We start from the raw sequence: 57,075 nt of genomic DNA, 5'->3' as shown, positions 1-57,075 counted from the left end.
ACTGTGCTGCCGCCGGCCCATGTAGCAGCCGTGGTGCACCCACACGGGCTGCTGGCACCTGCCTGCAGCACTCCTGGGGCCCTCCGTGCAGGGATGAGCTGCCCCAGCTGCTCACGGGCTGAGAAATAGTGCCCTGGCAGTTTGTAGGTCATATATTTTCCTGGAAGTCTTTGGGAAACGACAGCTTTCGGGGTTTAGCTGCTTGCAAAGGAAAACATTGCAGGGAACTGCTTGGAGGAGATGTTCCCCGTCTTCTCCTCCACCAGCTGGGGTCAGCCCAGGGCTCCTGCGCTGTCCCCTAGCATGCAGGGGGGCACCAAGCACGTGCTGTCCCTGCAGCCACCAGCTCAGCTGGAGCGAGAGGCGTCCACGAGCCTGCTGCGTGCACGGCAAGGCTGCACACCAGGCGCACGCTGCGGGTGAGCTGTTCGAGCGCCAAGTCCTAGGGGCTGGCGTGGGGGCGGAAAAAGCAACCGAGGAGCGAAAGCAGGGGGCTAGGCGAAGCCACGTTCTGCTTTCACAGCTAACCACGAGGACTCATCCTCCCCGGCACCCACCACTGACCATCTGCTCCTCTCCAGAGCCGAGCGAACAGCTCTGCCTTACCCAGAGCTGCAGCAGCAGGAGGGGCTGCTCCCTGGGCCCCCGCCTGGCAGCCCCAGTTCACCTCTACAAGCCACGAGGGAAGAAGTGAGGAATCAACCACCTTTTATTCCGTCAGCGCTGTCACCCAGCCCGCAGAGACCGGCTCAGGTTCGTCCAGCTCGTGCCCAGACCACGGGAACAGCAGAGCCCGTGGCCCTCCGGCAGCTGAAGTACGGGCTGGGCCCGTCGGGGCCGGTGGGGGGGCTGGTTGTGGCCCCCGCTTCGCACCGCCAAACACTCTGCTCGGCCCGCAGCTGCTAATCCTCAACCCACAACATTGCACTTGGAAGCAAAAGCACCTGACCCAAAGCCTGCAGATAGCAGGGGGACAGGGGGACTCGCGTCCCCTGTGGGGTCACCAGAGCTGTCCCCAACGTCGTACTGTGCCCCATGCCCTCTGCATGCTTTTTTTTTTTTTTTTTGCTGGGTTCTAGTATTATTACACCAAAAAAAAAAAAAAAAATATCTCCACGTTCACAGACAGCCCCAAAACAAGGGGAGTAACAATCCTTCCGCCCCACGGCTCACCAACCAGCACGACAAACCAGCGGTGCTCTGTGAGCCAGGCCGGCCCCGCCGCGAGGCAGGGGGCTCTCGCCTGCGTGCCTCTGGTCCCTCAGAAGGTCCGGTAGGTGAGGAACTCCTTCAGCTTCCTGGGAATGGGGAGTGCAAGGACCTGGTACGTCGTCAGGAAGGTGCGCAGGGCTTTGCGGCACAAGTGCTTGAGCGATGAGAGGACTCTTGGAGCCGTCCAGAACTGGACATGGCCATCTCTGGTCCTGCAACGAGACCCAAAGAGGCCCTGAGCGAGCATCCATCACCCCAGCATGGTGCAGAGAGAGAGTTACCCCCAAATATCCCGAGCAAACATCACATTCACTCCCCAAACTGGAAAACCAGCCTGCACCCTCAGGCTGGTTTCTCCTGGAGCTCCCCGCAGCAGATATACGCACCCTGTGGCAATGAAGCCACCGTGGGGAAAGTACATGCAGCACAGCCCATTGGTCATGGGAGCAAACGCCACCGGGGATCGCAGCTCCAGCGCCCAGATCCTCAGGAGCCTAAGGAGAAAGGGAGGTGACACAACGTCAGGCAGTGCCTGCAGCTGAAACGAAGCCTCCGGGGCCACCTGAACGCACACAAGTTAGGAGCGGGGCTTCATCCCATGGACTCAGAGCCTCCCAGGGCAGGAGCATTGTGCCCTGCAGAGCTGAGCCAGATGGGGACAGAGCAGGTGACAGTACTGAGGAGCACTGCGAGGGGACACAGGCCCTGGTTCATTGCTCAGGGAGGTGACAGCGCCTTGACCTTGCCAACTCCTCGCACAATCAGGGCTCTGAATGCGTTGGTGTCTTTGCCATGCAATGTCTGCACCCTGCTGGGACGCCCTGAACTTCCGAAACGTCCTCTTAGGACCCTCCTTCCCTCCGGAAAGACCCCGAGGAGGGGTATTAACTCACCTGTCGTCCGCCACCGTGGCCAGGTAGAGGCCCTCTGGGGAGAAGCAGACCGACCGCAGGGAGCTGGTGTGGACGTCGCTGCTGTAATCCAGCGCCGAGTGCAGGGGGACGTGGCTGCGGGGGGAAAAACACGCTCAGCCCGAGCCCCAGGCCTTGTTCAGCCCCACCAAACCCCCCCTGACACCTCTCTACCCCGTTCCTGTGGCCCCCCTCACCCCCCCAGCTCCGTACCGCAGCGTCCTCAGCTGCTCCCCCGTGTAGGGGTCCCACATGATGACGCAGGTGTCGTAGGAGGCGGTGACGAGGAGCGCTGAGTCCGGTGAGAAGTCACAGGACACCACGCTGCTCTGGTGCCCCTCCAGCCTCCGGATGAGCGTGTAGGACCGCATGCTCCACAGCAGCGCCTGCGGGGCACGGGGGGGATGAGGCTGAGGCTCCCCGCACTGTCACACAGACCCAGGACAGCACAGAGAGCCCAGCAGAGGAGACGAAGCCAGCAAGGGTGGCTGAAGCAGCTGTGATCACAGAAAGCACCCAAATACCTTCCCAGTCACCTCTCCCCACCACACCCCAACGCCTCGGTGGTCAACAACATTCCTGTGCCCACCCCGGATCCTCACCCAGCACGGGGGGGGCACGTTGGTGCTGGGAAGTCCAAGGAACGAGGCTGGCTCTCACCTGCCCCTTCCCACACGGGGACTTCTCACGTAAAGGGGGCAGAGGGAGCGTGGCGCTCCGTGGGACCGGCTCCCACCCACCCTGGGGGACTCACCGACTTCTCTCCGGCCGCCGAGCAGAGCATGCTGCAGTCAGGAGAGATGGAGCAGCAATAAACCCACTGCATGTGGCCCGTCAGCACCTGGACCTGCCGCCCTGGGGACAACAGACACGGGAGTCATCAGAGACACAGCTGAGTCACCGGGGACAGGCACTGCCCCGCCTGCTGTCTCAGCCCCAGTCCTAAGGAGGAAAACGCATTTGGGGTGGGGGAATTTCCCTGTGCCCATCCCAAACTCTCTATCTGCAACACCTTCCTGCAGTCCCCAGGTCCCATCTGGGAGGGGATGGCTCTGCTCTGTCCCAGAACCCCCCCGTTTCTGCCTCAAACACCGTCCCCACAGATCCCCTCCCACCATCTCCCCTTCCAAGGTGTGCTCCTGCCCTCTCCTCGCCCACAGCAAAGCACAGCCTGGGGAAGGGCTGACCTAGCACTGGGGGCACCCCCTCTTGCTCCTACCATCTTTGCTGAGGTCCCAGACACGCAAAGTCCTGTCCCGCGACGCCGACACCAGGATGAGGCTTCCATTGGGAGCGAAGCTCAGGTCCCTGACGACGTCCTGGTGCCCCAGGAGGCTGAAGAGAAGGTGTCCTGCGGGGAGCAGCCATATCAGCCCTGTCAGCGCCTGTCCCGTGCAGGAGCAGGCAGCAGCTCCCGCTCACCCTCGGGAAATATTTAGGGAAGGACGGAGCCGGGGAGCAGAAAGAGCAAAGAGAGCAGCCTGAACTCGTTGCTGCCACATCCCTGGTGCCATAAAGCACCGCTCACCTGTCTGCACCTCCCAGACTTTGATCTGCCCGTCGTTGAGCCCCGTGGCCAGCACCAGGCAGGACAACCCCGCGGCAGCGTCGGGGCCCCCCGCCGCCGGCCAGGCGCTGAAGGCCAGGCCCCAGACGATCTGGCCGCACTCCAGCGTCTTCTCCTTGGCTCCCCCTCGGCTCCGCGCCTCCGCCTTGCCGTGGCCTTTGCGCTCCGAGGCTCTGCAGCTGTGGGGAGAAGAGAAAAGGGGGAGCAGAGCGGGCTGGCACCGCGGCCTCGCCTCCACCAGTGGTGTTGTTACCCCCAGAGCCCCGTTACTCACAGCTCGGCCTCCTCCAGCGGCCAGGGGATCAGCTTGACCAGGCAGTGGCCCTGCGACCAGGCGAACCAGGCGCCGTCAGGGGAGAAGGCCACGCTCCACGTCTCGCAGCTCGACTTCCAGTCCGACTGCTGCGGCCGCCCCGGCTTCAGCTCGGCCAGCAGCACGGGCTCCTCTGGGCAACGGGGACAGCACCAGCACCGTCACAACCCGGTTCCCGGCTCCCTGTTCCCCTCCCTTCACCCTCAGCCCTCCCCCGAGCTCCAGGCTCCGGGCTCCATCCCCCGGGAGCCCCCAGCCCCCTGCCCGGCCCTGCCCTCACCTGCGCTCGGCTTCATAGCGGCGGCGCCCGCCCCGGGGAGGCCCCGCAGGCCCCAACCGGGCTCGGGCGCGGCCTCCCCGGCCTCTACGGAGAGAAGCGGGCCGCTGGCAGCCCCCGGCCGGCCTCCTCCTCCCTCCGCCCGGCTGCTGGAGGAGGGCCCGGACCGCCCCGTGCGGGGCGGGGGCTGCGGGGCAGGGCCGCGGCTGGAGGCCGGGCCCCGAGGCCTGCGCTGAGGGGGGGGGCGACGGGGATGGGGTCGGGGATGGGGTTGGGATGGGGTCGGGGCCGGCCCTTCCTCCCTCCCGGAACGGGTCTGACGGTAAACACGGCCCCGGGACAGCGCCAAGCTAAACACGGCCCCGGCTGCTGGCACCGGGACAGGGCCAGGAAGAGGCGGCCAAGGGTGGTGGAGCCCCGGGGCACAGCGTGTGACAAGGGGACAGCCCCTGGTAGTGGCACCCCGGGGACACAGCACCCACAAAGTGACAAGGTGACACCCCCATAGTGGCACCCCAGGTATACAGTACCCAGAAAGTGACACCCCTGGGACACAGCACCCAGAAAGTGACAAGGTGACACTGTCCATATGGGGACACCCCCTGGCAGTGCCACCCCCCCACAAAGTGACACCCCCCAACAGTGGCACCTCAGGGACACAGCACCCACAAAGTGACAAGGTGACACCCCCATAGTGGCACCCCAGGTATACAGTACCCAGAAAGTGACACCCCTGGGACACAGCACCCAGAAAGTGACAAGGTGACACTGTCCATATGGGGACACCCCCTGGCAGTGCCACCCTGGGGGCATAGCACCCACAAAGTGACAAAGTGACACCCTGGTAGTGGCACCCCAGGAACACAGCACCCAGAAAGTGACACCCCCTGGTAGTGGCACCCCAGGAACACAGCACCCACAAAGCAACAAGGTGACACTGTCCATATGGGGACACCCCCTGGCAGTGCCACCCCCCCAAAAAGTGACACCCCCCAATAGTGGCACCTCAGGGACACAGCACCCACAAAACGACAAGGTGACACTGTCCATATGGGGACACCCCCTGGCGGGGACACCCACCCACAAAGTGACACCCCCTCGTACTGACACCCTGGGGACACAGCACCCACAATGTCACAAGGTGACAGTGTCCATATGGGGACACTCCCTGGCAGTGCCACCCCAGGGACATAGCACCCACAAAGTGACAAAGTGACACCCCCTGGCAGTGCCACCCCCACACAAAGTGACACCCCCCAGTAGTGGCACCTCAGGGACACAGCACCCACAAAGTGACACCCCCCAGCAGTGCCACCCTGGGGACACAGCACCCACAAAGTGACAAGGTGACACCCCCTGGTAGTGGCACACCAGGAACACAACACCCACAAAGTGACACCCCCCTGGCAGTGCCACCCAGGGGTCACAGCACCCACAAAGTGACCCCCCCTGACTCCTGGGCATGGCACGCAGCCCCCCCGGTGCCCCCCAGGGACCACCCCCCCACACCCAGCTGCTGCCCGGGGACACGGGGCGGGGGGGGGACACCCACCACATACAGGGACAGCCCCCCAAAAACCTGGGGACAGTCCCTGACGGCTCCCAGCTGTGACAGGACCGAAATTACCCCCCTGAAGGGGGGGGGCACCTGAAAGGTCCGTGTGGGGGTCACCGGGAACAGGGGACGTGCCTCAGTTTCCCCGCTGCTAGCAGAGCGGGGTGGGGGGCTTAGGATGGCTTTGGCCATGCGGGTGACACGGGTGGGTGGGTGTGGGGAGAGGGGGGGGTCCCCGGTGAGCCCCCCCCACCCCCTCCCCAGGCTGTGCCGCCGTGTCCGTGGGCACGGGGCCAGCCCACCCGAGCTCGCCCGCGCGCTCCGGCTCGCTGCCTCCTGCTCGCTCCGGAACAAACCGAGGAAGGACGCAGCGAGGAGGAGGAGGAGGAGGAGGAGGAGGAGGAGGAGGAGGAGGAGGAGGAGGAGGAGGAGGAAGCAGGGCCTTGCTGCCCCCCCCCTAAACCTTGCAGCCCCCCCCCATGGACCCCTAGGTGCCATGCCAGCATGGCCAAGAGCACCTCGCTGCGCTGCCGGGTGCTGGAGGGGAAGGATCTGCCCGCCAAGGACGTGTGAGTGCTGCCGGGGGGAGGGGGGTCTCTGCCCCCTCACCCCATGGGGGACATGGAATGGGGTGGGCTCTGCTCTCCCCCCGGTTTTGGGGCTCCCCGCTCGCCCCCCTTTGCTGCCAGGGATCCGTTTCCCTCATGGGGGGGTCTGCTGAAGGCTCAGCCCCCCACCCCTTTTGCTGCCCCCCCCCAGCAAGGGGGGCTCGGGGCGTTCCCCCAGGGCTGGGGCAGCGCTCTTGGGGTGCGCAGCCCCCCCAGGGACCTTTTGGGGTGCCCCGATCTCAGGGCATGCAGCCAGGGGGTCCCCACCGGGACCGTCCTGTCTTTGGGGCTGGGGGCACCTCCTTTGGGGTCCGGCTCCTGGCTGAGCATTGCCCCGGGGTGGGGGGCTCGGGAGAGGGGGGCTCGGGAATTGGGGGGGCCCTGGCATTGCCCCACACCCCAGCACCCAGCCGGGAGGGTGTGGGGCACCCACCGGGGAGGAAGAGGCAGGATCCGTCCCTCGTCCCCTGGTCCTGGGGCACGGGGGCTGCTTTTCCGCCCCGCTGGAAAAGGGTTAAGGCCGGGAGGGCCCTGGGCCAGGGGAAAGCGGGTGTCACCGTGTCACCGTGTCACCGTGTCACCCTGACACCGCCCCAGCCCCGAGCCCAGGTTGCTACAGAAACTCAGGGCTGGGTGCCACCACCAGGCACCGACACCTGGGGACGTGGGGACAAGCGGCTCGGGGTGGCCCCGGGGTCCCCAAGCTCACAGTGCCGACCCCGTGGAGGGTGCCAGCTGTGGGGTCCGGCTGAGGAGCCCCCCCCCAGCAGCACCCTGGGGTGCTGACCCCCGTCCCCTTTCCCACCCCCAGCTCCGGCTCCAGCGATCCCTACTGCGTGGTCAAGGTGGACAACGAGGTGGTGGCCAGGTAGGGGAGCGTGCCCCGCTCGGAGAGGGGACACGGGGACTTTGTGGGGGGGTGGGCGCACCCCCTCCTTCCCCTCCATGTGCCCACGGGGGTCCCGCGCCCACAGGACGGCCACGGTGTGGAAGAGCCTGAACCCTTTTTGGGGTGAGGAGTACACCCTGCGCCTGCCCCGCGGCTTCCGCAGCCTCGCCATCTACGTGCTGGACGAAGACACCATCGGGTAGGGGGGGTAACGGGGTCGTGGGGGGGGTCCAGGGGGTGGCATTGAGGCTCTGCCACCCGAGGGTGGCTGTCCCCATCGGTGTCCCCCCCGCAGGCACGACGATGTGATCGGCAAGGTGTCGCTCAGCCACCAGCAGATCTCGGCTGAGCCGCGGGGTGAGCCAGGGGGTTTCGGGGATTTTTTGGGGGGGGCCCAAAGGGGTCATCCCCATGCTGCTGGTGCCCACCCTGTCCCCCTCGGCAGGCATCGACGGCTGGCTCAGCCTGGCGCCCGTGGACCCCGACGAGGAGGTGCAGGGCGAGATCCAGCTGGAGGTGCAGGTGCCTGAGCAGGGCCACCCGCGGGTGCTGCGCTGTCACCTCATCAGGGCCAGGTAGCGGCACCCAGGGGTGCTGAGGGGGGGGGCTGCACCCACACCGGGGTCTCATTTTGGGCTGGTGGGGGTCAGCGGAGCCGTGAACGTGGTGAGGATGGTGGTGGCACATCCCGTGGGACACACCAGGGGACGCACCGCGTCTGTCCCCGCTGGCTGTAAGCTGGGGGGAAACTGAGGCACACCCCGAAGGCTGTGGGTGGCGTTAGGGTGGGCTGGGAGGGGGCTGCTGGTTTTGGGGTGGCAGTGTGCGTGTGCACACGTGTGTGTGTGTTTTTTCACACGTGTGTGTGTGTGTTCACACGCGTGTGCACACGTGTGCCTGTGCGTGCCCGTGCGCCCGCAGGCAGCTGGCAGAGGCAGGAGCAGCATCCCGCTGCCATGGCTACCAAAGCGGCTACCAAGGCAACGAGATGGCCACGGGGACAGCCAGGAGGGACAGCAGCGTCCCCCGCTGGGCCACCTGCCCCCCCCTCACCCAGGGACAGGGTGCCAGAACCCCCCCCGGTGCCATCGTGCCACCTCACCACACCCCCACCCTCCCGCAGGGACCTGGCGCCCCGGGACCCCTCGGGCACCTCGGACCCCTTCGCCCGGGTGTCGTGCTGCGGGCACACGCAGGAGACGGCCGTGAGTCTGGGTGGTGACACCGGGGGGGATGTCCCCAAAGGCTGGGGGGTCCCATGGGGACCTCGTCCCCTGCTTCCACCGGCCCTGTCCCCACAGGTGATTAAGAAAACCCGCTTCCCGCGCTGGGACGAGGTGCTGGAGTTCGAGCTGGCCGAGGGCGAGCTGGGGGACGCCGTGCTGAGCGTGGAGGTGTGGGACTGGGACATGGTGGGCAAGAACGACTTCCTGGGACGGGTGAGGGCCTCGGGGGGCGCGGGGGGCACCGGTGCCACGGTGTGCGCCCCCCCCGCCCTTTGGCTCAGCTTTCCTCCCAAAAACCCAGGTCGAGCTCCCCGTGGGCACCCCGGGTGCCACCAAGGGCTGGTTCCAGCTCTTGCCCTTCGCCAGCAGCGCCGAGGAGCCGGGGTGAGCACGAGAGGCATGAGGGTGCCGGGGGGGGGGGGCGGGGGGGGCGTGTCAGGATCCGTCCCAGCCTCTCCCTTCGTGGTGTCGTTGCAGGGGGCGCCTGGGGTCCCTGCGGCTGGCGGTGCGGCTGGTGGAGGAGCAGGTGCTGCCCCCACACTGCTACCAGCCCCTCATCCAGCTCCTCGCCGAGCCCATCTGCTGCCCGGGCCAGGTGGGTGCCACCCTTGTCCCCCCCCCAAGCCTTGTGGCAGCCCCCTGCCCACCCTGCCCTCCCCGCAGCCCCCAGCCGGCACAGCCCTGGCCATCCTGGAGGAGGTGAGCTCGGGGGAGAGCCGGCAGGACGTGGCCACCAAGCTGGTGAAGATCTTCCTGGCGCAGGGGCTGGCCGTGCCCTTCCTGGACTACCTCATCGCCCGCGAGCTGGCCAGGACCAGTAAGTGCTGGGGGGCTGGCTGCCCCCTCCCCAAAACCCCCCTTTGGGAGGCAGAGCGGGGCCACCAAGGAGGACACGGGAATGTCCTGCTGCCTCCCAGCGGACCCCAACACCCTGTTCCGCTCCAACTCGCTGGCCTCCAAGTCCGTGGAGATGTTCATGAAGGTGAGCAAGGGAGGGGGACATGGGGACACATGGCACGGCGCCAGGGACAGCTCGGGGACAAGGAGGGTGGCTCGTGTCCCACCAGGTGGTGGGGCTGCCCTACCTGCACGAGGTCCTGAAGCCCGTGGTGAACCGCGTCTTCGAGGAGAAGAAGTACGTGGAGCTGGACCCCTGCAAGATGGAGCTGAGCCGCGGCAGGCGAGTGTGGGGACACATCCCCGTCCCGGTGTCCCCCTGTAGGATGGGGACCACCCCCTGCAGCGGGCATCCCGGTGGCGAGCCGGCGGTGTCCCCGCAGGAGGATTTCCTTCAAGGGGTCCCTGTCGGAGGCGCAGGTGCGGGAGAGCAGCCTGGGGCTGCTGCAGGGCTACCTGGGGGACACGGTCGATGCCATCGTGGGCTCGGTGGACAAGTGTCCCCCGCTCATGAGGGCGGCCTTCAAGCAGCTCCGCAGGCGGGTGGAGGAGCAGTTCCCCTCGGAGCAGCACGAGGTGGGGGCCACGGCGGGGCCAGGGGGGGGCCACAAAGTGCCAGGAGGTGGCCGAGCCCCGAGCTCTGTCCCCCTGCCCCAGCAGGAGGTGCGCTACTTCTCCATCAGCGGCTTCCTCTTCCTCCGCTTCTTCGCCCCCGCTGTGCTCACCCCCAAACTCTTCGGCCTGCGGGAGCAGCACGCCGACCCGCGCACCGGCCGCACACTCCTGCTGCTCGCCAAGGTGTGGGGAGCCCGGGGACGGGGACATCGGGGAGGGACAGGGACACCTGGGAGGGATGGGGACACCCAGGAGGGACAGGGACACCCAGGAGGGATGGGGAGCCCAGAAGGGACAGGGACCCCGGAGGCAACGGGGATGCCACTGAGGGAAGGGGACCCCAGAGAGGCAGGGAGACCCAGGGGAGGGAAAGGTTTCCCATAAGGGAGCAGGGACCCCAGGGAGGGACAGGGACCGCAGGGAGGGCAGAGCCATTCCTGTCCCCATGCCACATGCCGTGACCCACCCCACTTGTCACCATGCACCGAGCACGGGGCAGCGCTGCCTGCTTGGGTCCCACCACCCCGTGCCACCTCCCTTTCCCATTTTCCTCCCCCAATTCCCACTCCCACGGGGGACAGGACATAGTGGGGGGGACAAGCACCGGGTGTTGGGGACGGGACCCGTCAGCGTGAGCCCTTCCCGCGCGGGGCAGGCGCTGCAGAGCATCGGCAACCTGGGGCTGCAGCTGGGCAAGGAGCCCTGGATGGCCCCGCTGCACGCCGTGCTGCTGCCCAGCATCACCCGCGTCAAAGCCTTCCTGGACAGCCTGGTGGAGGTGGACAGCACCCACGGTGAGCACCCAGGGCACGCCGGGCACCCCCTGCGTGGTACTGGGGGGTGAGGGTGGCACCAAACCCTACAAAATCCCCCAGGACCCCGAGGGGTGCTTCCCCATTTAAGGGGGGAATTCAAGCTCCGGTTTTGGGGCATCCTCGGGCTGGGCGAGGCGGTGGCACCCCGAGGTGATGCCCCCACCTCAATGCCACGGCCGCAGCGGGCGAGGAGCCGGTGCTGGCGGCACCTCTGTGCCCCACGGCCACCATCAAGGAGGGCTTCCTGCACGTGCGCGAGGCCGAGGAGCCCTCCTCGCTGCTGCCCCGCTCCGCCTTCAAGAAGAGGTACTTCTGGCTCAGCGCCGAGGCTCTGTCCTACTCCAAGACCCCCGAGGGGCAGGTGGGTGCTGCCCACGACCCCCTCCACGACCCCGCCGGTGGGTGTCAGGGCTGTGGGCACAGTGACCTGTTCCATTTCAGGGTCCCCAGGCGCGTTGCCGCATCCCCGTGCCGCAGATGCGGGCGGTGGAGCGCGTGGACGAGGGCACCTTCCCGCAGCCCCACGTCATGCAGGTGGTGGCACAGGACGGCGCCGGGCAGCTCCGCACCACCTACATCCAGTGCAAGGTGGGGGCACCCACCCCGCACCCTTGGGACACTGGGGACACCCCCCTCCAAGCCCAGCACCCTCCAGTGCCCCCGCCCAGGACACCAGCAACCAGCCCAGGGGGAAGCGAGCAGTGCCTGGGGGCGGTGGGAATAGTCCCAGTCCCAAATGCAGCTCTACTGGTTGTACTGGGAACAGTGGGGTGCCAGCCCTGGTTGTATGGGAACACTGGGGTATCCTACTCAGGTTGTACTGGGGTCACTGGGGTGCCTGCCCAACCTGTGCTGGGATCAGTAGGGTATCCAGCTGTATCCGTACTGGGGTCACTGGGCTATCAGCTCCAGGTGTACTGGGATCACTGGGGTATCCAGCTATATCTGCACTGGGGTCACTCCAGGTATACTGGGGTCACCAGGGTATCCAGCTATATTTATACTGGGGTCACTGGGCTATCAACTCTTATTGTACTGGGGTCACTGGGGTATCCAGCTATATCCCTACTGGCATCACTCCAGTTGTACTGGGGTCACTGGGGTATCCAACTCTATCCATACTGGGGTCACTGGGATTCCACCTCTAACTATATTAGGGCCATGGGGAAACCAGCCCTGTCTATACTGGGATCACTGGGGTACCAACCCTGTCTGTACTGGGTGTACTGGGGAACCATCCCTGTCCATACTGGGACCACTGGGGAACCATCCCCGCCCCCATAGTGCCACCTCCCCCCCATCTCCAACCCGGACCCCTCTGCCATCAAACCGCCGCTTGCTGTCCCCGCGGTGCCACCCCTTTGGGGATGCTGTGGGGTGGAACCGTGACCTCTGGCACCTCGGGGGGGGACACCCGCTGGGTGCCACCCCCACCCCGTGTCCCCACAGGGCGCGCAGGAGCTGTGGCAGTGGCTGTGGGCGCTGCGGCAGGCCAGCAGCACCAACCAGACCATGCTGCCCACTTGCCACCCCGGCGCCTTCCGTGCCACCCGCTGGTCCTGCTGCCTGCAGCCTGCCCGCACCGGTATGTCCAGGGACCTATGGGTGGGGTGTGTGGGTGTGGGGGGGGTCCCCAGCAGGACCCCCCCACCCACCCAGATCCTCCTGGGCAGCACCCGGCTGCAGCAGGACCCACGGTGCCGTGGCTCTGGATGAGTGGAGCGACCCCCTGGACCCCGCGGCGGCGGCGCAGAGCCTCTACGGGCACCTCCGGGCAGCGGGGGCACGGCTGCGGTGAGGCGGGGAGGGGGGGGGGCTGCGGGGTGCCCAGCACCCATGGGTGCCCCCCCGGCATGGCTCAGGGTCCTTGCCTTGCAGGGAGGCAGCAGAGGGGGGGCCCGAGGGCAGCGCGGCGATGGAGCCCCCCCAGGCGGGGCAGGGAGGTAGGGGCGCACGGGGGGCGCGCGGGGACCCCCACCCCGGCAAGGCGCGCGTAATTACGCACGGACGCGCGTGCACACCCACGCGTGTGCGCACCCACGGGTGTCTCCTCCACTAGGGGACAGCAAACACCCGCGGGCACACGCACGCGGGGCCGCGCCTGGCAGGGTGCGCGCTCACAGCCAGCAGCCGGACACGCGCACGGGGGGGTGCGTGGGGCAGACACGCGCCCACGCGCGCATCCCCACGCACACGGGTGCCCCACGCTCGCCACGCGGCGCTTTTGGCCACGCCGGGGGGGTGCGGGAGGGGGTGCGTGGGGCGCAGCGGGACGGGACGCGGCGACCCGTGGGGGACGCGGGGGTCGCGAGTGGGGGCCGGGGGTCGCGGGTGGGCGCTGACGCTGCCGGTGCCGCAGGAGGAGCCGCGTGGGGGCGGCTGCAGGAGGTGCTGCGGGACCTGGACATCGCCCACGAGGCTTTCGCTCGCCGCCACGGCGCCGCGAGCTCGCCCACGGACACGGACACGGACACGGACACGGACGCGGTCCCCCCACCCGCCACTTGAAGGGTGGTGGCACCGCGGCGCCGGCTGGGACTACAGCCCCCAGCATGCCCTGCGCCGCCGGGGGCCCGGCCGGCCCTGCCCTGCGCCGCAAGGCACGCTGGGAGTTGTAGTCCTCGCCGCCTTCCTCCGTTCCGCTGCCCCCGTGGACGCGGGGACAGCGCAGCGGGGGCGTCCCACGGACACGCAGGAGGCCGCGGGGTGCACGGCTGGGTGTGCAAGGGCTGCAGGGGCCACGCGTGGGCTGCGGTGCATGGGACACGAGTGGCAGCGCTGCTGTGATTTGGGGGGGGGTGGGGGGGTGAGATCTCCACGGGGGTGCAGGCACGCGTGGAAGAGCGCGTGTGCACGTTGGTGTGGCTGTGAGCGCACGGCTGTGCACACACACGCAGCACACGTGTGCACGCACACGGCATGCACGAACACGAGTGTGCACACACACACACTCAGCCACCCCCTAAGGCTCCCCACAGCCCCATGTCCCCACGGCGTGTCCCCGAGCCTCACCCCCCTGGGTGATGGACACCCCCCTGCGGCGGTGCCACCCAGCACCCCGTCCCCAGCACGGCACGGGCGCGAGGGCGCGCGGTGCGGGGACGCAGCGGGACACGGCGTGGCGTGTATTGAGTAACACCGAGACGTACACATGGCACCGGCTTGGACGCGGCTCCGTGGGGCGGCGGCGGGTGGCACAGGCGGCACGCGGCGGCTCACGCGCGAAGGGGCCACGGGTGGACACGGCGCAAAGCACCAGCCCGCCGCGCTGGTGGCCAGCCGGGATGGGGACGGGGACGCGCGGCGGGTGGCACCGGAGGGGGGTGAGCCCACCCGGCAGGGCTGCGGCGTCGGCGGCGAAGCGGCGCGGGCGGTGGGGACGGCGGCGTGGGGCCATGGGGGCGGCGGGGAGCCCCTCGCCCCGGCCTCAGTCCTTCAGGGTGGCCTCGGAGACGCCCTGGGCCAGCAGCTCGGCCAGGACGTTGTCCAGGTAGTTGGGGTCGGGGTAGCCGTGACCCGTCAGGTTGGAGCCGAACTCGGTCTTGTGGTGGATCTCGTTCCACACCACTGTGTCCGACTCGCCCGTGGTGTTGGAGGTGCCGATGGTGAAGATGAGCCGCCGGTCCCAGGCCACGATCAGCAGCTTCAGCACCTGCGGCACGGCCACCGCTGCGTCCCTCCCCTCCGGCACGGGCACCCCAAGGACGCGCGGGGCCGACCCCTGGGACCATACCCACGCGGGCACATCCCCACCCCGGCACCCACGCCACCCCTGGGGATTTGGGGACGCTCACCTTCCTGCCCTTCTCGTTGTCGGGCAGGTAGCAGTGCCGCGGGAAGCCGCGCGCCGTGAACTTCTTGCCAGGGTTGGGGTGCTCCGGACCCTGGTGGGACAGCAGAGGGGTGAGTGGGAGGCACGGGGACACCAGGATGGGGGTCCTGGGGGACGTGGGCAGCTCACCTGGATGCCGGTGGGGATGTCGTAGACGATCCGGATGGTTTTGGAGTCGGTGTAACCCGGGAGGGAATGGGGGATGAGGTGAAACTCCATCTTCCCGGGGGGCTGCGTGCCCGTCTTCTCCCCGTAGATGGCCTTGCAGGTGGGGCACTGCAAGCTGCCGTCCTGCGGGGACACACGGGGTGGGCATGGGGACCCATGGGTGCCCAGCCCTGTGCCACCCACCCAGAGCGGGTGACACGGCCCCCACGGTGTCCCCAGGCGGGTCTCACCTTGTTGCCGTTGTTGTACATGGCCACGAGGCACAGCAGGTGGTACATGTGCCCGCACTTGCCCAGCTTGCCCACCAGCTCCGGCTTGATGCCGCGGTGGCTCAGGACGCCCTCGTAGCCCGAGGAGGTGACGAGACGCTCCATGCAGATGGTGCAGTCCTGGGACGGGGTGGGGGGCACGGCTGTCACCCTCCCTACCCATCCCTTGCCCTCCCGACGTGCCAACCCGACCCTGCTCACCTCATCCGGGGGGGTCTTCACCTTCTGGATGTAGCGCCGCACCACATCCTCCGGGTTCTTGCCTGCCATGGGTGGGGAGATGCCGGTCAGAGCCTGCCCACCTTGCCCCCTCTCCCCATTTAGGGGAACGCCGGCAGCTCCTTACTCTTTTTGAGGTGCTTCTTCTTGGTTTTCCTGCAGATGCCGCTGACCCCGGGCACGGGCTTGATGTCGCTCTTGCTGACGGGCGGCGGGTGCAGGATGGGTTTGGGCGCACGGGTCAGGCAGACGGGCAGCCCGGCGGCACACATCAGGATGCCCGTCATCCCTGCACGGGGACAGGCAGCGCTGTCTGCAAGGCCATGGCCCCCCCATCCCTGGCCCACCCCCCTGGAGCACCCTTGGGTGCTCGTGGTGGCACCCCCACCCCGTTACCTGCCAGGGCAGGATGGACGGGGCCGGTGCCGTTCAGGTTCTTGACCGGGAGTGCTGGCACCCTGCGCAGAGAGGGGAGGGAAGGGGCTCAGCGGGGCTGGCGCTGTCCCCCCGGCATGTGGCACGTCCCCAGGGTGGGGTGTGGGGCAGGGTGTCCCCTCGCCAGCCTCGCTGGCACCCTGGGGACACTGCTGTGGCACAAAGGGATGTGACCTGCTGCAGTGTGACCACCTCTGGGGACCCAACGGTGTGTGTCCTCCCTGCTGCCCCAGAGGGTGCCAGCCCCAAGGAGAGGACACCGGGCACTGCCCCCACTCCGGACACCCTGCTGGCACCCAGCGGGGGCTGCGGGTGGGTGCTCCTCGTCCCCAACAGCTCCCACAGTGGCAGTGGTGGCCTCGGGAACCCGTGAGCCCCGTGGAGAGATGTCCCCTGGCCCTGCCCTCTCGGTGGCACCGTTGGGGTGACATGCACCTAAGGGAGAAAGGGGGGTGGCACACGTGGCCGTGGGAGTGCCGCCGTGCCCGCGTGCGCCCATGCGTGCATCCTCTGTGCGCATCCCCGTGCGCTCAGTGCGCCCTGGGGGCTCGTGGCGGAGGTGGAGGCGGCTGTGCCCACGGGTGGGTGGGCTCTGTCCTGCCCCAGGGTGGCTGCTGGTGGCTGGGGGGGGCATGGGGAGAGCCCCCCACACCGCAGCAGTTCTTTTAGTGCCCTCCCGGCCACCTCTCCCGCTCCCAAACGTGACCAGCTGGGTGTGATCCCCCCCTCGACCCCCACGTCCCCACGCACAACCCCGTGGCCACAACATACGCACAAGACCCCAGCCCCAGGCAGGATCTGTCCCCTCTCTGCCCCCCCCAGACACCCTGGGCCATCCTATAACCGTGCCTACCCCCACCTGCGGTGTCCCCATCGTCCCCAAACCCACCCTCAGCCACACTGCGGCAGAGCCAAGGCTACAGGGGACAGCGGTGGCCTTGGCGCTCCTCGTCCCCTCCTACCTGTCCATGGGGCCGTGCAGGACGGGGGCTGCGTGCTGGCACGGGGACAGGGACGGGGACAGCTTGGCCCAGCACACGGAAGCGAAAGCAGCGCGTCAGCAGAGGAAGGAAACACGGCGGGGGCTCGGCGACCCTGCATGCCCCCCCGTCCCCAACCTCACCGCCACGTCCCCTGCCCCAGCCGGCTGTGGGCTGCGGTCACGGGCAGCGGGGGACACACAGAGGGATGTCCCCACACTGGGCAATGCTCCCCAGCTGTCCCACGGAGCCCCACAGTGCTTGTTCTGCACCCCAGTCCCAGGGGACAGGCACATCCGCGGGGCGGGGGCCAGCAGGTGTTCCCACGGCACGCGCCCCAGAGCGGAGGTGGCACCCGGCGTGCTGTCACCGTCACTGCACAGGGCTGTCCCGCTGCACCTCCCAGCCCGTGGTGGCAGGAGGTGGGGAGGGATGGGACAGGATTTCCTTCCCCTTGTCCCCCCAAGAGGGCTCAGTGACAGCCCCGGGTGCTCACTCCCCTCCTGGCAGCTCCCACCCAATAGCTGGGGTCTGGATCCGGGCTGGTTCCCGGCTCCCAGAATCCATCCACTGTCCCCTGCTGTCCCTTGGCTGGTGACAGCCCCGTGCCCAGAGCCCCGCGGGGACCCCTGGCCAACCCACAGAGGGATACGGCCATGGGGACATGGCCAACGTGCTGCTGGCCTCGGTGACATTCCCTCGGCACAGGGGACACCAGGCTGCGGTGCCCATAACCACGAGTGCCCCACAGCCCTGCTTGGTGGCACCGGGACACTCTGGGGTTACAGACGCCATGCTGGACAGTGGGGACACAACCACCCTGGGAGCTGGCACCACATCTCCTCCAGCCAAAGTGGCATGGCACAGCGTGGCACGGAGTGGCACAGCACGGCATGGAGTGGCACAGTGCCATGGCACGGCACGGCACAGCACAAATCTCCACAGCCCCGGGCACGGGCACCAAGGAACGGGGATGTGCCACCACGTCCCCACGCCTGGCGGTGACACAGTGACCGAGTGGTGACAACTGGTGCTGTTCCACCAGACAACAACACATCCCATGCCACCTCCCCTCCCCTCTGCCGTGCCGCCACCCTGTGCCACCCCACCCAGCATCCACAGCCACACCACACACGTCCCCTTCCCGGGGCCACCCTCCCCATCCCCGGCTTACCCCGGGGGCACCGCGGCGCGGGCGCTGACGCCGGCCCCCCGCTGCGTGCCAGGCCGGTTGAGATTATTGAGGCCGGGCAGCTGCGCACCGCTGGGCGCACTCTGGCTGCGCCCAAAAGCCCCGACGGGCGCCCTCGGCGTCTCCCCCTTGGCCACGCCGCCCGCCGCTGTCCCCGTCCCCGCCGGCCACAGCGTGCCACCGGCAAAGGTGCTGCTCTGCCGCACGGGCAACGTCCCCGCGCCGCCGGGGTAGAGCTTGCGGCGCTGCGAGGCCAGGATGGCGTTGGAGGCGGCGCGGGTGCTGTTGACCAGCAGGCACTGCTGGCACGAGCAGGGCTGCCCCGTGCTGGCGCCCACCGGCCACGACTGGGATTTGGGGATGGAGCCCATGGTGAGCGGGTAGGCCAGGTCCATGCGGCGCCGCAGGCGGCGCTTGCGCTGCGTCTGCCGGTTCATCTGCGACATGCTGCTGAAGTAGATGAGGTAGCAGAAGCCCAGGGAGGAGAGGTCCAGCCACGGGTGCTGCTTCTCGTAGGCGTTCTGGATGGTGATGCAGATGTCCATGTCGTAGGGCGTCCACGAGCTGTTGTCGTTCTCCCACTCCCACACGATGCCCTTCCCCGGCGCCGAGGACGGGTCGTAGAAGTTCCTGCGCACGGGGCGCATGGTGCCTGCGGGGACACGGGGCTCAGCGCCCGCCTGGGCTGCTCCCAGCCCACCAGCCACCCCCCCTCCGGGGGAAAGGGATTTTGGGCACGAAGCCCCGCAGGGTGCAGGACAACCACCCGCAGCCACCGGGAGCGATCGATAGCGGTGTCTGCAGCGCGCTGCTGCCTGCACAGCCCTCCCCGGGGACTCGTGGAGCGGTCACGGCGGTGCTCGCGCTCCCACACCACGTCCTGGCTGAGGGAAGGGTGATGCTGCTCGACCCCGAGCACCTTTTTCCATCCCTTCAGCCCACACGTCCCTGGCTGGGGACACATTTCCCGGTCAGGAGGGGTTTCCTGACAGCTGGGAACCAGGGCTTGCTGTCACGGCGTTGTCCTCGGCTCGGCCCCCGTGCAAAGCCAAGTTCTGCTCCCTCCCTATTTATTTGCAGCCAAAATGGTCTCGGCAGCAGCCTCACAGCTCGCCCAGACCTACAGGGTGCACGTCGCAGCCCCCAGCCCCGTGCCCCTGCACCTTGGCCGCGCCGTGCCCTGCTCAGACAGCACGCTGCGCCTCCATCCCCGGCCGGCAGCGTTTGCCCAGCCCTATTAACGACTCTAATAAGGGCCATTAATCACCAGCCGGGCAGGCAGCAGCGCCTGGCCCCAGCTGCCGCCTGGTGCTGAGGCAGCGCTGCCCGTGGCCCCGTGGGGGGCTCCGTGCTGCCGCAGCCCCCCAAGACCAGCCCGTACCCGCTCGGGTCCTCACCCCAAACCCTCTGCCTGCTCACACCGCACCCCGCTCACAGCTGTGCCCTACATCCTGCTGACCATTCATGTCCACGTCCCAAACCCCACTGCTGGCTCACGTCAACGTCCTGCTCACATCCGTGTCCCGCATCCCGCTGGTGTTTGCCCCCACCTCCCACATCCCACGGCCTCCCCATATCCACGTCCCTCCTCCTGCTGCCCACTCGTGCCCACGTCCCACCCGTGTCCCGCGGGTGCACCCCCCTGCTGCTCGGAACGGGGTCACCTCATTCCACACCCATGGCTTTTTCCCTGTGCCAAGCTCCCCCCCGGTCCCCAGCGTCCCAGCCCACGCTGGACTGGCACCAGCAGGACCTCCAGCATGGCCCCTCATGTCCCCAAGCACCATGGACATGTCACCTCGGCAGGGGACAGCCTGCAGCACCCGCTCCGGTGGCACTCTGCACCCCAAACCCACCCCGGCACAGGCACGTGTCCCCGGGAGCACCCAGCACCGGGAAATGGGACATTTGGGGACCTTGCAGGCGAGCAGGGCGCACACCCACAAGGGTCCCACACCACCCCCAGACCCCATCACTCGTCCCCAGTGAGTCCCCCAGGGTACAGCCAGTATGTGCTGGTTTAGTGGGTCACGGTTAATGGGGTTTGGGCCGGGAGGCGGCGCGGGACGGGGCGTGATTTCCCCAAGGATGCCTGTCCTGGTTGTGTGGCCCAGCCGGGGGGGCGGCACGTGGCCACAGCCCCCCCACAGCCCCCAAAGTGGGGCCTTTTCCGGGGGGAAGGGAATGGGGAGAGGGAGTTCTGGGGGGGCTGCAGTGGGGAGTGGGCCCAGGGGGGACAGGGGAGGACAGGGGGAATGGGATGGACAGATGGATGGGGAGGGGATGGATGGATGGACAGGTGGGGCGGTGGGTGGATGGATGGATGGACGGACGGATGGATGGGTGGGTGGGTGGGTGTGTGGATGGGTGGGTGGACAGACAGATGGATGGATGGGTAGAGAGCTGGATGAACGGACAGATAAATGGATGGATGGATGGATGGATGGATGGATGGATGGAGATGGAGATGGAGATGGAGATGGAGATGGAGATGGAGATGGAGATGGAGATGGAGATGGAGATGGAGATGGAGATGGATGGAGAACTGGATGGATGGATGGATGGATGGATGGATGGATGGATGGATGGACGGACGGACGGACGGACAGATGGTCAGTCAGGTGGATGGATGGAATGACAGACACACACCAGGAGGCCTGGCTGGACAGACACACGAATGTAATGCTGGACAAATACACCGTGCTACGCTGGGACGGGTGGGCGCATGCATGGAACAACGGAAGGAAGGAGCGAATGAAGCAGCAAAGCGAGGACACGGACAGACAGACATACCCTGGGACAGACAGACCCATCCCCTGCCATCCACCCCCGGCAGACCCCCGGCCGCCCATCCCAGCACCTCCCCTTACCCGTGTCCTGCCGGAACTGGTGCATGGACTGCAGGTCGATGATGTAGGGCGCCAGCTGGACGTCGACCTGGCCCAGCACCACGCTGCCGCGGGCGTCCTCCTTCAGCACGTTCTCGATGTGGTGGCAGACGGCGGCCGAGTAGGGCCGCCAGCGCCCGTGCTCGTTCAGCCACTCCCAGACCACCACGCGGGCCAGGTTTTGGGGGGGGAACCCCAAAGTGCCGGAGGCCAGCAGGGCCCCCGCTCCCTGCCGCGCCATGGCCGGGGCCGGCAGCTCAGCAGCGCGCCATGCTCCGCACAGGGACGCGCGTCTTGGTGGCAGGGGATGAGATGTCCTCGTCCCTGCTCGCTGCTCCCACCGGCTCCGGAGCTCAGCGGGGGAGGGAGGTGACACCCAGCCCCCCGGGGCACCCGGTCCTGCTCCACCGGGGCCGCCGCCGCGCCGCGCCAGGGTGATCCATCAGCCGGCACCAGGCATCGGGCACCGCGGGCACAGCTCCGGCTCTGGCTCCGTGTCCCCCAGGCTCGGTGGGGACACTGGGGACAAGTGACACCGAGCACCCTCTCTTTCTCTTCCTCCTCCAGGCCCAGACAATGTCACCAGTCGCTCCACGGCTCCGAGGACGCCACGGGGGTGTCACCTGCAAAACAGGACCGTGGCACCGGTCAGCCGTGCCCCTGCCCTCGCCGGTGACAGCTTGGGGACCGTCCCCATCACCCCGCGGAGGCCCTGGCTGTGCCCACAGCCGGGTGGCACGGGCTGGCTGCCAGCCCCCCGGCCGTGACAGCAGAGCAGGGGGACAGGGGACAGGGGGGGGACAGGCGGTGCGAGGACAATTGTTCCCAAGGCTCAGGGGGACTCGGGGGGGGACAACCAAAACGCCAGCGAGTTCCATGTCCCCACACAGGCGGCTGCGTGCCGGGGAGCCCGCGGCCCTCCAGCTCCAGCCGGCGCTGATTTATGATCTGCACTGCAGGCATCGGGCTGGGGTTAGCCCGGGCCGCATGTCCCGGCCCCCCCGGCCCCCCCAGCCGGCCCCAAACCCACCGCCACAGCCCCCCAGCCCCCGTGCGAAGGATGGAATGGGATGGAGGGGGGGGGCTGTTGCACGGACACACGCCGAGCCACAGACAGACAGAGCGACACAGAGCCGCGCGCTGGCACCCGCTCCCGGTGACACAAACAGGCAGCGGGGACCCGCGCAGACAGACAGACAGACAGGCAGGCAGACAGACAGGCAGACGCACGCCGGGGGGGCCCACGGCAGCACGACAACAAACACCCACGGGGACACGCACACGCACACGCACATGCACACACACACGCGTGTGCACCCGCGCTCTCGCCCGGCACCCACCGGCACCCCGAGCACCGCAAGAACCGGAGGGGCCCAACAATGCCAACGACCCCCCCGGGGGTCCGTGGGCCACGGGGGGCAAGGGGGAGAGGCCAGGCCCGGCCCCACGGTGCCCACGGTGCCCGGCAGCCCCGGCGCACGATAATCCCGGAGCACAATAATCCCGGTGCACGGCACCCCCCGTGCGCGCAGCACCCCCCGGCGCACCATAATCCCTACACACCGACCCCCCCCTCCCCGGTGCACAGCGATCCCGGTGCGTGGTACCCCCGCTGCACAGCCCCCCCGTGTGCACGGCACCCCCCGGTGCACCATAATCCCGGCGCACAGCCCCCCCGCTGCACGATAATCCCAGCGCGCAGCCCCCTCCCCCGGTGCGCTCTCCCCGCCGTGCGCTCTCCCCGCGGTGCGCGGTACCCCCGGTAACCCCCCGGCCGCCGCCGCCGCTCCCCCCGGAGCCGCCCCCCCAGCCCCGCCATGGCCGCCGCCGTCGCCGCCCGGCCTCGCCCGCGCCCCCCCCCCGCCGCTAACCTCCGGCAGCCGCAGCCGCTGCGGGACCCGAAAACCGCACCGGGAGCGGGGCCGGGCGGCGGCGGCAGCGCTCCGCCAGCGCCGGGCGGCCACGGGCACCGGCGGCGCGCACGGCCGCGCGGGCACCCGCGGCGGGGACACGCGCCGGGGAAGCGGGCACCCGCACCGGGGGCTGGGCGCTCTCGGCGGGGACCCCCCACCCGTGACGGTGGCGCACGCGTGGGTTAAAGGGGGGGGTCCCCATCCGGGTAGGGGGTGATGGAGAGGGGGGAAACTGAGGCACGGGGAGGGGGTGTAGGGCTCCGGGGGGGGTTGGGGACAGGTTGGGGACAGCGCCGGTGGGTGCCCCCCACCCCCAACTCTGTGTCCATCGCCCCACGGGGTTGTCGCCCCACGTCCGTGGGCTGGGCAGGGCGCGGTGGCCTCGCAGTGCCACCTGGTGGCCTCGCGTGTGGGGGGGACACGGGGCTCCACGCGGGACCGGGGGGGCGTGGGAGGCTGGGGACAGCTGCGGGGCACGGTGGCACTGCAGCTGCGCTGGCTCGGCTCGGAGCCCGGGTACCTGCCTGGGATATGGCATGGGGACGTGGGGACACGGAGATGGGACATGGGGACATGGGGACATGGGGACATGGAACCGGGCCAGGGAGTGGGGCTGCCCTGCTGTGGGGACATGCTGGGGGTCCCCAGAGCCCGCAGTCCCCCAGCACCCAATCCCCGTCCCTTCAGGGGACGATGGGGATGTCCCAGACCCAGGGCCACGTGCCACCGCACGGTGTGTCACCTCCTGACCCCCCCCGGGGACGTGCAGGACGTCTGCCCCCGGTGTGTTTAGTCTGAGGAGGAGTGAGGTGACCTTCCTCTGCTCTGCACACCGCTGGGGTAAACAGCACGGCCCCGTCCTGACAGCGGGGACACGGGGACATGGGGTCACAGGGACACGGGGTCACAGGGACCCGGGGACACATGGACACGCCGCATGGCCAGGGGGGGACATGGGGAACCCCTGCTCCAAGCACTAATGTGGGGCTGGGGCTCCCCGCTGCCTTCATGGGGACATGGCCCCAAAAAAAACTCAGGGCCTTGCACACGCATGAGTGTGCACACACATGCAGACACACACGCATGCACACAATTGCATGCACACACACGCATGCACACACACGGATGCGCACACCCATGAACGCACATCCATGCTCACTCACGTGCACGCACACACGTGCACGCACAAGGTTGCACACACACGTGCACATACATGCAGGCACACACACTTGCATGCACACGTTTGCACACATCTGCACCCACACACATGTGCACACCCACCCACACGCTGCCCATGCCCCCCCCCAAGCACACCCGTGCACCAACGCCCCTGGCAGGGACCACCCATGCGCAGCCCCATGCAGCACGCCTGCTCCTTGCACACCCCCGGCACACGGACCACACACGTGCACACACGCACGGCAGCGGAAGCGCAGCCGGGGCGAGCCAGGCGCGCCGACGGACGCAGCCCCAGGCCAACATACACACGCTGCTACCTGTATACAAACAGCCGCCGGACGCACAAACACACCTGCACGTGTGCGTGCACACACGGGGACCGACGGCACGGGGACACGGGGACACGGGGACACGGGGACGTGGAAACGCAGGCAAGCAGCTGGGAGCACACGTGCACGCAGGCACACACGGTGCACAAAAAGTGCATGGATGTGCACGCACGTGCACACACACACACATGCACACATGTCCATACGTGCACACACGTGCACACAGTCACACACGCGTGTGCACACCCCACGCCAAGCACCACGGGGCTGCTCCCACCTGCGGACAGCCCCGCTCACACTGCACGGGGCCCTCTCTGACCCCCCCCATCCACAAACCCCAAATCCACGACCCCCCCACCCACGAAACCCCATATCCATGAACCCCCCCACATCCATAAAACCTCATCCATGAACCCCCCACGTCCATAAACCCTCATCCATGACCCCCCCACATCCATGAAGCCCCCACCCGCGACCCCCCACCCACGACCCCCCACCCACGACCCCCCACCCATGACCCCCCATCCCTAACCACCCCATCCATGACCCCCCATCCATGACCCCATACCCATGACCCCCCCCATATCCACTCCCCCCACCCACTCCTCCCCCCCCACCCCCATATCCACACCCCCCCAAACCTCTCCCCCCCTCCTCCCGACCCCCCACCTCGCGCCCCCCCACATCGCGCCCCCCCTGTCCGGCGGGGCGGAAGGCAGCGGCTGTGGGGGGGTCCCTTCCTCCCCCCCCCCTTCCTCCCCCTTCCTCCTCCTCCTCCTCCTCCTCTCGCTCCTCCCCGCGCCCCCGGTGCCCGGGCAGCGCCGCCCCCTCGGAGCGGGCCGGAGCGGGACGCAGCGGAGCGGCAATGGGGGGGCTCGCCGGGGGGCTCGGGCACCGCTGCCCGCCCCTGCCCCTGGCGCTGGGGCTCTGCTGCCTGCTGCTGCCCCCCGCCGCAGCCTCCTGGAGCCCCCAGCCCCGCAGGTACCGGGCACCGGGGAGGGGGGCACCGGGGGGGCACCGGGAAGGGACCGGGGGGGAACCGGGGACCGGGCAGAGCAGCACTGGGGGGGGTCCGGGCATGGGGGTGTTGGCACTGGGGAGGGTCCAGAGGGAGTAGGGGTTGCTTGGGGCTGGGGTGCTGTAGATTGGGGATTACTGGGGTGTACTGGGGGGTACTGGGGCTGGCAGGGAGCCTACTGGGGGTGCTGGGGGGTGCTGAGGCTGGTAGGGCTTACTGGGAATGTTGGGGGTGCTGGGGGGTACTGGGGCTCCCAGGGCTTACTGGGGGTGCTGGGGGGTACTGGGGCTGGCGGGGCTTACTGGAAATGCTGGGGGGTACTGGGGCTTACTGGGGCTGGCAGGGTTTACTGGGAGTGCTGGGGAGTACTGGGGCTTACTGGGGCTGGCATCGCTGCTGGGGTTACCAGAACCACCAGGGTGCAAAGGTGCTTGGACACGCTGGGCTTGCTGGGGCTTACTGGGGCTTACTGGGGGTAATTGGCTTTACTGGGGGCAAATGGTCTTACTGGGGGTGACTGGGCTTACTGGGGGTGACTGGGCTTGCTGGGGGGCTCAGGGCTGGGGCTGGCACGGGGCGAGCGGCCCCATCCCCGAGGCCCTGCCTGTGCCACAGGAGCAGAGGGGATCGGGGCACCCCAATGCCTGGGAGATGTGGGGGGGCTCCAGTCCCTGTCCCCGCAGTCCCTGTCCCGGGGGGGGGGCGCGGCGGGGGGGTTGTTTACAGGAAATCTTTGGCGCTGGCCGTGTCTCCGGCACCGGATTGCCGGGACCTCCCGGTTCCGCTCGGCTCGGCGCGGCGACGGGCAGAAGCCACCTCATTTCCCCTTCCCTCCCCGCCAAGGCCAGGAGCCCCCTGGCACCCCAAAACCACCCCGGCGGGACCCCTCAAATCCTCCCCCACCACCCCACAGAGCCAGAGCCCCACACCCCCAGGCGCGGAGCATGGAACACACGAGGCCGCGGGGTGCCGGCTCGGGCGCACCGCCGGGAGCAGAGCCCGGGCGCACTCAGCGCACGAGTGGCGGCCCCGCAGCGGGTGGCCCGGGTCAGCCCAGGCCATGCGAGCCCTCGCACGCCCGGCCCGGCCTCGCCGCCGGCTCCTGCCCCGCTCCCGGGGGGGTTTCATCCCACGCTGGCACCCTCCCCGCTCTCCGTGCCAGCCAAAACGGGCCGGGGCGCGTCCCCGTCCCCGCGGCGCAGCCGGGGCTGGCAGCGTCCCCAAACCGTGCCATGCCCGCGCAGATGGACACCCCCCATGGGGTGATGGGGTTGGGACGCATCCCGTGTCCCCCCCCCAGCCCCAACCCTGCTGGCATTTGTCACCCCAGCACTGTCACCGTGTGGCTTTGGCCACCGAGGCTCTCGGTGCCGCCGTGGCCCTGGCGCGGCGCCCGGCTGGGACGCTGCCCGGCCGGAAAGCCCTGTGCCACCCTGCTGTGTCCCCCCCCCTCCCCGGCACGTCCCAGACAATTGTCTGTCCCCCCCCCCGCCCCGCCACCACCAGCCGCAGCCGCCTCCTTCCCCGCAGGCCCCCGAAAAGCTCCGTTTTCCACCCAAAATCGTGGTGCCTGCGGGGAGGGCGGCAGCCACCTCCGGGCTGGGGGGCGCCAAGGGTCACCCGGTGTCCTTGTGGCACTCATGTGTGTCCCCACCACTCGTGTGTGTCCCCCCCACCACTTGTGTGTCCCCCCCCAGCCAGCATGGGGGCACCGGGGACCCAAAGAAAGGCGCCTTTGTGCGGGGTGGGTGGGGGGTGCAGGGGGGGCCCCGCTCCAGGCGAGCTGATGCCAGCGCAGGGTGGGTGGGAACGCAGCAGGAATGCGGGGCCCCCGCGTGCCCCATGGCCACCGAGGGTCCCCTCCGTGCCCCGTGGAGGCTGGGGGGGGACAATAGGGGACACTCCGCGAGCTGGGGAGGCATCACCAGGAGGGCGCAGGGAGGTTGGGGGTCACCGGTGGCACACGGGGGTGCTTTTGGGGACAGCAAGGAGCACAGGGGGTGGGACACCAGGTCCCATCACCCCCGTGGTGGCACCGGCGGTGGCACCGGTGGCTTTTTCTTGCAGCAACTGGTGCTCCTACGCCGTGACCAGGACGGTGTCGTGCCTGGTGCAGAACGGCACCTTCCTGCAGCGCGTCTTCCAGGGCTGCCGCTGGCCGCTGCCCTGCAGCGGGGGCAGGTGAGGGACCCCCCCCAGGGACCCTCCAGGGGGGGGGGGGGTTGGTGACAGCCGCGGCCACCCGCGGGGGTGACGGTGGCACCCGCTGTGTGCCACAGCTACCGCGCCGTCGTGCGGCCGGCGTACAGGGTGGCCCTGAGGACGGTGACGGCGCTGGAGTGGAGGTGCTGCCCCGGGCACGGCGGGGCCACCTGCGAGGAAGGTGGGAGAGGGAACGGGGTGGTCCCGGGGAGCCCCCACCCCGGGGTGGAGGGGGTGGGTATGGGGGGGTAGGGGGGGTAGGGGGAGAGGTGGGGGATGCTGGGGGGTGGGTGGAGGGGTGGAGGGATGGATGGATGGATGGATGGATGGATGGACGGACGGACGGACGGACAGATGGACGCATGGATGCATGGATGGATGGATGGACACATGGATGGATGTTCCTTGGGGTGGGTGGGTGGATGGACAGACAGACAGATGGATGAATGGATGGGTAGATGGTTGGATGGATGGATGGACGGACAGACGGACAGACAGAAGGAAGGTTGGTTGGACGGACAGACAGATGGATGGACGGACGGACGGAGAGATGGACAGACGGACAAATGGATGGATGTTCCTTAGGGTGGGTGGATGGACAGACAGATGGACAGATGGACAGAGGGATGGATGGATGGATGGATGGATGGACGGACAGATGGACGGATGGATGGACAGACAGGCGGACGGACAGACAGAAGGAAGGGTTAGATGGATGCTCCTCTGGGTGGGTGGATGGAAAGACGGATGGATGGGAGGATGGACGGAAGGACACAGGGATGCTCCTCCGGATGGACAGACGGATGGGTGGGTGGGTGGAAGCATGGATGGGTGGATGGACAGACGGACGGATGGACGGATGGAAGGACACACAAATGCACCTCTGGGTGGGCAGAGAGGTGGAAGGATTGAGGTATGGATGGACAGACGGACGGATGGAAGGACAGACAGACAGATGGAAGTTCCCGTGTGCAGATGAAGGGCTGGGGAGCTGGACAGACGGACGGGAGGATGGATGGTGGGAGAGATGGGCAGATAGATGGGGGGGGGGGGGTGGGCAGACGGACAGACAGACGGACGGTTGGTGGGCAGGGGGGGGGCTGCCCGCGGTGTGCCACGAGGGGACCCCTGTCTGTCCGTCTGTCTGTCTGTCTGTCTGTCTGTCCCTCTGTGCGGCAGCCGTGCCTGCGGGGAGGCGAATGAATGGGTGCCAGCCCGTGCCATGGGTGGGCCTGCAGCTGCCGGGGGGGGGGACACACACACAGAGGGGGGGGGACACACAAAGGGGACACACACAGAGGGGACACACACAGAGGGGACACACACACACGGCCCCAGCCCCAAAGCTGGGTGGCACGGGGAGGGGATGGGGACACCCGGGGGGGCCCGGAGCCAGCTGGGTGGCAGCAGCGGGGTGGGGGGGGTGATGGGGGGGGGCTCCTCCTCCTCCCCCCCCCAGCCGCTGGCTGGGTGCCCCACATCTGGGCCCGCTTAGGGCGGCGCTGCCTGTCCCCTGCAGCCCTGGGGGTGGCCGTGCCTGGGTGTGGTGGCAGCCGGGGGGGGGACACGGGGGGGTCGGTCCTGCTCCGGAGCCCCCTCCCCTGCTGCGCCAGGCAGCCCCCAGCCATGTCCCCGAGTCCCCCCCCCCCTCCAGGTTGGGACCCCACGTTGGGTTTGGATTGTTCGTGGTGCCCCCCCCTCCTCTCCAAACCCAGCCCCAATGGGGTTTGGGGGGGGGCTCAATGTGGGGGGGGTGGACTGGGGTACCAGGGGGTTGGGGGGGTGCTTCAGGGCCAGTTTGGGGATTGGGGGGGTCTGGATGGGGGTCGTGGGGGGGTTGGGGGGATGTTGGGGTTATGGGGGGGGCTGCAGTGTGTCCGGGGGGGGGTTGATGGGTCTGGCTCGGGTATGGGGGGGTTTGGGGGGGTCCCGTGGCTGGGTTTGGGGCAGAAGCAGCGGCAGCCCCTGCAGCCCCCTCCCCAATTTGGGGTGACGCACAGCAGACTTCCCCAGCCCCCCCCCCCCACGGCCACGGGGTGTCTGTGCCTGTTTCGGGGGGGGGGCCCTGACACCCCCTCCCCTCGGCAGACCCCCACTCCTTCCTCGCGCTGCGCGACACCGCGCGCCCCAGCGCCGCGCCCCAGCGCCGGACCCCCCTGCGCCCCACGGCTTTCTCAGGTGGGTCCTCGGTGCCCCCCCCCTTTCTACACCCCCCCACCACCCCAGGTGTGTGTGGGGGGGTTGTGGGCACCCCCCCGTGAGCCCTACACCCCACTTTCTCCTCCTTAGGGTGCCTGAACTGCAGCCGTGTCGGGGAGCTGACGGCACGCCTGGCCACCCTGGAGGCGCAGGTGACCCCCCCGGTGCCACCCCAGGGTGCCACCACCTCGCCCCCCCATGGGTGTGGGAGCCCGGGGGGGGGTCACCTCGCTGTCCCCATCTCCTTCGCAGGTGGCCCGGCTGTCGGTGGCCGAAGCCCCCCCGTCCCCAGCACCCAAAGGTGCGGACACCGGGCGGCTCTGGGGGTCCCCGGCTGCCCAGGGGAGCCCCGGGGATGAAGGTAGGGGATGGAATTAGGGGGTGGGGGGCACCAAGGGGGGGGTCCCGTGGCACTGATGCTGTGTCCCGTCCCCCCCCACCCCACAATACCCCAGGGGTCCCGTGGGGCGGCGAGACGCAGCGGGGAGCCACCGCGGGGCGCGACGGTAAGTGGGGAGCGGGCACCGAGGGGGGGGGACACACAAACGGACACCCCCCCCGAGGAAACGGGGCGCAGGGTCCTTGGGGTGCTTCCCTGAGGGTGCTGCTCCCCCCCCCACATCCCCCCCCCCGCAGGCAGACCCGGCTCACGGGGCCCCCCCGGCCCCAAGGGAGACGCAGGAGGACGGGGAGCCTCGGGGCCCCCAGGTAAGGGGGGACCCCCCCCAGGTAAGGGGGCGTCCCCCAGCCTCCTGCTGCGTATATCTGAGGGGGGTCAGCCCCCCCCCCAAAAAAAAAAATAATCTTCATCCTCCTCTTCCTCCCCGCAGGTCCCCCTGGCCCCCCGGGCCCCCCCGGGCGCGATGGTGCCAGGGGGCTCCCTGGGGAGAGGGGCCCCCCCGGCCCCCCCGGGCCCCCCGCCCCCATGGGGCCGGCCATCCCCCGGCTCGCTGACCCAAGTAAGGATGGTTTTTTTTTTTTGGGGGGGGGGCTAGGGGGGCCCTGAGGGATGCTCCAGCCCCCCCAAAACGCCTGCTGTGGCTTCTCCGCTGTCTCGTATCGGGGTTGTGCTCCGCCTGTCGCTGCTCTCAGGGGGTTTGTGGGGGGGGGGGTCCCCTCTTCTTCTAGCCCACAGGGGTGGGGGGCGCCTCCCTGGTGTGGGGTGCCATGCCTGGGGGTGTCACCGCCCACCCCCCCCCCATTTATCTCCCGCAGGGGACCCTCTGCTCTCCAACACCTTCACCGAAGCAGCCGGGGGCATCGTGGGCCCCATGGGCCCCCCCGGCCCCATGGGGCCGATGGGTGAGTTCCCCCCCCCTCCCTGCACCCTCACCTTTTTTTTTTTGGGGGGGGTGTCACCGCGTTGGGACCAGACTGAGCCGTGCGCCCCCCTCCCTCCATCTCCTCGCAGGACCCCCTGGCCCCCCAGGACCCATGGGGCTGCCCGGCCCCCCAGGCCCCGATGTAAGTGCTGGGAGGTTTTTGGGGGGGGGGGGGGCACGGCTGTGCCTTGGGGTGCCCCCCCGGGCTGATGGCACTGCTGCTGTCATTGCGCAGGGCAGAGCCGGGGCGCCCGGAGCCGCGGGACCCCGCGGGGACAAAGGTGACAGGGTGAGTGCCGGGAGCAGGGGGGGGCTCAGCTGGCACCCATGGGTGCCCCCCCTCAGCTCTCACCGGCTCTGTCCCCTGTCCCCCCCCCTATTCCACACAGGGTCCCCAGGGACACCCAGGCAGCCGTGGCCAGGACGGGGCGCAGGTACGTGCCCCCCCCCCGGGGGTACGGGGCTGTGCTGGGGCGCGGGGGGGGCCCCCCTGCCTGCCCCCCCTCTGCCAGTCCTTCTCCTTTCTGTGTTGCAGGGCGAGCCGGGCCCCAAGGGCGAGCCGGGCGACAAGGGCACATGGGTGAGTGCGGGGTACCCGGGGGGGGGGGCACTGATGTGCTTCGGGTTTGTGCGGTGGCCCTGGGACCCCTATAATGGCGGGGGGGGGGGCAAACGTGCACTGGGTTTGTGCTGTGACCCTGGGACCCCAATAATGGCATGGGGGTCCCCAAATGTGCCCCGGGTTTGTGTCATATCCTTGGGACCCCAATAATGTCAGGGGGGTCCCCAAATGTGCCCCATGCTCACATTGTGTCTTGGGGACCCCAGTAATGGCACAGGGGTCCCCAAATGTGCCCCACACTCACATTGTGTCCTGGGGACCCCAGTAATGGCACGGGGGTCCCCAAATGTGTCCCATGTTTGTGTCATGTCCCTGGGACCCCAATAATGGCATGGGGGTCCCCAAATGTGCCCCGTGTTTGTGCTGTGATCCTGGGACCCCAATAATATCAGGGGGTCCCCAAATGTGCCCTGGGTTTGTGTCATATCCTTGGGACCCCAATAATGGCACAGGGGTCCCCAAATGTGCCCCGTGCTTGCATCGTGTGTCTGGGACTCTGATAACAGCACAGGGGGCCCCAAATGTGTCCCATGTTAGTGTCATGTCCCTGAGACCCCAATAATGACGGGGGGGGCCTCAAATGTGCCCCAGGTTTGTGTTGTGGCCCTGGGATCCCAATAATGGCACAGGGGTCCCCAAATGTGCCCTATGTTTGCATCATGTCCCTGGGACCCCAGTAATGGCAGAGGGGTCCCCAAATGTGCCCCGTGTTTGTACTGTGACCCTGGTACCCCAATAATGGCACGGGGGGGCCCAAACGTACCCTGGGTTTGTGTCATATCCTTGGGACCCCCATAATGGCATGGAGGTCCCCAGATGTGCCCCATGCTCATTCGGCACCCCCTTTTCCTCCCCCTACACACCCCCATAGGGGTGCTGGCCCCACCCCATACAGCAGCGAGTTTGGGGGTGCCCCCCAGCCCCTCCTCCCTTACCCCCCCCCTTCTTTTTCTCCGCAGGGGGAGGGTTTACACCAGCTCCGCGAGGCTTTGAAGATTTTAGCCGAGCGGGTTTTAATCTTGGAAACAATGATTGGGCTCTATGGTGAGTAGAGGGGGGGGGGCGCAGGAGCCAGGCAGGGCTTGGGGACCCCCCCACCCGGGACCCCCCCACCCGTGGGGAGCCGGGCACCATGGGGTCGTGTGTGTGTCCCCACCACCACCCCAGTGGGGTCTCCGTTTTGGGGCACGGCACACACGGGGCCCCCCTGGAGGCTGTGTGCCCCCCCGGCAAGGCCCCCCCACACCCACCCAAAGGACCCAGCACCCACCCCCCTGGACCCACGGGGACGGGGGGCACCCCCCGCATCCCCATGGGGCCACGGGACCCCCCCCCACCATACACACACCCCCCCTGGGAGATTTTGGCACCCCAAAGGCCACGCACCGGTGTGTCCCCCCCCCCTCCTTGCTCTGCTCTCTTCCCCCCCCCAGGCCCGTAGCTTCCAGAGCCTCCTGCGGCAGCAGGCCCGGCTGGAGGTCCTGGCCAGGAGGGTCACCTTGCTGGAAGCCATCATCTGGCCAGGTAATGTCCCCCCCCCACCATGATGTCCCCCCCATGGCCTCCTCCTCCCCTCCTCGCATGGGCTGGGGGCGCCGCGTCCCCCCCCCCCGGGAGCGGGCTTGGAGCAAGGGGATGGGGAAGGGATGGCCCCCAAGAGGGGTCTTTGGGGTGGGGGAGGTCTCTGAGGATCATGGGGGGGGGCCCAGGGGGTGAGGGAGGCCATGGGGCTCCTCTGGAGCTGAGGGGGACCGTGGAGGGCCTCTTGGGGTGAGGTCTTGAGGCTCCATGGACCAGGGGGGACCTTGGGGAGACCCCTGAGGAGCAAAAGAGCCCCTGGAGAGCCCCAGAGGTCCTGGAGCCTCCCTCAAACCAAGGGAGACCATGGTCGGCCTCTTGGGTTGAGGCCTTGTGGCTCCTTGAGGCCCCGGAGCTCCTCTCAGACCAAGGGAGACTATGGAGACCCTCTTGGATTGAGGCCTTCTGGCTCTGTGGACCAAGGGAGGACACCTTGGGGCTCCTCATGGGTCAAGGGAGACCCTTGAGGAGCAGAAGAGCCCCTGGAGCCTCTCTCGAACCAAGGGAGACCATAGAGACCCTCTGGGGTTGAGAGAGCTCCTGGAAACCCCCTTGGACCCAGGGAGACCATGGAGACCCGCTTGGACGCAGGGGGGCCTTGGAGCTCCTCTTGGAGCACGACAGCCCCTGGAGCCCCTCAAACCAAGGGGGACCATGGAGACCCTCTTGGGTTGAGGCCTTCTGGCTCTGTGGACCAAGGGAGGAGACCTTGGGGCTCCTCATGAGTCAAGGGAGACCCTTGAGGAGCAAAAGAGTCCCTGGAGCCTCTCTCAGACCCAGAGAGACCATGGAGGACTTCTTGAGGTCCTTCTGGACCTAAAGTTGAGGTCTTGTGGCTCCTTGAGACCCTGGAGCTCCTCTCAGACCAAGGGAGACCATGGAGACCCTCTTGGGTTGAGGCCTTGTGGCTCCATGGACCAAAGGAGGAGACCTTGGGGCTCCTCTTGGAGCCAGAGAGCCCCTCTCAAGCCAGGGGAGACCACGGAGACCCTCTGGGGTTGAGAGAGCTCCTGGAAACCCTCTTGGACCCAGGGAGACCATGGAGACCCTCTTGGACCAAGGGAGGCCTTGGAGCTCCTCTTGGAGCACGACAGCCCCTGGAGCCCCTCAAACTAAGGGGGACCATGGAGACCCTCTTGGGTTGAGGCCTTCTGGCTCTGTGGACAAAGGGAGGAGACCTTGGAGCTCCTTATGGGCCAAGGGAGACCCTTGAGGAGCAAAAGAGCCCCTGGACCCTCTTTCGAACCAAGAGAGACCATGGAGACCCTCTTGGGTTGAGGCCTTGTGGCTCCGTGGACCAAGGGAGGCCTTGGGGCTCCTCTTGGAGCCAGAAAGCCCCTGGAGCCCCTCAAACCAAGGGGGACCACAGAGACCCTCTTGGGTTGAGGCCTTGTGGCTCCATGGACCTGGGGAGACCTTGGGGCTCCTCATGAGTCAAGAGAAACCCTTGAGGGGCAAAAGAGCCCCTGGAGCCTCTCTTGAACCAAGGGGGACCATGGAGATCCCCTTGGGTTGAGGCCTTGTGGCTCCGTGGACCAAGGGAGGACACCTTGGAGCTCCTCTTGGAGCCAGAGAGCCCCTGGAGCCCCTCAAAGCAAGGGGGACCACAGAGACCCTCATGGGTGGAGGCCTTGGAGCTCCCCCCGGAGCCAGGCTGCGCCCCCCCTTCCCCTCCCCTCTCTTTCCACTGCGCTTTGCTGGGGGGGGGCTGCCGGGGGTGCCAGCAGGGGGGGTCCCAATGTAGGGATGGGGACACCACGGGGTGGCACTTGGGGACAACACGGTGCCACAATTTTTTTTTGGGGGGGGCAGGAATCATTATGGGGTCAGAGCCCACCTTGTGTGCCATGGGGGTACCGGTGACCCTGCCAGCACATGGGGGGGGTCCCTGGGGGACATTTGGGGACATTTGGGGACAGGGAGGGGTCTCCACCACCCCCCAGTCCCCCAGCCTCACCCCCCCTTTTCTCTCTTTTCCTCCCCACAGAACCCGAGCCCGGTTCGGGCAGTGGGGGTCCGGCGGTGCCCGGCCCCCCCCGCGGCAGGCGCAGCCGCTTGCCCCCCACCCGGGTCGCAACCCCCAGCCAGGACCCCCCCGGCGGGCCCTGATGGAGCAGGGGGGGCCTGGTGGCACCCCCCCCACAGCCACCGCTGTCCCCCCACCGTGTCCCCACACCCCCCCTGGGGGGGTCTTGGTGCTAACCGGTGGCACCACACCGGCCTGACCCCCCCCCCTGCACCCCCCACCCCTTTTGTCCCCCCCCTCAGCTTTGGTCCCCGCTGCTTGCACCCCACTGGGGGGGGGCACGGGGTGCCAACCCCGGTGCTGGGGAGGGGGCGTGGGTGTCCCTGCGCCCCCCCCCCCCCGCGCTCCGTCCTGGCTGCTTTGGGCGCTGCGAGGTCATTAAAGGTGTCCGCAGAAATGTCACCCGTGTCACCCCCCCCCCGTGTCACATCCTTGGGGGGTGGGGGGCTGGCACCCACCGCACGGGTGGGGGCTGGTGGCGGGGACATGCGTGGGTGGGGGGCGCGGCGGGGGGCTTGCCCCATAGGAAGGGAGTGGCACAGTGAGGGGGGGCACCCAGGGACTCCCACCCACCCGTGGGACCCCCACCCATCTGCCTGTGTGACCCCACCCACCCAGGGGATTCCCACTCACCCACTCACCCCTGGGACCCCCCACCTATGCGACACCCACCCAGAGGACCCCCACCCATGACACCCTCACCCAGGGGACCCCCACCTGTCTGTGGGACCCCAACCCAAGGGACCCCCACCCACCCATGGGACCCCCACCCAGGAGACCCGCACCCATCCATGGGACCCCCACCCATGACACCCTCACCCATGAGACCCCCACCCATCCATGGGACCCCCAACCAAGGGACCCCCACCCAGGGGACCCCCACCCACCTGTGGGACCCCCACCCAAGACACCCTCACCCAGGAGACCCCCACCTGCCTGTGGGACCCCAAACCAAGGGACCCTCACCCACCCATGGGACCCCCACCCATCCATGGGACCCCCACCCAGGGGACCCCACCCGTGGGACCCCCACCTCCTTTGGGACCCCTCCACACCCCCTAGGAGACCCCCAGCCCCCACAACCTCCCCCCGTACCCCCCATAGCCCCCCCGTACCCCCCATGACGTCACGCGGGACTCCCCTCCCTCCGCGTGACGTCAGCACCCCCTCCCTCCCCTCCCTCCCCTCCCTCCCCTCCCCGGACCGTACCATTCCCTCCCCTCTCCCCCCCCCCCCCTTTCCCCCCCGCGGTTGGTACGTGCCGGGCGGGCAGGGCGGCGCATGCGCAGTGCGGGGGCGGCGGCGGCGGCCGGACGTTGGGAGCGCGGAGGGAGGAAGGCGACAAAATGGCGTCCACGGGTGAGGGCGGCCCGGCCGCGACGGGGGGGGACGGCACCGGCCGGGACCGGGCTGGAGGGGCCGGGGAGGGCTCCTCGGGGCCGGGGGAGAGCTGGGGAAATCGGGGGGGATCGGGGAGAGCGGTTGTGGGCTGTGGGGGCCTCGGGGGGGGAGGTAACGGCCTGTAAGGGGGGGGGGGTTCGCTGAGGGGGCTGTGAGGGCCCGGGTGGGCCTCAGGGCGCTGTGGGGCTGGGGATTGGCAGGGCTTTGTCCTTTTTGTAATATTAGTGTGTTATAGCATGGCTGCTTTATTGTATTATCCCTTTATAGTGGCTGTTTTATAACGTTAAGGCGTTAGGGCTGTGGGAGCGGGGCTGAAGCGTTTTAACGCGGGCCCCTTGTGGTGTGTGGAGCCCGGCAGGGCCCCGGGGGCCTGCCCCGACCCCTTCCCCGTGTGTCCTGCCCGGTGCTGCTCCCTGGGGGGCGATTTCCCCCTGTCAGACATCCCCACTGGTCACAGAGCTCCTCCAGTGTCCCCCTGAGTCCTGCCAGCCGTGCAGGGAAGGGCAGCAGCCCGCCCTGTAAGCTCCCGTCTCCGTACGTTGGGATTGCATGCAGGCAGATCCGCGGCCTCCAGAGCTGCTGCTGGGTGCAAACGGCGGTTCCCAAACGGTTCCTGGAGCCCCCGGCAGCTCGGTGGGAAGCAGAGTGGTGAAAGTTATACCCTAAGGGTGGCTGAGGGCTGTAGGAAGGCTTCAGGCGGGTTCTGTAAATTCGTAAAGCTCAATTCTGTGATAGAGAGCAGCTTACCCCAAGGTGCAATCACAGCAGAGACACCAGAACGTTTCCCTGCGAGGGTCTGAGCAGAGCTCTGCTCCCGTTCAGCCTCTGATTGCAGCTCAGTCGGATGCTGAAGCCCAGGCAGAAAGCAGCAGCAAACTCTGAGCCCATTCCTGATCCTCGGGACCTTTCAGGTCCTGGGAGGGCTGGAGAAGTGCTCCGGCTGGAGAGGTTCTGTCGAAGCCATGGGTTTGCTCTAGAGCCTTGGATGGGAACTGGAAGTGGTGACTTGGAGGGAAAACGTGCACGCAGGAGCTGTAAACGTTCAAATACAGCCTTGGAGTTGCCGCGTGGATGCGTTTCCCAGCCCTAGCAGCCAGCCGGGCCAGCGCAGGCTTTTTCTGCTGGGGTTTTGGGGATTTCAGTTCTTTAAACCAGAGCGTTGGCACGGGCTGGGGATTTGGGGAAGGAATCGCTGCCAGCTGCCTGTTCCGAACCCTGATAGGGAAAAGTGTTAGAACTTTCCAGCGATTTGTTTGCGTCCTTGAAAGTTAAATAGAAAGCGAAGCGTTGTCATTCCGACGGACCCGGAGCTTGCAACCTGGCCCTTTGAAAACAGGGGTTTTGTGAGTGTCAGCCCCGCAGTTTCTTTTGTTCCTAAACAAAACACCCCGCTGCCAGTCCCCTTGGGTGTTAGCCAAGGTGGCAGTTAAATTAAAGTAGGGTCATTTGAGATCAAAGTTGTGGCTGCGGAGCAGCAGGAGCTATAAAGGGAAGAGGGGTTTTGTTTCCTTTAAAAAGGCTGAGAAAGTGCATTTACCTTACTCTTTGGAGGCTGGATTTCCAGCGGTTTATAGCGGTCCTTTGGAGTTGCAGGAGGAAATTCCAGCTGCTGCCTTCTTATGCTGTTAATTTTGTTAAGCCTTTGTTAACTTTCTTTTTTATTATTATTATTTTCCTTTTTCTCTTGCAGATTATAGTACCTACAGCCAAGCTGCAGCTCAGCAGGGGTAAGTCGCATCGTGCTCTTATCCCACCCCACAAAAAGGTGTGATGTGCGCGCAGTAACTGCACTGTAGCCTCAGCTCGGCCGTGTGTGCACATCCCAAAGGCTTTCCCCTTTTGCCTTGGGATTTCATCGGGGGCCACCTGGATACGTCCAAATCATCCCGTGATGCATGCGTTGCGTGAGCCAGGGATATGGGGGCGCATTATAAATCTCTTCAAATTCCTTTTGCAGCTACAGCGCGTACGCACCTCAGCCAGCTCAAGGATACGCACAGACCACCCAGGTAACGCACGGGGGGGTTGGGAAGCAATTGCATGCCCCCCAGTAAAGCACACAGCGCTCTGCCAGCCCCAAAACACAGCTTCAAAACCTGTCCCTAGAAGTTGTCTTGTAGCTCTCCCCCAGCCTGCGCTGCTTGCTTCGAGTGAGAACTGCCTGACAGCAAGGAGCTTCAGCTCTCCCCTTCCTTGGCATTAGATGTTCTGGGAGATCTTTTCCAACCCCAAGGATTTTCTGATTCTGTATCCGAACCTGTTGCTGAGGGGACCGTAGAAGCCCGATTCCTGGGGCACATTTGACATTGAGGTGTCAGTGGGTGTTTAGTTAGTGGTGTAGGGGGGAGAGACAGATAAAAAGAGGAGAGATGGGGGAAATTATCATGTCACAAACAATACAGTCGGAGAAATCAGGAAGAGGGGATAGATTTTTCATGGAGGTATTGTAGCTGAAACTGTTAATTTTGTCAGTTGGCTAGACTGCAAACTGATGGCGATCTTTAAGAGATGAATTAAACAATGCCTTTCTCATCCTTAGAATCCAAGCTCCTAAAACCACAGCTGTGTACGCTCTACAAGTGTGTTTTTGGAGCAGTCTGGGTTAATTTTTCCCCAGTATCTCCAGAGAGTGCTTTCTGAAAGGAGAACCCCAGCACTGAAAAACACACATCTGTATTCTGGAGTCAAAACCAACCGCCCTGCATGTTACTGAGCAGCTTCAAAGGGGTTAACCCAGCTGGGCTGTGTTCCTGCTGCCCACACCAGCCGGCTTGCAGCAGGCTGGTAAAAAAAACCTTCATAAAAACCTTTGGTGCTGCGATACCTTTGCAAAAACACGGCCTTTACAGGGCGAGCACAGGGTCGCTACTGGCATTTGGGTCGGCCAAAGGGAAAATGACAACACCTCGTGTTGTGAACAAATATATGGAGGGAGGACCAGTCGAGAGCTGCTGCCAGAGTACGGGTTGCACGGAAGGTGTGAGGAGGCTTCGATGTCCTTCAGGGCGAGGCTGCACAACCCACTCCTCCCTCTCAGCTGTAGGCAGATTGCCATGGGGGGCTCACGGGGTTTTCTGCCTCTTCTTGGGGTGAGCTTCCACCGGTGCTGGAAGACCCAGGCTGGTCGGAGTTTTGTTGAGATCTGTGGCTTGGTGAGGATCTGTGCTGCTCGTGAGCCAGGGAGAGGAGCTCACAGGTAATGCAGGCTTAGGTCCCAAAAAGCATTTAACTGCCAAACTCCTCCCAGAAACCAGCAAGTACCTCTGAAAATCTAGCTGTTAAGGCTTGTGTTTGTGCTGCTTCTTGAGCTGTACCCACAGTTTCACCCAAAACACAGCAACTGACTGTGCCGAGCTGTTAGAAGCTGCCCGGTGCCCGAGGTCCAGGCTGGCTGGGCTGTGGCATGGGGCTGAGGGTGGCCCCGCTCCCAGCGGTGCAGGTTAGCCCTCGGGAGGGCCCTGTGAATGTTCCTGTGTGCCTGGGCGATGACAGGGAGCTGGGTGCTCTTCTGCTCTGCTTTACGTAGAGCAAAAGTGTGACGTGAATACACAGGAGGCTCCCCCTGCCTCTGGTCCTGGCTTTGAAAAGCTGCGTTTGTAAGGTCACTGCAGATCTGCGCTGAAATTTGTGGTAGTGCCACGTATTTGAGTAGCCTTGGCTTAGCTCAGGCTGCTTCCAGCAGGGCCCACGTGCGTCCGTGCAACGCGTGCGAGCGGCTTCTGTTTGGGAATTAAATTTGTGTCGTTTTCGGGGCAGACGTACGGGCAGCAGAGCTACGGAACGTACGGCCAGCCCGCTGACGCCAGCTACACGCAGCCGCAGACGACCGCCACGTACGGGCAGACCGCGTACGCCACGTCCTACGGGCAGCCCCCCACCGGTAAGAGCCGCGGGGCCTCGCGCGGGCTGGGGAAGGAGCTGGGCTGTGCTCCGTGGCTGCAGGGTGTGCTGTGCTTAACGGGAGCATGGCAGCACTCGTGGGAGGGTGCACTCTGCCCGCTCCAGAGCCCACGCGGCGAGTCGGTGTCCTGAGTGCTCCCTAAAAACCAAATCCTGAAGGTGCTGCGTGCCCGTTCTGATAGCGTGCCCTCCTCTTCTTGCTTTGTGCTTCCCACAAGGGACCAGCACAGGTCTGATTCCTGCTTGCTCCTGCATGCGAAGTGCCGGCTCATCCTGGCTAAGCTTGTGTTAACCCTCCGGGTGTCACTTCCAGCACCAAAACCACCCAGCAGCGTAGCACACAAGGACAGGGAGGATTTGCTGGGATGCAGTGGTTTGCAACCTCCACACCTCTGTAACGAGCAGCTCTGAGAGGTGTGGTTTGTGCGTAGAACTTCCTAAACACTGACAGCCATGCCCAGATGCTTCAGGTGAACACAACCTTACCGTTCCCTGAAGGACCTGGACTCTTTGACCTGGAGTCCTGTACGTGTGAGCGTCTTGATGTATGAAAGAAACTGTTGAGACCTCATTTAATTGTTACGTTTGGACTGAATATTCAGGAGACTTCGAAAAAGAGAAGAGTTTTTCCTCTGAGCAGTGCCTTGGGTACCCTTTTCTGCAGATTCACTCTTGGCTATGAGAGGCATGAATTGCTGTTGCAGTGGGAGCTTTCTTCGGTGTTTCCCAAAGCACAGGAATGCTGGGACAGGCAGGAGATGTTCCGGGGGGGCACCTGGCCACAAAAACCACTGGGGAACCTCATGAGGAGGAGGCAGAGAGAAAATAACATCCCACGGAGTAGATGTGTTGGACATCTTTGGTCTGGATGAGGAAAATCTGCCTGGCAGGCAGCACGTGTCCCGCAGAAGCAGTGCCCTCTAGCCAGTGGCACCACTGGTTATTTGCGGGTTTTCTCCTTGCCTTTACCAGGCCGTGGATGTAAACAGGCAGCAAAATTGATTTGGGGACTTCTCGGATTTTTCTTGGAAATGTTTGAGTCCCTTGGTCTGTACTGCTGACTCCGCTCCTGCAAGGGTTGTGCTTGTGCTTGTTCCTCAAGAGCAAATTTGCTGGAGTAATAATAATATCGGGTGTCTTTTCTGCATGGCTTCTTGTGGAGGCAAAACTCTGCTTTTATTTTTTTCATCCAGAATAAAAGCAAGCTCAGGAAGTGGCCCAATGAGAGGCCGTATCAGGCCTTCACGTGCGATTTGCCTCAACCCGTGCGGCATGTCTGTGGCAGAGCTGGTGGTGTGGCTCTCGAGGCAGAGTGCCAGGTTGGATTTATTCTTCCTGTACCTGCCTCTCCTTCAGGAGCTGGGCAAATGAGGCTGATGGCGCTCAGAGCCTGTCACTGCCTCTGCCGAGTGCTCGTTCTGGCTTTCTGTACCACGCAGAGCCCACGGTGCAGCCCGGGGCGTGTATCTTCGTGTCCTGAGAGACCTGCAAGTTTCACAGTTGAATTTCAGTTTCTTTTTCCTTGGCATCACCTTTTTGTAGCAGACAACTCACCGCGATTCTGCACTAACTTAAAAACCAAGTGACTTTTTTTTTGTCTCAGTGTCTTTTTTTGTAAGATTCCATTGTTTCAGGGAAATTCGGATCCCGTGCAGATGTATGTGCCCGCTAGGGACTGTGTGCCTCAGTCTGGAGCTGTTCTAAGGTGCCTGGGGACATCTTGGGTGGAACAGCCTGCCTCCAGCCTCCTTGCTCCCGTGGCTACAGGAGAAGGTGACTTGGTGGCCTCTGGTCCAGCCCCTGGGGTCAGGAACCCACGGGCTCCTCTGCAGCTCTGCCGGCAGCCAAGTGGATTAGGGGATTAATCAGCACCATCGTGCCTGCGGTCATGGTTTGCTCTTTAATCACTGCAGGATGTAAGCCTGAATTACAAGAGTAAATAAACAGCTGCAGCTGGGTGGTTATTGGCTTTCTAACAACGTCGGCCGGGGCCAAATGCAGCATTGCAAATCTTGAAGCATGGATCCGCTATGCGTAGTCCAGCAGGAGCTCCTCATGAAAGATAACCAGCTCCCACTTCTCTCTCCACCTGTGAAATCGAAGGCTGGGTGTATAAAGAGTTCCTCGTGTGTTCCGAATTGGGAAGTAGGCACGCCCTGAGCTATGCTGGCTGCCCCGCTACCCTGTGATTACCTACCAGAATAAAGCAGGGAGAGGGCAGCTCCTGCTTCCCCTTCTCTGGAGCCTCGCTGGGAGGGGCGTGTGCCCAGCAGGAGCCGGCTTTCTTTGGGCTCGTGGACCCGTGGGGAGCTTCTGGTGCTGCTGGAATTTGAGAGAAGCCTCTGAAAATGCTTCTGGCTGACACGAAGCCTGCTTGTTTCAGAATAAACCTCTCTGACCACAGTTCTTAGCTCGATGCTCTCTGAGGACCAAAACCTGCCAGCTTGCCCTCTCTGCGTGAAGATTTCCTAGACTTCAATGAGGGTTTTGCTCGCAGGCATGAGTGCTTGGAGAGGAAACTGAGCCACGTCACTGGACTTCTTAAAGCAGGTTGTCAAAGTGCTGCTGTTCCCCTTTCCTTGCAGTGTTTGTTCTGCAGATCTGCCACTTGTCTCGTTAACTGACGAGGGGAGGAGGGAGAAGCGACGCTGTGTAAACGGCCCCTTCAAAAACACAGCTCCTGAGGGTTTTCTGAGTCTTTAAACTGCTGTTGCTGAAACCAACACGTGGAGCAGCGGGATGTTAAATCGCTGCTTGTTCTTTTTTTGGTGCAGACGCTTCCCGCTGAGCGCACTTGCCCAAGCGAAACGCTCCTTCTAGAGCCGGGGCAGGAAAGCTCGGGATGATTTTCCCCCCGTGCAGAGCCAGGTACCAGCAATCCCACTCCATGCGGGAGGCCAGTGCTTCCCAACCCACGAGGGTCCCAGTTTGGGAAGAAGATGGCTCTGGCCCTGGGACCGCTGCTCCCCGGGGCACAGCTGTGCCCAGGGGCTGTGGTTTCAGCGGCACGCACGTCACACTGCACTTACGCAAGCAGCAGGTTTTTTTAATAAGCGCTCAGGCCTCAGCCAGTTCAAGTAAGAATTCCTTCAGCTTCTGGTGTCAGCTCTCTGGGGGCTCACACTGAAGAGTTTGGGCTGTTTAAATTCTTCTGAGGTACCAAAACCTGTTCAGCATCGTTTCACTCCCCCTTTTCAGTAACGCTCGGAACAGGACTTGGCTTTTCAGAGAGCCTCTCAGCACCAAGGAGTAGCTGAATGACCAGGAGAAGTGATTTGCTGGTGGCTCCTGCTGTTATCCCCTGGTGGGAGGGGAGCTTGCTCACCTGCCTCAGTGTTTCCAGCCAGCTTTGGTGTTTCCAGCTTGGCAGCAGCGTGCAGTAGGAGCCAGCCCGTGGCGTTCAGGAGGAGGGCAGCAGCGTGATAAGCCTTTGAGCACAGGAGGCACCGGGCTTGTGGGAGCAGGCAAGGGCTTTCGGGCTGGCTGTTGTAGGTGGAAAAGGGGGAAAGGCTTCTGCCTGCTCGGAGCCCCTTCATCAGGATCCTGGGACTAACTGGAGAGCCTGAGAGTAACAGCAGGATGGGAAGCTGCAGCTTGTTTTTTCAGGTCTGCTTGCGGACTTCTCACTTCTTCTTTTGCTTCTCTTGCTCTGTACTTGCTGGCTGGAGAGGCCTGGTTTGGTAGCAGAGCACAGTGCGGTTGGAAGTGCTGCTGTGCCTCGGGAGGGTGTGCTGGATGAGGGGAAGGAGCTGCAGCCATACGCTGTGTTCTGCTGGAAGTGCTTTCATCTGGGAAACGAGGGAGTCACAATAAAGAGCTGGGCGCAATGTGCCTGAAACGCTTTGTAATTAGAAGAGTATGTCACAAGTGTCCCCCGTTTAATCAAAATATTAAGCGATGGAGAAGCTGTTACCTTAATTGATGCAATTAAGATCACCTCAGTAAGACTGAGGCCAGTTGGCTGCTTTCTGGCAGTGGTTTTGTGTTTTTAGGAAGTGAGCTTTTGCTAAGAAAATCTGTAATTGATGGCTTTCTGGGTAAATCTTTTTTTCATAATTTGAAAACGTGCTTGCAAGGTTCTTAATAATAAAAAAAAAAAAAGCCACCGTGGCAGTACCTGGTTTGTGGTTCTCTGCTGACAAGCCAAGTGGTCAGCTGCATTGCCTAGCGACAGCTGCTGGTATGGCTAATCTGAACGGAGCTGCTTTGGGGTCTTAGATATTCTCGTAAAATCGTTCAGAAATAAATGTGTGTGAGCCATGAGCTTTTTATCTTAAGCAAGCTGAACTTCTAAGAGGAACAAAGGCACATAAAACATCAAAAAACAGACACGTAAAGTAGCTTCTGACCTTTCTGTTACATTAAAGCAAATGTGATGTGCTCCCCTTTAGTTTCTAGGATTGCTGATTTAACACAATACTGCCTAAATGGCTCAGAAAGACCTTTTGTGTCAGCCTTGTGCCATTTGGTGCTTCTGTTTCTCCAAAAAGCTGCCAGGATGGGGCAGAGCTGGGGGAGGTTGGGGTTTCCCAGGGCAGGGCTCTCTCGGAGGGAGGTGACAGGGTGCTGTGGGTTGCTCTGCGGAGGCACAGCTGGTGCTGTTTGCGAGGTCTGGCACACAACGAGCAGGAGTGAAGCAGTCAGAAAGGTCCCTGATCTGACCCGGCTGTCCTCTGTTGTAGGTTACACGACCCCGACCGCCCCCCCGGCCTATAGCCAGCCCGTGCAGGGGTACGGCACGGCCGCCTACGATACCAGCACCGCTACGGTTACCACCACCCAGGCTTCCTACGCAGCTCCGTCCGCTTACGGCACCCAGCCTGCCTACCCTGCCTACGGGCAGCAGCCAGCAGCGTCCGCTCCCGCAAGGTAATGGGGATTTCCATCGTCCTCCTCTGCTCTGCTGGTGGGGAGAGCCCCCCCAGGACGCTGCCTGCTGAGCTGGGGCCCGCAGGTTTTGCTTCCACCTTTCCTCTGCCTGTTGCACTCAAGCTTTGCTGCATCTGTAGCTGATCCCACCGCCTCTCCAGAGCTGGGGGAAGCAGTGTAGGTAGCTTCTGCTCCGACACAGTGAGTCAGCACCGTTACTGGGAGATGGGGAGAGCAACCAAGCAGCAAAAATGGGCTCTTGACTCATGATCTAGACCAGAAAATGGATGAGTCTGATGTGATCCTGAGTCACAGGGTTGCTAGGATGATGTTATGCCCTCTCAGTTCTTGAGTGGGCGCACATGCTGAAGACAATTTCCTTTTTAAATCTCTTGTGTCTGGACGCTGTCGATAGCATGTTCAGCCTAATTGTTCGTTCAGGATAGGAAAGGTTTAGGATACGGAATGGAAACTTACTTAGTAATGAGCAAAAACAGCTTTATGCGTCTGCCTGATGTTTGCTGTAACTGTTCCTGTAAGGAAAGCCAGAGCTTGACAGCCCTGTCTGTATCTATCAGATTACATTTAAGTATGAATCCTGATGCCATTTTAAGTAATTTTACCCAGCTTGTAGTTCAACTCTTTTTAGCTCTGATAAACGCTTTGAAATTCGAAGCAGCGTGGGACAATTGTAAAGGAAGGGGACATGCAAATTGCATGCAAAGAGCTATCTTTATTTTCAGGCCTTGAGAGTTAATAACAAACATCCTTTCCCTTTCACCAGCAATATCTGCCTGCAGTGGATTCACCAAACAATAGTGCCTTTAACTGGCAGTGTTTCTGTCTCCTTTTGAGCTGATCGTTTAGGAGCATTGTGCAAAAACAACTGGAGCAGAGGGGTGATGCTGCTGACCGCCTTTCCTGGCCAGTTCACATCCTCTGCTCCTCCCAGAGCCAAAGCCTAAGCCCCTCGCTGTAGGTTTCATGATGCAGCTGGTAAACAGATGCTGTAGTTCTCTTTTATGCTCTCAGCTCAGGATGTTGTCTGGGCCTTTTCTGGTAGCAGGGGAGTGTGCAAATATCCAGTCAGCAGCTGGTAAAACGTTTAGGGCTCAGTGTGCCTCTATGAGCCAGCACCGATGCGGTGCCAGCTTGTAACACCTCCCAGAGAAAGTGTGCTGGGGTGGGATCCGAGATGGGGCTTTGTACCGGGCTCCCCTTATTGTTCACTGCTGCTTTTCAGACCCCAGGATGGCAGCAAACCAGCAGAGACCAGCCAGCCGCAGTCCAGTACGACAGGCTACAGCCAGCCCAGCCTAGGCTATGGACAGAGCAACTACAGCTACCCTCAGGTGCCTGCCAGCTACCCGATGCAGCCGGTCACTGCTCCTCCCTCCTATCCTCCTACCAGGTAATTCTTTCAGAAAGCAAAGCCTCGTGCGGCTACCCTGAGAATTTTGGGGTTCACTTGGGCAAAAGGATTTTTTTCTCAAGGAATTTTAAGTGAATAAGCGTAGAAGGATGTTTGGTGTCCTGGAAGGAGGGAAGCCTGTTTCTGGTTGGGTGGTACTTGTCCTAGGGAAGATGAGGCTAGGATCAGCTACAGAAACATCTCTGCCTGCACACCTGAAGTATCAAGCAAAAACAGTGAAAAGTGTTTTTTAAGAAATTCCTGAGCTGTAGAGTATGAAAGTGAGCTTTTACTGCCTCATTACACGTGGTTTTGAGAAGGAGCTCACCCCTTTCCCTGAGGTGTCTTTGATGTTTTGATGCTGACTGCTAGAGCGTATGTTTTGAAGTGTTCAAAGCCTGAAGTGCACGAGGGGACAAGTTTTACTATCAATCATCTGAAAGTACTTCAGCACTGAAGCAGAAGGGGAGGCTGTTAGCTGTCTTGCCTCTGACTTCTGCCCTTGCACTTCAGCCTCTTTCTAGAGGTAAACAGTGAACGGTCACGTTGGTTTTGTTTGTAGCAGTCTACCAGGTTTATTCTTCCTCTTGCCATCAGGCCAGGCTCCATAGGATGACTTCACCTTTTTAAGTGGTTTGCAATGGTGCATATGGCTTCTAATTGCCTTACTGCCCAGCGTGAGCCAATTCTGCAGCCTAATGCACATGTGGCGGTGCGCTGGCTTATCTTCCCGTCTTCTTAATGCCTTTGTCTTCCAGCTACTCCTCCACGCAGCCAAGCAGTTACGATCAGAGCACTTACTCCCAGCAGAGCACCTACGGGCAACAGAGCACCTACGGCCAGCAGACTAGCTATGGCCAGCAGAGCAGCTACGGGCAGCAGCCGCCCCCAACGAGTTACCCGCCCCAGACGGGATCCTACAGCCAGGCCCCAAGCCAGTACAGCCAGCAGAGCAGCAGTTACGGCCAGCAGAGTGAGTGTGCTTAGCAGAGCTGTGGGATTGGTGAGGAAAGGGTCGGTCTCCATCGCCCTTGCAGGGTGAGCTGTCTCTGAGGGAGGCTTTGAGTAGCTTTGTTTGGGTCTGAAGGATCTGAGCTTGAGGCTGTGCTGAAGGGAGCACGCTGTAGCTGGTTTTTGCCCTTGCTCACTGACCGACAGCTTGCCTAGCTCATTAGACAATTATGATGCTCCCCTCAGCGTGGGGAAGGTGGGCAGATGGTTGGAAAACACAGAAATAAGAAATACAACTCAGTACAAACAGCCTGGTGACCATTCTGCAGAGGGCAGACTGGTAGGGCCTGCCTTAAAACCCGATTCCCCAAGTGGCACGTCGCTCCCTGAGTGCTGTAGCTAACAATTTTCACGTGATACTGTCCCTTCTGGTGCTGAAGGTATGGAGAAAGGCTTTAAAAGGGGACAGGACCCACTCTTGTCTGCAGCTCTCTGATGTTTTTGTTACAAATTTCCTCAGGCTCGTTCCGTCAGGACCATCCTAGCAGCATGAACGTATACGGACAGGAATCCGGAGGCTTTTCAGGCCCAGGAGAGAACCGGAATATGAGCGGCCCTGATAACCGGGGCAGGGGAAGAGGGGGATATGATCGTGGAGGCATGAGCAGAGGTGGGCGGGGAGGAGGACGCGGTGGAATGGGGTAAGAGCAAATCTTTTCTCCTTTTATCTAATTCTGTTTCACCCCTAGGATTTGAAATGGAAAGAAGGGACTGAAAGGTTGACATTCCCAGCTGTGCTTCCATGGAGAGCATCTCTGTAGCAGCATTGCTTTATTCCATGGAAATGTTATCTGAGGGGGAATAGGAGCAGGACGTATGTTTTTTTTTCTGTCCTGCAGCTGGTTGGGCTCGGGGGAACTAGGGGTATTGCTAAACCTGCAACTTTCAGCTCCCTTCGTGGTCGTGCAGAGGTGAAATCCTCTGTGGGGTTTAACAGTAACTTTGGGTTGAACACACACAAACCTCCGCCAGGTCCAGGAGTCAATTCCTGTGCCTCACTCGCTAGTGGGGACTTTGAGAGTTCAGGTATGTACAAGGCAGAAGCCTGGTGTCAGCCTCTTCGCCTTAGCGGTAGCATGCCGAGCTGCGTCTGTACATGTATGTGTGGGGCTGATTGCTGCTGGTGAAGCCGTGACTCCGAGTGGCCAGAACGCTTGGAGCTTGGCTGGAGCGTGAAGAAAAAAACCCCCGAGGCCGTATAAAGCTCTGGCTTGACTTCCGGGACTGCTCCCCGTTGGAGCTTTCAGGTGCTCTAAATCAGTTTGGCCATTTTAACTGATGGCAAAACCTGGTTTGGTAAACCTGTGTCTGCAGGTCAGCAGGTCGTCTCCCTGCCCGTGCTGTTTGTTTGGATAGAGGCGAGGAAGGAGGACTGGTCCCAAAGGCGAGGAAGAGGAGGAAGATATAGCTTTGTGTGTGTTCCATCCCTTCGCACCTTAGCTCAGAGCTATGCAGAGCGTCCGTAGATGCTTGCTGGAGATGTGGCACGGGATGCAAAGCGCTGGCCCTCGTATTTTGGCAGGGCAGGTAGAACTGCAGCTCCTCGCTGGTAGGCAATCTCTTGAGCTGCTTGAGTGCCTGGTGGCAACCGGAGCTCGGCAAGCTACAGTCCCACTCTGCATAGCTCTGTCGAAGTGAATTGAAGTGGCGTGAAATCTTTATCAGAGAAACGCAACCACCAACGCGTGGAAACAGAAGGAAAAAGCCTTGCTCGTGTTGGGACACATCTGGCTTGAATTGGCTCGAGTGGAGTAGAGTTCCACGGTTCTGCATAAAGATTTCACCCATGATGTATTTATTTCTCTAATGGTTTAAAGTAGATGTAGACACTTGAAATGTCTGTCATCACATCTTAAAATTTCTAGCCCCTCTGGAGTTTCTCGTGCCAAAGATGTATCAATTATCTTTAATTCCACGCCGTAATCCCAGCATAAATTACGTATTTAGCGATTTCCACCTGACTAGACCATAAAAGAGGGCCCCCTGCTCTATGGACGCAGACTTTCTGCTGTCCATGGAAAAGGTGGCCTTCTGATGAGCACCCAGGGGCAGGTAGGGGAACTCGGCCCTTCTTATTATGCTGTGGTGATGGATTTCAGTGTCTCCAGCAGGTAAGGAGCTCGATGTTATTAACGTGCCCTTTTTCATTGACTCGATTATTTTATATTTTCATTGGCTGTTAAACATGGAAACTTTTTAACATGCTTTGTCGCATTTATATGCTACAGGTTACAAAGTGAGAGCCTTGTATACACTTCAATACTTAAAAAGTACCCGTACTCAGTACTCAGCCGGCAGCATAATGAAAAGTGGGACTAGACACGGTGTCCATATGGAGAGGAAAAATATACATAGAATATTTTTAACCAAATGTATTCATTGTATAAATGGAATCCTTCTGTAACTTTGGTAACTGAATACTTGTTGTTTGGTAATAAAACCAGAGGAGGTATACTACTTAAGAATTGTGTAACGTTAAAAAAAAAAAAGTGTAAACATATATGTTTAAAAAGAGAGACATTACGTAAATGGTGTGTACTTTAACAAAAGGAGGCAAAGCTGCATGCAACAGCTTGAAACTGTGTATTGACAACTTTTTTTTTCCAGTATTAGAGGTGCAATACTTGCTAGAAAATAGTGGTGCTCTCCCTCCTCTGCTCGTCTCCTTCAAAACAGCTTTTGTCTTGCCAAAAAGAGAAAGAAACAACAAAAATCCTTTTCAGGTGGCATTTTCCTAATTAACCAGCACTTGAAAGCAGTCCTAAAGCAAAAGCTTCAGCCAAAGCTTTCGATGAAAGCTGCGGCCGTGAGTTTGCATTGGCGCGTGCCAAAATCTTCGGTCCCGGTCTGTGTCCACAAAGCTGCACCCCAGGCCTTCGAGCCCTCGCTGTATTCTGTAAGTTCTCCTTCCACAGAGACTTGTTAAATTCAGTAGCGACCTGAATGTATGGCTTTATACCGAGGTTTTAGTGGAAATGTCATCTGAACTGTGTTGTAGGCATCGCGTATGGTTGTCTCCTACCTTTTAACTGTTAATGTCAGGGACCTGCGGGCTCGTTTCGCGCTCGTGCTGCGAGAGGCTGAGGGTGCACCTTTATGTACACACAGAGGGGAGGGAGTTGACCAGCGAACGACCCAGTGATTTATTTTTTTTTGGAATAAAAGCACAATTTGTAACGCCCGAAAACATTTTTTGCCAAGTATTGCACTGATAATACCGCTACTACAAGTAAATGGAAGGGTACCGACAGCAAAGTGGTGTCTAAAACCAGACAAGCGAGGTTGTGTATGTAAAGGAAATTTGAGCAAGCTGCCCTGAAGAAAGGCATAGTGACAAGATGAGAGAGAGAGAGACAGATGCATTGTTTGGAGATGTTTAGCCAGTGCCCTTCTTCCCAGTGAGCCGCAGAGGCTCAGAGCGGTACTGGCTTTGTAAAGGGAAAGGCCTTCATTTCTTCGTTTATCCCCCCAGCAGCGCTGGAGAGCGAGGTGGCTTCAATAAGCCTGGTGGTAAGTTTTTGAGCATTACAATGGATAGTGTTAAAAAAAAAAAAAAAATTGCAGTCAGTTTTTAGAAAAAGTGTAATTTTTATTAGTTTAAGTGGTTAAAATGACATGTGCAACAAGACTGTAATGGGTACTGCCGGCAATGCCTAGGGGTATGTGGTTACAGGACACAGGGTAACTCGGAAGAATTGAGAAACCACTTCTGTAATTTGGGGAAAATAAATGGTTTGGATTTGATAAATTTTTTTCTTTAAAAGTAACTTTTTATTAATGAACTTAAAACCGATTGGCCTGGTAAAGCATTTAAAAAAAAAAAAAGTGTAATAGTGGTTAATGGTTTGAAAGGCTGCTAAAACTAGCGAACCGATCGCCAAGTAAAGGTGCATTGCTGACGTTTTTGCAATGCGGGTCAAGTTGAGTTTAACCAACGCCATCGAATGGTGGTTATAAGTAGATAGTATTGTGTGTGTCGGTCCTTCAGCCCGCAAGGCGTGCACTAACACAGCTTCTTATGATTCTCTCCTGACTGGCAGGACACATGGAAGAAGGACCGGACCTTGACTTAGGTAATTGCAAATAACTGCTCGCAATCCCTCCCAGGCTCGTGAAATTGTGATTTCTGTGCTCGTCCTCTGCTCGGGACGAGGGCTGGAGCTGTGGAAGACGTTACCCCGTGTCTCGCCCTTCTGTAGAAGGAGCATGAGGATGCTCTGCACTTGCAGTCCCTTTGTGGCCAGTTCATTCATTCCTTTATTCCTGACTCATGAGATCGTGGACTGGTGGAAAACCACAGGTGTTTGTGAGAGGCTTATGCTTCTCCGTGGGAACCAGGGGCTCTGCGAGGAGCTGCTCTGTGCAGCAGAAAGCACAATTCAGCCTGGGGCTTGTAGGTGCTTGTCCAGTAGTCCCTCCCGCACAGGCGTGTGGCAGTTCAGTGTCAGCCTGCAAGGAGCAGCGCCTTGCTCTGACTGCTGAGAAAAGCGGGGATTAGCGCAGAAAGGAGGGGAGCGAGCATCCCTGTGCAGGAGCCCGAAGGATGCGAAGGCGTGTTGTGCCTTTGGCTCTTCCTCATGTCTCCCCTCAGAGGTCTCCTGTTACGCCCAAGCGGCCTAACCATGCCGTTTGCTTTGCACTGGGAGGGTCTGGGTGTCTCTGTCTGTCTGCAGGGAGCAGAGGAGGCAGCCGGCACCTTCAGAGCGGAGCTGCCTCCCTGCCCTTAGCAGCTGGTGCAGGGTCACTGCTCTCAGTGCCTGCATTCCCACATCATTTGGGGTAAACGCCCCCATTGAAAGAGGAGCCACAGCTGGCCAAGGGGCTGACGTGACCCGAGGGCTCCGTGCTGCCGAACCGCTGCCTCTCCTCACCCAGTGACGCTGTGAATTGTCTCCTAGGCCCACCCATGGACCCAGACGAGGACTCAGACAACAGCTCGGTGTATGTGCAGGGACTCAATGATAATGTGACCCTGGAGGATCTGGCAGACTTCTTCAAACAGTGCGGGGTCGTCAAGGTGAGAGGAACCCGTGTGCGCAGTTCAGCTCCTGCCCACCTCCAGCAGATAGAGCACGGGGAAGGGGACTGGGTTTGCCCACGTCCCTGCCAAGCGTGTCACTTGTCCCCACCAGCATCTGGCCACATCTACCTGGGCAATAAGCCCACCGCGTTCTGGGGCTGCCTTGTAGCTCCAGCTTTCCCAAAGAGCCTCTGCAGGATTTGTCCCTCAGCATCTCCATGAGATGTGTGCAAGCAGCAGCGCTTCCAGTCCTGCGGGAAGGAAGCGTGGCTGTGGATCTGCTGGTGGGATGTGACAGCTTGAGGGATCGGGGTGGGGGAGGATGTGGAGAGGCTGCAGCTCAGTCCTTGCAGCAGCAGGTGCTTGCGGGAGAGGCTCCTGGGCCAGGCAGTGCTGTCTGGGGCCAGTTCCTCATTTGTTTGCCTATCTGGGGAGGAGCTGTCACACGCAGTAAGCCAGAGGGCCCTTTTTTCTGCCATGGGGGCAGAAAGAACCTCTAAGAGAGGCTCACCTAGGAAGCCCGTTGTCTCAAATGGAGGCGGAACAGAGAAGAGAATCCCCGCTCAGCACACAGGGCTGTGTGACTGGCGATGACGTTTTGGTGTCCTGCTAGATGAACAAGAGGACCGGGCAGCCCATGATACACCTCTACATCGACAAAGAAACCGGCAAGCCAAAAGGAGATGCCACGGTGTCATACGATGACCCATCTACTGCCAAAACAGCTGTCGAATGGTTTGATGGTGAGTACGTGGGTTGCGTTTTGGGATGGGTTTGCCTCGTGACTGAATGTGTGTCTGACAGGAGTCAGCAGTTCTGTCCTCTGCATGGAGGCCAGCGGTGATGTAAGGCTGGCTCCAGGCAGTCAGGCTTGTGCCTAAAAAACCTAAAAAGTTCCTAGTTTTAACTGGAACAGGTAAGCTTGGGTACGATGGGCGATGTTTTCCGTGTGGTCAGGGGCTCTGTGATGCGTGTGATGCCAGGGTCGGGCTGACAGCGGACACCCCAGCTCGCAGTGAGGCTCTTGCCCTTGTGTTCCTCCTAGGGAAGGATTTCCAGGGCAGCAAGCTGAAGGTTTCCCTCACGCGGAAGAAGGGCCCGATGAACAGCATGAGGGGCGGGATGCCGCCCCGTGAGCAGCGGGGAATGCCTCCCCCTCTCCGCGGAGGTAACAGCAGCTCCCCCAGCCCCAGAGGGGCCGCGTCCTCCAGTTTGGCTCGTTCCTGTCCCTAACGCTGCCTTCCTTACAGGGCCGGGGGGGCCTGGAGGCCCAGGGGGGGCCGGCGGCCCGAGCGGCCCCATGGGCAGGATGGGAGGCCGAGGAGGAGACAGGGGCGGCTTCTCCTCCCGAGGACCGAGAGGCTCCAGGGGAAACCCCTCTGGGGGCAGCGTCCAGCACCGCGCCGGCGACTGGCAGTGCCCCAACCCGTGAGTACCCAACAAAAAAACCCTCCCCAGGCAGTGTCACCTCATGTCACCACATCACACGAGGACCTGACACCTGCGTAACCACCCCAGGGGCAGGGAGAGAACCTCAGGCTGTTAGAGCACCGCAAGGAGCCTTTTGTTTGAGGCCTGGCCGACACAAATAGGCCCTTCTCAAAAGCAAAGGAACTTCCTTCCACCGTGCTGTGGGCTTGCTCCGGGACTTGCTCCAGGTCCCGCTGACCAGCCTTTGTGTTTCCTGCGCCCGGACGTGGTGTTGTTAGGTGGCCACGCAACACTTCTGAGCCTTACCTAACCAGCAATGCACTCCCGGTCTGTGCTGACTGTTTGTTTGTTTTATTTTAACCTAGGGGATGTGGAAACCAGAACTTTGCCTGGAGAACAGAGTGCAATCAGTGCAAGGCTCCTAAACCAGAAGGGTTTCTGCCGCCACCGTTTCCCCCTCCAGGTACGTGTGATAGAGTTCAGGGCTGGGCCGGTGGCACTGAGGTTTCCAGGAGTGCCACGAGGGCAGTCAGCTGCCCCGGGCACTGTTCTGGGGATGTTTTAGGGAGTGGCTGCTCCCTGCCCCGAGAGCTGCTGGGGAATTATCCCTTTTCTGAGCTGTGAGGCAGAGGCTGGGACTGCTCTGACCTCAGCCTCTCCCACACTTCCCTGAGCTGCCAAGTCCCTTCCTTGGGGCTGTCACTGGCACTCCAGTTCCCCGCAGCGCCGCTTTGACCTCGTTCCTCCCAGGCAGTGCCCTCTTAACGAGCCCCCCATCCCTCCTGGCTCTCGAGGAGACTTCCTTGCCACAATCCATCAGCCCCTGGGTGTAACAACGGCTGTGTGCAGGCAGCACCTCCTGTCCCCAGCCTCGTTTCCCCTCAGCCCCCCCCAGCTGCTGCTCCTCGCCCCGTTTCAGTGCCCTGGGACATCCCTGGTTGAGGAGGGGATGGGTTGGAAGGGCTGGAGCGGTGTCTGGCCCCGGCAGGCTCTGGCTCTGGTTGTTCCGAGCTTTTTTTTCCTTCCCTCCAGGAGGAGACCGCGGCAGAGGCGGCCCCGGGGGGATGCGAGGAGGAAGAGGAGGAGGGGGCCTCATGGACCGCGGGGGACCCGGTGGCATGTTCAGAGGCGGCCGCGGCGGAGACAGAGGTGGCTTCAGAGGCGGCCGGGGCATGGATCGAGGTGGCTACGGAGGAGGAGGACGGCGAGGAGGAGGACCCGGAGGCCCCCCTGGCCCCCTGATGGACCAGATGGGAGGCGGAGGCAGAGGCGGCAGGCGTGGAGGACCAGGAAAGATGGACAAGTGCGTGGGGCAGTGGGCTGGGGGCTGGGGGGGCTGTGCTCTGAGAAGAGCAGGGAGGGAGGGAGGTGTTAGGGCACGGGGAGACCCCAAATGATGGAAATCAACACGGGGGGGGGGGCCCAGCTGGGAGGGACACCCCGTTATCACAACTGACCCAGCCTCTTTCCTTGCAGGGGTGAGCACCGCCAGGAGCGCCGAGACCGGCCCTACTAGAGGCAGACCCCGCAGAGCTGCATTTACTACCAGATTTATTTTTTAAACCAGAAAAAAAAAATGTTTTAAATTTATAATTCCATATTTATAATGTTGGCCGCAACATTATGACTATTCCTCGTCTGTACTTTAGTATTTTTCACCGTTTGTGGAGAAACATTAAAACCAAGTTCAACGGTAGCGTGCCGAGTTATTTTTCCCCCCCCCTTCCCCCCCACCCCTTTTAAAAAATGGTTGTTTAACTCCGACTAAACCGCTGCGCCCCCCCTGTTGTGAGCATGCTCGTATCACCGTGTGCCACCCCCGGAGGTGGCGACTAACTGTAATGATGTTAATGGTTGTGATGGTATTTTTTTTTTATTAAAAAAAAATAATAATAAAATTCCCGATGTTTATAAACGTACCACTTCTGGCCTCTCTTCGGAACCTCACCCTGGTGGGTGCAGCAGCCTGGAGGAGCCCCTTTAGTCCCTTTGGGGGGCGGTGGGCTCGTGTCCCCCTTGATCCAGGACCCCAAAAGCCAGCAGAGCTTTCCCCTGGGGCTGCGGAGCCCCTCTGGGGTCCAGCTTGTGCTGACCCCTCGGGAAGGGGATTTGGGATTTCCCCTGCTCTGCCCTCCTTGGGGTGGGGGGCGAGCTGTGGGCCTGACCCTGGCACCCCAGGGACCTCTTTTGGACCCCGTTGGTTGGGGTGACACCAGGAACCACTGCCCTGGGGGTCCCGGAGCCCCGCTCCTGCCTCAGTTTCCCCCTCTTGGTGGGGTTGGGGCCAAATCCTGTTCCCGCAGTGAGCCCCCCCCGGTGTGTCTCCCCCAGGGCCACCCTGGGGTGCAGGGGCTGGATGTTGGCTGTTCCCTTCCTGTCCCCATATCCATATCCCCCCTGGCCGTACCCCTGCGTCCCCCCCCATATCCCTGGAGATGTCCCCCGGGGTTGGCATGTCCCTGTAGCCAACCCCCCCCGTGTCCCTGTCCCCCTGTGGCCACATCCCTGCCATCCCACCCCCCCCACATCCCCATGTCCCTGTCCCCCCCGTGGTCATATCCCCATCATCCCACCCCCCCACGTCCCCATTTCCCTGTCCCCCCATATCCCTTCCCCCCCCACCCCCCCAAGTCCCCAAAGATCCCCCCATGTGTCCCTGCAGCCATACCCCCCCATCTCCGTGTCCCCATCCTCATGTCACCCCCCACCCCATCTCCCCCCCCCAAATCCACCCCCCCATGCCCCATAGATACCCCCCCACGTCCCCATGCCCCCC

At 63.0% G+C, this 57,075-nt stretch overlaps 5 protein-coding genes across 17 annotated transcripts; 3 read left to right on the top strand and 2 right to left on the bottom strand.

Moving 5' to 3' along the window:
- Positions 1 to 691: 691 nt before the first annotated feature.
- On the bottom strand, positions 692 to 4,452 carry WSB2 (WD repeat and SOCS box containing 2). The gene is made up of 9 exons (XM_027469798.3): positions 4,284 to 4,452; positions 3,965 to 4,136; positions 3,652 to 3,869; positions 3,343 to 3,474; positions 2,878 to 2,978; positions 2,337 to 2,509; positions 2,106 to 2,219; positions 1,599 to 1,706; positions 692 to 1,424 (listed from the first exon to the last, which is right to left on the bottom strand). Exons 1-9 carry the CDS (start codon positions 4,297 to 4,299, stop codon positions 1,262 to 1,264), a joined length of 1,197 nt encoding a protein of 398 aa, XP_027325599.3. The 5' UTR covers positions 4,300 to 4,452; the 3' UTR covers positions 692 to 1,261.
- A 1,817-nt stretch (positions 4,453 to 6,269) lies between these two features.
- On the top strand, positions 6,270 to 13,528 carry RASAL1 (RAS protein activator like 1). Of its 3 annotated transcripts, XM_072024191.1 has the most exons (21): positions 6,270 to 6,404; positions 7,255 to 7,311; positions 7,418 to 7,531; positions 7,628 to 7,689; positions 7,778 to 7,907; positions 8,456 to 8,537; positions 8,634 to 8,771; positions 8,860 to 8,942; positions 9,036 to 9,153; positions 9,222 to 9,375; positions 9,476 to 9,540; positions 9,626 to 9,738; positions 9,839 to 10,031; positions 10,116 to 10,253; positions 10,726 to 10,864; positions 11,068 to 11,246; positions 11,327 to 11,473; positions 12,335 to 12,470; positions 12,559 to 12,679; positions 12,764 to 12,828; positions 13,245 to 13,528. In XM_072024191.1, exons 1-21 carry the CDS (start codon positions 6,340 to 6,342, stop codon positions 13,391 to 13,393), a joined length of 2,448 nt encoding a protein of 815 aa, XP_071880292.1. In that variant the 5' UTR covers positions 6,270 to 6,339; the 3' UTR covers positions 13,394 to 13,528. The 3 variants fall into 3 exon arrangements, with proteins under 3 accessions (XP_071880292.1, XP_071880291.1, XP_071880290.1); XM_072024190.1 differs by lacking the exons at positions 12,335 to 12,470; positions 12,559 to 12,679; positions 12,764 to 12,828; positions 13,245 to 13,528 and having other exon boundaries at positions 8,634 to 8,726; positions 11,327 to 12,305; XM_072024189.1 differs by lacking the exons at positions 12,335 to 12,470; positions 12,559 to 12,679; positions 12,764 to 12,828; positions 13,245 to 13,528 and having other exon boundaries at positions 11,327 to 12,305.
- Positions 13,529 to 13,993: 465 nt separating this feature from the next.
- On the bottom strand, positions 13,994 to 25,054 carry DTX1 (deltex E3 ubiquitin ligase 1). Of its 4 annotated transcripts, none has more exons than XM_072024194.1 (10): positions 24,959 to 25,054; positions 20,851 to 21,491; positions 17,963 to 18,632; positions 15,770 to 15,831; positions 15,501 to 15,686; positions 15,356 to 15,417; positions 15,116 to 15,274; positions 14,847 to 15,008; positions 14,680 to 14,769; positions 13,994 to 14,537 (listed from the first exon to the last, which is right to left on the bottom strand). In XM_072024194.1, the coding sequence occupies exons 2-10, from the start codon at positions 21,107 to 21,109 to the stop codon at positions 14,313 to 14,315; spliced, it is 1,875 nt and encodes a 624-aa protein (XP_071880295.1). In that variant the 5' UTR covers positions 21,110 to 21,491; positions 24,959 to 25,054; the 3' UTR covers positions 13,994 to 14,312. The 4 variants fall into 4 exon arrangements, with proteins under 4 accessions (XP_071880295.1, XP_071880293.1, XP_038043311.2 ...); XM_072024192.1 differs by lacking the exon at positions 24,959 to 25,054 and adding an exon at positions 22,740 to 22,901; XM_038187383.2 differs by lacking the exon at positions 24,959 to 25,054 and adding an exon at positions 22,740 to 22,899 and having other exon boundaries at positions 15,501 to 15,662.
- A 26-nt stretch (positions 25,055 to 25,080) lies between these two features.
- On the top strand, positions 25,081 to 35,658 carry EMID1 (EMI domain containing 1). 6 transcript variants are annotated; one of them, XR_011803712.1, is made up of 17 exons: positions 25,081 to 25,270; positions 27,375 to 27,488; positions 27,587 to 27,690; positions 29,598 to 29,687; positions 29,799 to 29,860; positions 29,961 to 30,069; positions 30,164 to 30,214; positions 30,345 to 30,437; positions 30,539 to 30,667; positions 30,924 to 31,010; positions 31,120 to 31,172; positions 31,266 to 31,319; positions 31,420 to 31,464; positions 31,566 to 31,610; positions 32,612 to 32,696; positions 33,086 to 33,176; positions 35,218 to 35,276. XR_011803712.1 is itself a non-coding variant. In XM_072024195.1 (16 exons), the coding sequence occupies exons 1-16, from the start codon at positions 25,155 to 25,157 to the stop codon at positions 35,337 to 35,339; spliced, it is 1,359 nt and encodes a 452-aa protein (XP_071880296.1). In that variant the 5' UTR covers positions 25,082 to 25,154; the 3' UTR covers positions 35,340 to 35,658. The 6 variants fall into 6 exon arrangements, 5 of the variants coding, with proteins under 5 accessions (XP_071880300.1, XP_071880299.1, XP_071880298.1 ...); XM_072024195.1 differs by lacking the exon at positions 33,086 to 33,176 and having other exon boundaries at positions 25,082 to 25,270; positions 35,218 to 35,658; XM_072024196.1 differs by lacking the exon at positions 33,086 to 33,176 and having other exon boundaries at positions 25,083 to 25,270; positions 30,345 to 30,416; positions 35,218 to 35,658.
- Positions 35,659 to 36,493: 835 nt separating this feature from the next.
- EWSR1 (EWS RNA binding protein 1) lies at positions 36,494 to 55,995 on the top strand. 3 transcript variants are annotated; one of them, XM_072024525.1, is made up of 17 exons: positions 36,494 to 36,615; positions 38,348 to 38,384; positions 38,615 to 38,666; positions 40,414 to 40,537; positions 45,240 to 45,426; positions 46,670 to 46,837; positions 47,596 to 47,810; positions 48,309 to 48,489; positions 51,324 to 51,358; positions 51,889 to 51,921; positions 52,747 to 52,865; positions 53,482 to 53,611; positions 53,914 to 54,036; positions 54,119 to 54,296; positions 54,665 to 54,762; positions 55,332 to 55,602; positions 55,776 to 55,995. In XM_072024525.1, exons 1-17 carry the CDS (start codon positions 36,603 to 36,605, stop codon positions 55,813 to 55,815), a joined length of 2,004 nt encoding a protein of 667 aa, XP_071880626.1. In that variant the 5' UTR covers positions 36,494 to 36,602; the 3' UTR covers positions 55,816 to 55,995. The 3 variants fall into 3 exon arrangements, with proteins under 3 accessions (XP_071880626.1, XP_071880625.1, XP_071880627.1); XM_072024524.1 differs by having other exon boundaries at positions 51,321 to 51,358; XM_072024526.1 differs by lacking the exons at positions 51,324 to 51,358; positions 51,889 to 51,921; positions 52,747 to 52,865; ... (4 more) ...; positions 55,332 to 55,602; positions 55,776 to 55,995 and adding an exon at positions 50,077 to 50,310.
- Positions 55,996 to 57,075: the final 1,080 nt, after the last annotated feature.

The sequence above is a fragment of the Anas platyrhynchos genome, chromosome 16 (assembly GCF_047663525.1).
Source record: "Anas platyrhynchos isolate ZD024472 breed Pekin duck chromosome 16, IASCAAS_PekinDuck_T2T, whole genome shotgun sequence".
Taxonomy (NCBI): Eukaryota; Metazoa; Chordata; class Aves; order Anseriformes; family Anatidae; genus Anas; species Anas platyrhynchos.
Note: the sequence above shows the minus strand (reverse complement) of the source record. Positions and strands in the feature narration are given on the sequence as shown.

Excerpts from the sequence above, each read along its gene's own strand:
- EWSR1 (XM_072024524.1), top strand. Across the intron at positions 38,667-40,413 it reads GATACGCACAGACCACCCAG|ACGTACGGGCAGCAGAGCTA; the intron begins GTAACGCACGGG and ends TTTTCGGGGCAG. Across the intron at positions 54,763-55,331 it reads GCCACCGTTTCCCCCTCCAG|GAGGAGACCGCGGCAGAGGC; the intron begins GTACGTGTGATA and ends CCTTCCCTCCAG.
- WSB2 (XM_027469798.3), bottom strand. Across the intron at positions 2,979-3,342 it reads CTGGGACCTCAGCAAAGATG|GGCGGCAGGTCCAGGTGCTG; the intron begins GTAGGAGCAAGA and ends TGTTGTCCCCAG. Across the intron at positions 1,707-2,105 it reads GCCACGGTGGCGGACGACAG|GCTCCTGAGGATCTGGGCGC; the intron begins GTGAGTTAATAC and ends CTTTCTCCTTAG.
- RASAL1 (XM_072024189.1), top strand. The coding sequence starts at position 6,340 with ATGGCCAAGAGCACCTCGCTGCGCTGCCGGGTGCTGGAGGGGAAGGAT. Across the intron at positions 7,532-7,627 it reads CTGGACGAAGACACCATCGG|GCACGACGATGTGATCGGCA; the intron begins GTAGGGGGGGTA and ends TCCCCCCCGCAG. Across the intron at positions 10,254-10,725 it reads CACTCCTGCTGCTCGCCAAG|GCGCTGCAGAGCATCGGCAA; the intron begins GTGTGGGGAGCC and ends CGCGCGGGGCAG.
- EMID1 (XM_072024195.1), top strand. The coding sequence starts at position 25,155 with ATGGGGGGGCTCGCCGGGGGGCTCGGGCACCGCTGCCCGCCCCTGCCC. Across the intron at positions 25,271-27,374 it reads TGGAGCCCCCAGCCCCGCAG|CAACTGGTGCTCCTACGCCG; the intron begins GTACCGGGCACC and ends TTTTTCTTGCAG. Across the intron at positions 30,070-30,163 it reads GGGGAGCCCCGGGGATGAAG|GGGTCCCGTGGGGCGGCGAG; the intron begins GTAGGGGATGGA and ends ACAATACCCCAG.
- DTX1 (XM_072024194.1), bottom strand. The coding sequence starts at position 21,109 with ATGGCGCGGCAGGGAGCGGGGGCCCTGCTGGCCTCCGGCACTTTGGGG. Across the intron at positions 15,687-15,769 it reads CGTCCATCCTGCCCTGGCAG|ACAGCGCTGCCTGTCCCCGT; the intron begins GTAACGGGGTGG and ends ATGGCCTTGCAG. Across the intron at positions 14,538-14,679 it reads ACAACGAGAAGGGCAGGAAG|GTGCTGAAGCTGCTGATCGT; the intron begins GTGAGCGTCCCC and ends GCCGTGCCGCAG.